Source organism: Mustela putorius, unplaced genomic scaffold (genome assembly GCF_011764305.1).
Source record: "Mustela putorius furo isolate JIRA1106 unplaced genomic scaffold, ASM1176430v1.1 tig00000095_pilon_pilon_pilon, whole genome shotgun sequence".
NCBI lineage: Eukaryota > Metazoa > Chordata > Mammalia > Carnivora > Mustelidae > Mustela > Mustela putorius.
This window is the reverse complement of record NW_025421280.1, coordinates 31,085,325-31,139,346: the sequence shown is the minus strand read 5'-3', so window position 1 is coordinate 31,139,346 and position 54,022 is coordinate 31,085,325. Positions and strand designations below refer to the sequence as shown.

Sequence of the window (54,022 nt, the reverse complement as noted above, 5' to 3'; positions counted from 1 at the left end):
TTTTCAGTGTTCCAAAATTCATTGTTTAGGCACCACATCCAGTGCTCCATGTGATACATGCAATACCCACCACCTGTCTCACCCAACCTCTCTCCCCTCCTACAGTGATATTTATTAACCAGGCCCTTTTATGTTACCTTACATATACTATCATAGTCTTTTTTAAAATTAGTTTCAGAAATACACTTTTATAGTCTTATTGCATTTGGGAATTCAGGCCCAAAGATACTTATTGAATTAATAAGCTAAATTTAGTAATAGGCACATGGAAATGGGGGTTAGGAACTTGGTCTTCACATTTATTCATCCATCCATCCATCCAACAAATATTTGAGATATACCTTCTCTGTGTTTGGTGATTTCATGTCAGATTGATTAATTTTACTCAATCTTAATTTTCTCACATTTAAAATCCTGCCAACCCATCTACTCTTCAGGGAAAAAAATACATCCATGGCATTAACAAAATGTGATTTTCTTCCCTTTATTTCTTAAGAAATACATTTTTATGGAAATAGTTCAAGGGAATATAATCAGAGAGTTGGTGCAAGACAAGTTTGTGAATAGATAAATGCCATGGGAGAAAATTAAGCATGTTGCTGCATTATTAATTCATAACACTGAGTAGCTGCTGTACAATATATAGTGAAATTATTTCTGCATTATTCAGTATTGTTTTACCACTTCAACTTTAATGACTTCACCAGTTACTTTTTTAGCCCTTACTGATGCACATGTAGACTGCTTCTATTTTTACTTTATAACAAAACATGTTGCCATGCACGGTCTTATGTTTATGTGTAAATATTTCTATGGACAACTCACTGGAACTGGGTCAAAGGGTAAGCGCATTTGAAATGCTAATTAGTCTGTCCCAATGGTGCTTTTTTTTTAAAAATATTTTTTAATTTTTTATTTTTTATAAACATATATTTTTATCCCCAGGGGTACAGGCCTGTGAATCACCAGGTTTACACACTTCACAGCACTCACCAAAGCACATACCCTCCCCAATGTCCATAATCCCACCCCCTTCTCCCAACCCCACTCCCCCCAGCAACCCTCAGTTTGTTTTGTGAGATTAAGAGTCACTTATGGTTTGTCTCCCTCCCAATCCAATGGTGCTTTAAGAAGATTTATGATTTATATTCTCCCCTGCTTTGATGGCCTCTTCTTCACCTCTCTGCTGAGGGAGGGATTCCTGCCCAACAGTTGTGGGAACAGTTGAACACATGACATCAGACACCAGACTGATGAGACTAGATGAGATCCACAGATATATTCACCACATATATTCATAGTTCAGGGGAGAAGGATGCCACATGCCACACGGGACCCCATAGGGTTGCCCTTGGGAACAGAGTGAATAGCCAGGAGCTGTGGAAGGCAGGCTTTGTAGTAACAAGAGAGAGCGATGCCTCCTGGTCCCCCACCCCCTCAACAGGAAGGTGTGGTTGGTTGGTTTGCACCATTCTGCAGGCTGGCAGAGCACCAAAGCCTGATACTCAGGAATGAACAGGGATTGCATCTGTTCCCCATGATAAGGAGGGTTGTTTGCATAGCAGATCTTTTCCAAGGGAGTAGAGTGGGGAGGCAAACCCATGGTTAAGTCATTCAAGGCCATCGCAGTTTCCCCCAGATATCAAGGCAGCACATAATACTGGACCTTAATTTTAGGTCTTATACCAAACCTCCCTAGTACAGTAGTCCACTCTTGTCTGTGGTTTCCCTTTCCATGGTTTCATTGCCCAAGGTCTGGACGAGATCAATAGCAGCCTCATGCTAAATCTCAGTGCCTACGTCATTTTGCCTCACTTCATCTCGCTGCATTGCATTTTGTCATCTCACTTCATCATCATCAGAAGAAGGGTGAGCACAGTACCACAAGATATTTTGAGAGCGAGACCACATTCACCCAACTTTCATTACGGTATACTGTTATAATTGTATTATTTTATTATTAGTTGTTGTTGTTCACCTCTTACTGTGCCTGATTTACAAACAAAACTTTATCACAGGTATGTATGTACAGGAAAAAACATAGTATATATAGGGTTCAGTACTGTCTGTGGGTTCAGACTTCCATTGGGGGTTTGGGATCTATCCTCTGCAGATGAGAGATGACCACTGTAATATAGTCAAGTCTAAATAAGACAAAAATAAATAAGAAAAGCTCACCTTCCAGAAACAACCAGGTTTAATACTGGTGGGAAGATTCCCATAATTTCTCCCTGTCTGCATATATGTAGAGAGAAGGATGGCAGACCAGATCAGCTGTAGAGAATATTTGTCTCTCTTTGAGTCCCTAGCTCCTCTTATCACTGTCTGCGCTTCTTACTCTAGAAGTCAGATCTTACCTTTCCTAATGCTCTTGTAGCAAAGGTCTAGGCTCCACCAAACAGATGCAACCCCACCTGGATCCCAATCCAGCAGTGCCTAGAGCAGGAATTCCAGCGAGGTAGCAGCAGCCACACAAGGATTTCCAGGGACACCATTGCCAGACAATCAAGAGTTAGCATCTGGCACCCAGGGTTGGCCACATCAGTTTACGGGCTGTGGTGTCTGTGTCTGTGGGAAATTGCCTTAATGCCATGACAGCCTCCAGCGGCATCAAGCTATACTGGAGGTCACAGACTACAAAGGCTCAAGGACCAAACTGAAATGCTTAAATTACATGGTTTACCAAATAATTTAAAATAAGGTGTGAGGTGGGCCTGGGTGGCTCATTTGGTTAGTGTCTGAATCTTGATTTCAGCTCAGGTCATGATCTCAGGATCGTGAGCCAGAGCCCTGAATCATGACCAGCATGGAGCCTGCTTAAGATTCTCTCTCCTTCTGCCCCCACCCTGCTTGCTCTTGTGCACACACACACACACACACACACACTCTCTCTCTCTAAAAACATAAACAAAAACACACAGTGAGAAACAAGAGGAGAGATGAAGTTAGCACATTTAGGGTGCCAGCAGAGAGATCATGCTGAATCTTATGGTACAGAATGTTCATAGGTCGTGTCTCTTTCTCTTCATGTCAGGTTTCCCTGCTGCCAGTGTGATTTTGAGGACAGAGCTGAGGTTTGAGCCAGCAGTCCCCACACAGAAGGACGGATGACATATACTTTATTGGAGAGATGCAGGGGACAGTACCCTTCCCCATAACCGTAGCTTGCCAAGTAGCCTGCTGAGTGGCCATGGTGTTTTTTGGGCACAAGACATGTGGGTCCAAATTGGTGTTCCTGATGGGTGGCTGAATGAAGACCGCATGGACAATGAAGGCTTTGTATGCTTTGTATATATGCAGTGAATCTGATTATCAGGTACCTCTCAACCTTTCCGTTCTATGTCGAACACACACACGATCTGCTTACTCACTTTAATTTAACATAGCTTATGAATTTTACCTGTGTCCTATAGGCTACTTGGTCGCTAGTAACCTATCTATGCTTAACACACCTGATGAGTTTCATGTGTCCCATCTGTATTCTTGATTTCTACAGCAGGTAGAGTCTCAAACAGTACAAATGGGTATCGCGGTGCCCAGGAGCGCTGACAGGGTTTTCTCTACATTATGTCTGAACTTTCATTTTGGGCTCTAATCCTGTTTACATGAACTCCTGGAGTCTCTGAGCTATTCATATCCATTAATAAATTCATGGTTAGCATGAAGGTATTTGGAGTGCATTTCTATTTTTTTCTTTTTTTGAAACTAAGAACCCTCACTGAAATAGAAAGTATTACCAGGAGTGGTTGCAGACCACAGATCTTCAATGAAATGGTAATTGGGGATTGGTCAGTGCGGTCTGCTGAAGGCTCTAAAGGCAGTGAAAATCCAAATAGTGTTAAGGGGTGGGGTGTTGGTCGCTGTGAAACAGTTAAATAATGATCTCTGGTCAGCTGGAAGGAGCGGCCACTGAAAGTGTGGGGAAGTGGCCACTGACATTGAAGAGCAAGAAGAATGTGATGAGTTTGAGGACTACCGGGTTAGTTTGCTCCTTCTGTATGTAACATGGACCTTAAAAACATGGCAAACTCAAAGTCCTAAAATATTTGCTCAAGTCACTGTCAAGGGTAGTCAGGGCCTTTGTATTACTTTACTAAAATATTCTCTTATTTCTTATAGCCTCAAGTTTGAAATAACTCTAAAATTAATCTCAAAATTTAATTTTGCAGACAGCAGAATTACGGCTGCAGATAAATTCACAACCTCAATGGATTCCCAATTTTGACAATGTGAGCATTATGGAGATTCCATAGTACCCAAACTAATTCTGGGAACAAAGAGAACTTAAAAAAAAATTAACATATAATGTATTATTTGTTTCAGGGGTGCAGGTCTGTGATTCACAATTGTGTCTTACACAATTCACAGCACTCACCATAGCACATACCCTCCCCAATGTCCATCACCCAGCCACCCCATCCCTCCCACCCCCCTCCCCTCCAGCAACCCTCAGTTTGTTCCTGAGATTAAAAGTCTCTTATGGTTTGTCTCTCTCTCTCTCTGGTTTCATCTTGTTTCATTTTTCCCTCTCTTCCCCTATGACACTGTCTTCTTGTTTCTCAAATTCCTCATATCAGTGAGATCATATGATAATTGTCTTTTTCTGATTGACTTATTTTACTTAGCATAATACCCTCCAGTTCCATCCACATCATTGCAAATGACAAGTTTGGTTTTTTTGATGGCTGCATAGTATTCCATTGTGTGTGTGTGTGTGTGTGTGTGTGTGTGTGTGTATCACATCTTCTTTATCCATTCATCTGTTCATTCTTTTTAAAAAATTTTTCAGTGTTCCAAGATTCATTGTTTATGGACCACACCCAGTACTCCATACAATACATGCCCTCCTTAATACGCACCACCAGGCTCATCCATCCTCCTACCGCTTCCCCTCCAAAACCCTCAGTTTGTTTCTCCGAGTCCACAGTCTCTCATGTTTCGTCTCCCCCTCTGGTTTCCCCCAATTCACTTTTCCTTTCCTTCTCCTAATGTATTCCATGTCATTCCTTATGCTCCACAATTAACTGAAGCCATATGATAATTGACTTTCTCTGCTTGACTTATTTCAGTCCCGTCCATGTTGACACAAAGGCTGGTATTCATCCTTTCTGATGGTTGAGTAATATTCCATTGTATATATGGACCATATCTTCTTTATCCATTCATCTGTTGCTGGGCATCTAGGCTCTTTCCATAGTTTGGCTATTGTGGACATTGCTGCTATAAACATTTGGGTGCACATGCCCCTTCTGATCACTACATTTGTATCTTTAGGGTAAATACCTAGTAATGCAATTGCTTGGTTGTAGGATAGCTCTATTTTCAACTTTCTGAGGAATCTCCATACTGGGAACAAAGGGAATTCTTAAACATACTTTTAATTTGTATTTTCAAAAAGATTAAACCAGAATAGTTGGGGAAAAAGGGAATCTTCAGAGAATAAAGAAGAACTTTAAGAGATTAAAATTATGGAGAGGATGTGGAGAAAAGGGAACCCTCTTACATTGTTGGTGGGAATGTAAGTTGGTGCAGCCACTTTGGAGAACAGTGTGGAGATTCCTCAAAAAATTAAAAATAAAGCTACCCTATGACCCTGCCATTGCACTACTGGGTATTTACCCCTAAGATACAGATGTAGTGAAAGGAAGGGCCATATGGACTCCAGTGTTTGTAGCAGCAATGGCCACAGTCATCAAATTGTGGAAAGAGCCAACATGCCCTTCAACAGATGAATGGATGAAGAAGATGTGGTCCATATATACAATGAAATATTATGCCTCCATCAGAAAGGATGAATACCCAACTTTTGTATCAATATGGATGGGACTGGAGGAGATTATGCTGAGTGAAATAAGTGAAACAGAGAAAGTCAATTATCATATGGTTTCAGTTACTTGTGGAGCACAAGGAATAACATGGAAGACATTAGGGAGAAAGAAAGGAAAAGTGAATTGGGGGAAACTGGAGGAGGAGATGAAACATGAGAGACTGTGGACTCAGAGAAACAAACTGAGGGTTTTGAAGGGGAGGCAGGTGGGGGGATGGATGAGCCTGCTGGTGGGTATTAAGGAGGGCATGTATTTCATGGAGCACTGGGTGTGGTGCATAAACCATGAATCTTGGAACACTGAAAAAAAATTAAATATAAAAAAAGAAATTAAAATTATGGCAGCCAACATAAAAACTCAATAGAAGGATAAGATATAAAGTGGTGATAATCTGCAAGAAAGGAGACCAAAAACATAGTTTAAGGAATTTGGGAAAGAAAGAAACAAACAACAAAAAAACCAAACAGAAAGCAGGCTATTATTCAAGGAAATAATATTAAACAATTACCTAGAGCTGAAAGACACGAGTTTCTATAGTAAGCCTACTGAGTAGATCATAGTGAAAACCTGGAAAATGTAGAATATAAAGAAATTATTTGTGAATGATGTGAAATAGTGATCTAATAACTTAATCCTGTAGCCAATTGTCTAAACAGATTCCTTTCCCCATTGACTTGAAATACTAACACATATGAATGTCCACATATGCTTGAGTCTGCTTCTGAGCTGTTTTGTCTCTTGGATCTATTTGTCTGTTTGTGACAATAACACACACATACCCTTAATTTCTAGGCGTAACTCATTCCTCAGTGTTCCCAGAATGTGTATTTCCCCTATGTTTCTGTGTTCTTCTTACACTATATCCGCACTTGCAACATTTCCTAGAACAATTCTCCATGGCTTGATATTCATCCTTCAAGACCTACTTTCTTTCTTTTCTTTTTTTAAAATAGGCTTTATTTTTAAGAACATTTTTGGATGTATTGAGAAATGCAGCCGATAGCATAGAGAGTTCCATATACCTCCTACACACACACGCAGAGTTTCCCTCATTCTCAATATCTTACATTAATATGGCACATTTGACAGTGAGCCAATATTCATACATTATTCTTTTTTAAAATTTTACATAAAAATTATATTTATTTATGTTAGTCACCATACAGTACATCATTATTATTATTTTTTTAAGATTTTAAAGTTTTTTTTGACAGAGATCACAAGTTGGCAGAGAGGCAGGCACAGAGAAGGGGAAGCAGGCTCCCTGCTGAGCAGAGAGCTGGATGTGGGGCTCGATCCCAGGATCCTGAGATCATGACCCGAGCCAAAGGAAGAGGCTTTAACCCACTGAGCCACCCAGGTGCCCCACATCATTAGTTTTTGATGTAGTGTTCCATGGTTCATTGTTTGTGTACAACACCCAGTGCTCCTTGCAAATACCTGCTCTCCTTAATACCCACCACCAGGCTCACCCATCCCCCACTTTCTTCCCCTCTAAAACCTTCAGTTTGTTTCTCAGAGTCCATAATCTCTCATAGTTGGGCTACCCCTTCCATTTCCCCCCTTCAGTTTCCCTTTCCTTCTCCTAATGTCTTCCATGCTATTCCTTATGTTCCACAAGTAAGTGAAACCATATAACTGACTTTCTCTGCTTGACTTACTTCACTCAGCATCATCTCCTCCAGTCCCCTCCACGTTGATGCAAAAATTGGGTATTCATCCTTTCTGATGGCTGAGTAATACTCCATTGAATCACAGCTTCTTTATCCATTTGCTTCAAGAACCACTTTCAACCACACCAAATTTCTTGATTTCTCCTCCATATCGCCTTAATAATTTTTTTAAAATTCTGGTAACAAAGCACATCCTACAATGTGTTGAATTAGTTTTCCTGGAATGGATCAACCTCAACTCTCTCTCTCCATAGCTCTCCTCCAATTCTCCACTTGGAACATACTGGCAGGAAGGCACTTTGTAATCCTAGCATTTAGCATGTAGCAATCAACCTATGCTGTAACTGTATTTATTGAAAGAAATAATACACACATGTGCTTGATATACAAAGAATATCGGGAAATGGTTACAGTGGCTATTTCTGCGAAGATATAGTGATGGGTTGAGTTTCCCTCCATTTGAACTCCTATGTGTATGTATTATCTATACTATATCCCAAACACACTAGGTTTTACTAAAAAAAAAAAAAAGAAAGATTTATTTATTTATTTATTTGCAAGAGAGCCCTCGAGGGCGAGTTGGGGGAGGAACAGAGGGCTAGAATCTTTCAAGAAGCCTCCAAGCTGATCGCAGAGCTCCGCCAGAGGAGGGCGCCGGAGGCTGGACCCATGACCCATGAGCTCGAGACCTGAGCCAAACCCAAGCGACAGCGCGTAGTTTGTAAAAAGAAGTCTGATTTTCTATTGTCTTGAACATTTTTTCACATCTTATTTTTGGTGAGAAAATAAGTTGTAGAAGATACAAAATATATAATTCTATTTTTAGAATAAACTAGAAAGATTGAAAAATAAATCTTACCCATGGGCATGTTTCAGTAGGGGTATGGATTGAACCAAAGGATAAAAGAGGGGGCGGGCGAGGGTAAGTTAAACACAGAGCATCCCAATTTGTCAGCAAAATCCCACCCCTGTCCCAGCCCACCAAACCCGGGAGCCGCCCAGTCCCCGCCCAGTCCCCGCCCAGTCCCCTGCCCATCAGGCTAAGCCGCGCCCCCAGCCTCCTCCGTCCGGCATAGGCCCCACCTCCACCCGTCCCTCTGCAGGTCCAGTCCGACCCTATCCCAGAGCCTAACTTCTCCCTGCGGGGAAGGAAACTAGGATTTACTCTCCGAGGCCGGATGAATTAGGGGATCAACATTTCTGTCACTCTCCCTGAAGCTCCTCTGGTCCCAAACCCGGTTACTTCCGCTCTCGGCGATCCCCACCCCCACCCCCATCCCAAGGCCGGAAGCGGAAGTGCGCTGTGGCAGCGGAAGCTGGCGGGTGTGCAGGCTCCGCGGCGGGCTGCGGTGGGAGTGTCTCCGGGCCATCTGCAGGTGCGGCCCGGCCCATCGGGAAGGCGGGGAGGGCCTTGCGGGTGCGGGGAGGGGCCGCAGGGCCCCGGAAAGCCGCTGTGCGGCGGCGCCTCGTCCCCGCGGTGGCATCCCAGGGCGGGATGGGGCCAACAATGCTCGGCTTCGCAGCCGTTACCCCTTTATCCCCCGGCCTGGCCCGCTGCCCTCCGGTCCCCCCTGTCCGGGCCGATAGGACGGTCGCTCATCCATCGGTAGGGAAATCGCGTAGTCGAGTCCAGGTCCCGCAGCTGGGGAATGTGGTACCACCAGCCGGCCCAGCTTTCACCCATCCTCCCGGATTTGTAGGACCCTACCATACCTCCCTTATGCATGGAGCTGTTTATTAGTAATTCACGTTGTATGTCATAGGACGTTTCGTGTTATCTAGCCCTGCAGCTGGAACGTTAGGTCCTGAGTCTGCATGGGCCTTTTGGTTTGAGTGACTGCTCAAGTGAATTTAAAAAATAGAATGTACCCTCTATCAAGGGATGAGTTAGATGAAAAGAGGTTTTTTTTAAAAATTTTTTTTTAATTTTTTTTTTTGGTGACTGACAATTTGTAGTTCCTTAGCTTAGGGCCTGTTAACTTAGATTTTGTTTGATTCTTACTTTCCTTTCTCTTTATTCCTTTCTTTCATTTAAAAGAGCTTTTAATTTGTGAGCGCCAGTGTTTTTCACTGCGAGATGAGGGTTTTTTTTTTTTTTTTTAAAGATTTTATTTATTTGACAGAGAGAGATCTATGTAGGCAGAGAGGCAGGCAGAGAGAAAGAGAGAGGAGGAAGCAGGCTCCCCGCCAAGCAGAGAGCCTGATGGGGACTCGACTCCAGGACCCTGAGATCATGACCCAAGCAGAAGGCAGAGGCTCAACTCACTGAGCCTCTGAGACGCCCGAGATGAGGGTATCTTAAGAAAAGCTATTTCCCAGTTACCTCACAAGTCTTACCATCAAGGAAGAGGAAGATTATTCAGTTCTTTTCAGGGCCATTTCCGCCCTGGTTACCCCAAGCCTGTGAGTGAATCACCACGAGGCTTAGAAAACATATGGGACTCCGGGAAAAAAGATGACATTGCTTTGTTAGTGCTGGGAATTGAAATGGAGTTGGCCATAAATGAAGTGTCTTTTTTTAAATAATAGGGTTAAAACTAACATTTGAGAAATGAGGAAAAAAATTAATTCTGGAAGAAAAGTAGACTTCAGATTTCAAGTAAGGTATTTACTGTTAAAAAGAGCACAAGTTCTGCCTTGCCTTTTTAGAAAGATTTAACATTGTTTTTTTTTTTTTTTAAAGATTTTATTTATTTATTTGACAGAGAGAAATCACAAGTAGATGGAGAGGCAGGCAGAGAGAGAGAGGGAGGGAAGCAGGCTCCCTGCCGAGCAGAGAGCCAGATGCGGGACTCGATCCCAGGACCCTGAGATCATGACCTGAGCCGAAGGCAGCGGCTTAACCCACTGAGCCACCCAGGTGCCCCAAGAAAGATTTAACATTGTTTCTTAAAGACATCTGAAAACTAGTGTTGATTTATGTTGCATAAAGAGGCATTTTAAATCATTTTTGTATTTGATTTTGTGGTGTTACATTAGTGTCTGTGTGTCTGTGCAGGTGCATGCCTCAGGCTGGTAATACTGAATTATTCTTGGGGAGTGTTGATTGTTTGACACATTTCCATTGGGGACGCCCTCTGTGAACTGGGCCTTGGACAGGGGGAAACAATGTGATTGAAACAGATACCATACTTGCCTCTGTGGAGGTTTTATTCTGCCTTAAATTAATCATGACCAGGGTGATATGGAAACGTGGAACAGGAGAACTTGGAGAGGAGGTCAGGAAAAACCTCTTACAAGGGACAAATGTTTGAATCTCCCAAATGAGCTGCATATAGCTAGACAAGGGGTTGGGCTGTAGACTAGGAGTAGGGTTGAACTCACAACCCTGAGATCAAGACCTGAGCTGAGATCCAGAGTTGGATGCTTAACCGACTGAGCACGTAGGCGCCCCGCCACTGAATTAGTTTTAAGTAGGAGAGTGACGGAGTGTTTGTGATTTAGACAAAACACTCCGCTGGGTTGAGTGTGGAGTTTAGGATGGACAAAAATTTGAGAGTTCATATATGTTTGTCCTGGGAATTGAAATTGAGTTGGCCATAAATGGGGTGTCTGGGGAGTCCATATATGAGCTAGAGTCAGTTCAGGTCTCATGCTGGTATTTGGGGTCCAATGATGATTGCAGAATTGGCAAAGTTGGCGTGTTTGAGAGGCCATGCAGGAGGCGCAGTTGAGAGAACTTGGTTGATGTATTCTCTGTTCTATGTTACAGAGCAGGGTTTGGCAAACTGTGCCAAATCTGACCCATTGCTGGTTTCCATAAGAACTGTTTGAGTGGGACACATTTGTTTACGTGTTGTCTGTGGCTGTTTTTGTGCTACAACCACAGTTGAATTGTTGGCTTAGAGGCCATTTGGCCCACAAATCTCAAGATATTAACTCTCTGGTCTTTTAAAGAAAAAGTTTGCCAGCCCCTGATATATAAGGTAGTTAGTACGCATCAAGCGCTGTGCTAGTGGCAGGATTAGGAGACCTGAAAAATGCGGACACAGGTCTACTTTGGGAAAGTACATTATAGTTGGAGAGGCAAAATCACCTCAACAAATAAATTAAAAATCACAACTTGATAAGAGGCAGTGGAGGAAAAGTAGAGGCTATTAGAGAGAGGTATTTTGAGAGAATATAAGAAGGGAAATAATCCTTTTATTAGATGAGAGGAACCACTAGATATGATCAGGGGGTGTGGTCTGGCAGGTGGCTCTGGGCCCAGTATGTTGCTTATTGGGAAGGATTCCGTGTTAGGGTTTTCACTGGGCTGCCTTGCTGGGGGCCCACAGAAGTAGAATTACCTGAGCCAAACCCCTGTGTGGGGATCTGCTTCCACCCTAACCTCCCCACCCCACACATTTTTTTTTTTTTTTTTTTTACCTTGGTCTCTTTTATTGCAGGGAGGATGCCTAATGAGACCTTAAATCCTGGCGCTGGTGTCATGGTGAGGGGACTGGAGGAGTTGGAATGGTTGGGGGAGGAGAGCATGATCTGATGGTCTCTTTCAGTGCCCAACCTCTGGATGGAACTGGCTTGGGAGGAGGGTCCCCACAGTGACCCTGGGGCTCTGTGCCTAATTTCGGAGTCTGACTGCAGAGGGGGGCTCATTTAGACTTGGCAGAAGCGGAGTTCCACACCCAGGCCATCCCTCGTGAGGCCTCCCAAAACACACGCATCTGTATAAATTTAAATTAATTAAAATTCAGTAAAATTAAAAACCCAATTTCTTAGTTGCCTGAGCCACATTTCTCAAGTGCTCAATAGCTACTCGTGCTGGTGGCTGCCTTTTTGGAAATCACAGACATAGAACATTCCCGTCATCACAGAGTGCTCTGTCAGACCATGCTGCACTATAGGATTCTGAAATTAAAAGCCCGTTAAGTCTCTAGGATGCAGTGGAAGCCCTATTTTCACAGACAGAAAAGATTACAAAACGCTTTAGTCTTGGGAGGGGGTCTTGGGGTTTCATGAAAATTAAGTGATCAATGGCAGACTTTTGATGCCTTAAATAGTGTAGGGAAAACTCTCTAGAGCCCAGAATTAGGCGCTGGCAGTCACTGGTGGTGTGAAGCGACAAAGAGAGCCAAAGCTTACACTCTCAGATTTGTCCAACTATTAAAAGAAAGGAAATGCTGTCTGCTCAGTTGGCCATCTGATCCCTGTTGCTGTCCCAGCTGTTGTTACAGCACACCACCAGCCCTAGAGATGGGCAAAGAAATGGGCATGACTGTGTGCCAATAAAACTTTATTTATAGAAACAGGAGGCAGGTCAGGTTTGCTGAGCTCTGCTGTGGCAGAACTGAATGTGCTCCCTTCCCCAGTGATAACCAGTTGTCCTTCAGGTGGTCCTTGCTCAGCCAGAATATATGTGTGTTGTTTTAGGAGTCAGTCACCTTCGAGGATGTGGCAGCGGGGCTCATCCAGGAGTGGGCGTTGCTGGACGGGGCACGGAGGAAGCTGTGCCGATACGTGATCCTGGACAAGTGTGGGACCCTGGCCCCCAGGGGTAAGGCTAGCATCAGGCTGGTCCTTCTCCCATGCAGGTGTCTAATGCCTTTTAAGGGCCAGCTGCGTGCCCTAGGAAGATGAGTGGGCTTTTGCAGGAAAACCGCTCCATCTGTATTCTTCCAAATGCATGGGTCTCACTGAACTTGGCCTTGGGCTTCAGGGCTTCATTCCTGAGGGGCACAGGGGAGGGTGTTTGTGGTGTGGTGTGGGCCCTTGTGGAAGAGCTTCACTGAGTTCATTGGAAATTGGGTGTGATCACTTTGCTACCCCTGGCACTGGCTCAGTGCCAGGAGCTGAAGCCCATGCGGAAGTGGCAAGCCCACTGTGAACTCTCCCTACTTCCCTCAGCGTGTGTATTTTTATCCAGCAGTGGGGATTCCACCATGCACATCCAGTCTGGGCTCCCGGGTGGGGCCAGAGGAAGAGCTGAGGGCCCCACGGGTGTGTGTGTGTGTGTGGGGGAGGGGTGCCCACCGGGTGGAGGGGGTGGTGTGATGGGAAGAGTTAGTCTGAGAGCATTTCAGAGGCCCTTTATCGCAAGGGGAAGTGAGACTTTGGGGTGACATTTCTCAAGTGATTTCCTGTGGTGGTTTTTCTCTTCTGCTAGCCTTTTGCTACTTCTCTTTGGTCTCAGAAATGATCTGTTCAAAAGTCTCTCTTATTTTAAACTGAGTTGTTCACATACCATAGAATCCACCCTTTCAGAATGTATAACTCACTGGTTTTCAGTATATTCACAGAGCTGTGCCGTCTTCACCAGTCTCTCCTCTCTTCCCATCTGCTGTGTGCACGGATTTGCCTTTTCTTGGCATTTTGTATGAAGACAATCGTAGAACACGTGGCCTTTGGTGTCTGTCTTTTTTCATTAGTGTGATGTTGTCAAGTTTCACCCACATTATAGCGTGTGTTGAAGCTTTGTTCCTTTTTTATTTTTTTACTTTTTTAAAAAGATTTTTTATTTATTTATTTGACAGACAGATCACAAGTAGGCAGAGAGGCAGGCAGAGAGAGAGAGAGAGAGAGGAGGAAGCAGGCTCCCCACCGAGCAGAGAGCCCGATGCTGGGCTCGATCCGAGGGCCCTGAGATCATGACCGCCCCCCCACCTCCGAGCCAAAGGCAGAGGCTTTAACCCACTGAGCCCCCCAGGCGCCCCGCTTTGTTCCTTTTTAGGGCTGAGTAGTGTTCCTTGTGTGGGTAGACCACGTTTTGTTTGCCCGTTTGCCTATGGATGGGTTTGTTTCTATTTTTTGGCTCTTGTGAATAGTGCTGTGAACATTCATGTACCAGATTTTATGTGGGTGTGTTTTCAGTTCTCTTGGGTTGATACTTAGGAGTGGAGTTGCTGGGTCATTTACTGAGCTTTTTGGGGAACCACCAAAGTGCTTTCTCAGGTGCACACACCATTTTATGTTCCCACCGCTGGTGGCCGAGGGTTCCGATGGCTCCACATCATACCCACACTTGCTGCCTAATTCCTCATGGAAGGGAACATTTCTGTGTATATTGTCTAATTGCCTCTTACTTGTTTCTCTGATAAGGCTGTCCTTCTGGCGACATCTGTCTCAGTCCCGGGAGGACAGAGTTTCTCATCCGCCCCGCCCCGCTCCTGTTACTGTCACATTTCACACAGCTGTACTCTTCAGTGTCTCCCTTTGCTCCCTGATGCCTTCTTTCCTTTTGGTACCGGGCCAAGTTTAGGGTCAATATTTAAGAAACAATATTTTAAAAACAATAAATAAATACTTAAATATTTATTTTGGTGAATTTTGTACCACTCTTTCTGAAAGACCTTAATTTTTTCTTTTTTTTTCCCAATTCATTTTAGACTGGGCGTCTCAACTTAAATCCAAAGCATTGACTCCTGTGCAGGATATTTTGGAGGAAAATTTGTCCCAGGATATGCAAATGGTAAGGTTCATGGGGGATTATCCTTGTTCCCTGTCTTGGGAGAGACTGAGGAATTTGTGAGTTGGAAATGCACACCAGAGCCAGGAAGACATTTGGGGGCATTTCCAAGGACATGCCCACATGGTCTGAAGGGAGTGGCCACAACTCATGAATTTGGGCAAACCCTGTTGTCACTCAAGACCCTTTTTCTTCGAATCCCGAGTAAATATTGCCATCAGTGTGAGTCAGACATCGATTGTGTGTGGTATGGTTTACTTCTCAACAGTCATGGGAAACTCCTGCCTTTTGGAGAAGCCCCATGGAAATCATGAATGGGAGAAAGCCCGCAATGTCCTTGAGCCCTCAACCCAGCTAAGCAAGGTGTACTTCTGAAAGTGCTAGAAACCTGCCTCGACGGGGCGGAGAGCAGCCCAGGGTGCCCTGCGGGTGTTGGTGGGGTTTTTGTCATCACTTACCCTTGGCCAGGAGCATACTCGGCCTGGAGAGATGATTCAGCCACATCCAGAATGGCTTCAGGAGGAACTCTAACCTAGACCTGATGAGAGAACCGTGGGAGAGAGGGTCGCCCTGACTATAAGGGACGTGGGAGAGCTGTTGCAGACCCCTGCCCACTGAGGAGAGAAGTCGAGATCCTGCACCTGAAAGGATCCCTTGTCACAGCGTGGCAGAGCCTTCAGAGCCAGGTGGCGTGGCGTGTTCCAGCGCACGAGGGAACAGACTGAGCCCTGCTACCCCCACCTTGGCACTGAGTTCCTGCTCCCCCTACTGTAAGGAATTTCCAAGGTTTGGGTTCCAATTCTTGGGGATTTCCAAGATGAGGGTTAGGGTTTGGATAGAGGGACATACAGAGCCCAGTTTCACTGCCAGGCTGGTCCTGTTTGTCTCAGAGCCAGTGAGATCTCTGGGCTCCCTCAGTGTGTCCCCCTCCACCCCTGTCATGGATGGTGTCCGTCTCAGGGTGTCAGAGATGCCAGCCCTGTGGATGGGGTGGCAGGGCCTGGACAGTAGAGACCTGCTTCATTACTTTGCTCCGAGTGTGCAGAACCTTAGCCCTGCACGGCCTGGTGTGGGTTGCAGGGAAGCTGAAGCCCTCACCCCTGCGTGGCTCTCGTCAGACGCCAGGGTAGCTGAGACACTCCTCACTGTCCATGTCCTCCTCACCGTTGGTTCACATTTTTGTTTAGGTGGGGATTGTCCTCCAGTAGCTGCTTGGGAAAGGGCTTTTTGCTTTGGAGGCCCTGAGGTCTGAAAATACCCCACTGGAGCTGCTGGATTACAGGGGCCTCATCTGACAGGCTCGTTGCTGTAACTCCACGCAGAGCATTCTGTGTGTCGTTACAGAGCCCTCAATTAATGCTTGTTCCGTGAAGGTGCGAACCCAGGCACTCCAGGCCCTCACCGCCCCCGTGTCTTGATAAGCAGATGGACCCTGTGAGGGAGGAGAACTCACAAGGCACAGCTGTCCTCTCCAGTTTCTGTGGGCTCTTTCCCCTCAGTTTGGGATTCCAGCACCTTCCACAGAGTTCCACTCCCAGCTCAGCTGTGAGCGCTGAGTGTGGGAGAGGAGGGGGTTCTGCTGCATCTGAGCCTCAGGAAACAAGCGGTCACAGAATGTTTTGAATGGGCAGAGGAGGTCCACCCGGACACACATGTGGAGAAACGGAGTGGTTCATCTATGAAGACACACAGCCTATAAGTGGTACAGCCACATTTGGAGCTGGGGGTCAAATCCAGGCATAATTGCAGAGATTGCCATCCTAGCGGCCAGGGTCTGCTGGCTGGGAATCCTACAACCTGGCAGGTGGTTGAAGGTGCTGGTGGTTCAGCTGGCCCTTCCTGGCATCATCGGGCCTCATCGCAATGACTGAGACCCCCATGGCAGCTCTGAGGCCTCCCTGTCACGTGAGAATAAGGCCTTGTGGCCTCCTCCTCAAGGCCAGCTAGGCCAGGGGAGGGCAGGCACATAGAGGGCTGGAGACTGCTCCCAGAAGAACCCTGAAACAGGCTGAGGACGCGGTCTCCAGGCTCAGCCCTTCTCCCCCAGCCGCCCCCCCACCCTCCACCCCCATGCCGTGTCCCCTCCACGCTGCTTCAGGGCAGGGGGCGGATATTGGCTTGCGTGAGCGTTGGATAAGGACAGGGTTCAGAGGATGGGCTGTGGATGGCTGGGCAGATGGCTGGGCAGATGGCTCTGGGAGAGGTTGGTCCTGCAATGGATGCCTGCCAAATAGACAAACACAGACTCTAAGAAAACACAGAACAACATTCAGAACCTAGGGCTCTTAGCCTTTCTTCAGCGAAGCACTTTGCACTTTGCAGTGCCTCTGGGGGCCTGTGGCCTCACCCCCTAGCTGAACCCCCAGAACCAGAAAGGGCCAGGTTCACCTCTGCGCCTGTGGTGTGTTTAGTCCTTGAGACCCTCGGTGGCTGGTGCCCGCAGTGCAGTAGGGGAGTCACCAGGCCTGAAAGTGCCAGACCTGCATGTCTGCCTTCTGATGGCACTGCCCCAAAACTGAGGGTCCCTCAGGCCCAGAGCAGCTTCATTGCCGCCTCTGTCCCGCTCAGTCCCCTCTGTGCCTTCTCCTGGGGGCCGGGCTGGACCTGAGGATGCAGATCAGGCCCACAATTGGAGACAGGGGGACACCTTTGATTCCAGAGGACTGTCGGCCTCTCTGGGTGTCACCTTGGTCTTCTGGATGTACAGTAAACCTGGGAGGATGTTTGCTGTGAGGGCCCAGCCCCAGCCAGGAAGGCCCACGCACGGTTCAGCATTTCTGCCTATCACCCATACTGAGGGACCTGCCCCCACCACCAAGGCCTTTGAGCTTTCCCCCCAAGATATAACTTATCTCTGACTGTTCTTGCTGTCCCCAGTGCCACCACCCTCACCAGAGCCACTGAGAGTTCTCCAGGACCCCTAGAACTGCTCCCCATAGGCTCTCATTTCTGCTGGGCCCCACCCTGGATACAGAGGCTAGGGACATCCCTTAGAAATGCAGTTCCAGTCAGACACCTTCCCTGAGGGAGCAGCCACCAGTGGAGGGGAGTTCAGACCCTTTCTCCCACCACAGGGCTTCCTTCTGGGAATAACTTACTGACCGTGTATCGTGTGGGGGTCCACCTCCCCCCACTACCCCTCAGCCTGCTGGCCATCTGCACCCCTCTTTGCTCCAGTGTTTCCCCTGCTTCTGGAGGCTTCTCAGAGGTTGCCTCCCCAGCCCGGGTCCCCTCTCCCATCTCATTTTGAGGTTGAAATTCTATCAGTGATTAGTTTTGTACCCAGATTAATCTGGACAAACTACATTGGGTGTGTCTCAGTTTTATCCGTGTGTTGTCCGGAGCAGGGTCTTGCAAATTCAGTCAGGGTGAAGAGCTGCGAGCGGACTCCATTGACTGTGTGACTCTGATCTGTCCCTGTCACTGTCTAGGGGCTGAAGGCGGCCGTGCAGATTCAGAGGGTGGCCATGCCGGTGCCTGCACTGGGTGTCCCTGAGCTGGGGATGGCCGGGGATTCTGGTGAGTGAGCGCCAGGTGGAATTGGTGGCCTGGGGGTCTGGGAACTTGAATCCTCCCCCTTCCTTTCCTCCGGACGCAGGCATTTCCCTGCACCAGAAGGAGAGAATACATAGTAAAGTCACGTCACCATTCTTTATGCATTCAAGGGGAAACATGCTTTCTTAGGATTGTGGGCTGGGAATCTTTTTGGATTTTTTTGTTTTGGCCTTTGGTCTTTCTATTAAGAAGGAGCAGACCCCCTTCACCTGTGGCCAAGCCCATGCCTCCTTTTGGGTAAGGTTAAAGTCCCCACAGTTATGTTGATGCTGAAAATGACAGTTGAATTTACTGCAAGTGGCATGTTTTAACTGCGCTTATAAAGAATTTAAATGGGTATGTTTTAACTGAGTTTATAAAGAATGAGGTTAAAACAAACCACATGTCCTGAGAAGTGGGGGAAAAAATTAATTCCGGAGGACAAATAACCCCTTTTAGCTATAATTGCAGGGCATTTGTTTCCTGCATCTTGCCTTCTAGTGAGAATAATGAACTTTGTTTCTGAACAGTATCATCCAGTCTTGCATTTGGAATCTCTTACATCATCAACAGGAAGTAATTCTTAGATTATATAATGTATTACTCTTCTGTGTATTTTTGGTAAGCTTTCTGGGCAAGGCTTTGCCTTGAAGTACTCTTGAAGTACTTAGGGTACTGCGCTCTCGAAGTACTCTTCATAGTTGGCTCACCTGTGGTGAGGTGGGCACTGGGAGACAGTCTCAAAACATTGGCCCCTTCCTGGGCAGTCAGATTTTTCAACGAAGACCAGAATACAATAGAAGCGTGCCTCATCTTGCGGGCAGAGGGGAGTTTTTGGAAATTGGAAGTGAGACCATGGGTTCTCACTGCAGCACTGCTGAACCTTGGCACCCTGTGGAGGGGCAGGTCTGTGCTGGGTAGGGTGTTTAGCAGTGTCCCAGACCTCCACCCACCAGACGCCTGGAGCGTCTCTTGTCTTGTTCCGCCAGGGAGCGCTGTCCTAACAAAGTCCCACAGACTGCAGTGGCTCAACCACAAAACTGGTTTTCTCATAGTTCTGGAGGCCAGAAGTCTAAGATCAAGGGATTGGCAGGGTTGGTTTTTCTCAGGGCTGTGACCTGTTCAGGCATCTCATGAGATCTCATGTCCAAAGATGCTCATATTCTGAGGTACTGGGTATTAATTAGGACTTCATCCTATGAGGTTTTTTTGTTTTTTTTTTGTTTTTTTTTTTTTAGATATTTTAAAGATTTTATTTATTTATTTGACAGACAGAGATCACAGGTTTGCAGAGAGGCAGGCAGAGAGAGAGGGGGAAGCAGGGTCCCTGCAGAGCAGAAAGCCCGATGTGGGGCTCGATCCCAGGACTCTAGGATCATGGCCCGAGCCGAAGGCAGAGGCTTTAACCCACTGAGCCACCTAGGTGCCCCCATCCTATGAGTGTTTAAAGGGACACAATTAAGCTCATAAGAGCCCCTAGTCATGACAGCTGAAAATGTCTCCAGAAGCTGTGGCTGGTCCCTACCTCCCTGTACCCCAAGATCATGTGCTGAAGTCCTAACCTCCCATGTGACCATACTGGATGGAAGCTGAGCCTTTAAGAAAGTGGTTAAGGTTGCATGAGGTCATAAGGATGGAGTCCCAATACCATAGAACGGGTGTCCTTATAAGAAGGAGGGACACCAGAGCTCTCTCTGGGAAGACTGCTCTCACTAGCCCAACCACGTTGGCTTCCCACTTTCAGACTTCCAGCCTCCAGAACTGTGAGGAAGTAAATTCCTACTGTTCAAGCTGCCCCGTCTCTGGGATTTTGTTATACAGCAGAGCTGACCGAGATCCTTGTGAAGGGAGCAGAGGGAAGGGGAGAGTGGTGTGAGCTGACTGGAGAAGGCTGGGCTCCGGATCGTTCAGGGCCTGGAAGCATGGGAGGAGATCCCGGCCGTGGGCTCAGGCTGCCAGGAGCCAGGGATGTGTTTGGGTGAGAGGTGCCACGCATCTGCGGTTTTAGCCGAACTCTCCAGCACCTGGGAGGTGGCAGGGCCTCCGGGAGGATCCAGGCGTGGGGTGGAGGCCGTGAGGAATGGGATGGTAGTGGCCTAGACCAGTGGTGAGTGCGGAGTGGGTGTGGCGGGGTCCCTGAGACCACTCCTGGTTGTGGCCATTCGCTAGGACTCCCCCCTTGGCCCACAGTCGTACTCATGGTGGTGGTTTATCACGGTGAAGGGGCACAGAACTGGAGCCTTAGCTGAAGTTTGGGGGAGTCCAGAAACGACTTCTGGAAGCCTCTGCCAGTGGAGTCACACGGGACATGCTTAATACCCCCAGCAACAAGCTGTGACAACACATGTGAGGTGATGTCTATCAGGGAAGCTCATTAGAGACTCGGTGCCCAGGTTTTTCACTCGGGGCTGGTTGTGTCGGTACCCCCTGCCCAGCATGAACCTGACTCCTGTCGGCAGGTGCCGGACTCCTGGAAGGGAAGCAGGCGTTCAACACAAACCAGTGTTTGTAGAAACAGTTTAAGCAGAGTGAGCCCCTCTTACCAGTTAGGGCGGGGGAACCCTCTGGAGATCCATGTTCCCAAGGGCCAGCAGTCAGGCCTGTTGTGTTAATTCTTGTCTACACTGTGGGGAATTGGGGAATGATTTAAGACACACGCAGGAGGTTGAGTTGAGATCATTTGCTGAGTCCTGTATGCTTTCATTTGCCAGACATTCCAGAGCATTCACGTGCCAAGCACAGTGTCGGGAAGGGGTGTAAAAGGAAAGGGAACCCAGGCTTGTTCTTCCAAAGCTTCCATCCCATGAGGGTGGCAGAAAATACGTACCTAAGGAAGCCAAAAACAATGTATTACAGATAGATAGAGGCTGTGAGGAAAGGGGGAGGGTCCTTCTAGAGGAAAGAAGGTCACCAGGGTGGGGAGGCACTTTGAGGGAGTGACCTTTCAGTGGATTCAAAAAAGAGAGGCCTGATGTGGCATCAGCCGTGGTGGGGATAGGGGCAGGAGGAAAGGGAGTGGGGTGGGTGGGGGTGGGGGGAGATGAGTGCTCCCTGTCCAGATACCATCACTGAGGTGTTTTTGTTTTGTTTTGTTTTTTTTTTTTTTTTTTTTTTTCGTTTTTTTTTTTTTTAAGATTATTTATTTATTTGACAGAGAGAGAGAGATCACAAGTAAGTAGAGAGGCAGGCAGAGAGAGAGAGAGAGAGAGGGAAGCAGGCTCCCCACTGAGCAGAGAGCCCGATATGGGACTCGATCCCAGGACCCTGAGATCATGACCTGAGCCGAAGGCAGCGGCGTAACCCACTGAGCCACCCAGGCGCCCTGTTTTGTTTTTGTTTTTGATTAGTTGTTGGGGTCTTTGGAGTGTCAGGGATGAGATTTCCCATCTGAGGCAGGGATGTTCTTCCTAAGATCAGGGATGCTGGAAGGAGAACAGTCTTTGAGAATAAGGTGTTGAGCACATTTTTGGTGGTGGGGGGCATGAGACAACAGAAATTCATATCTCACATTTCTGGAGGCCACAAGTTTCCAGTCAGGGTGTTGGCAGGGCTGTGCTTCCTTTGAAGCTTGTGGGGAGGCTCCTTCCTGGCAATTCCTGGTGTTCTCGGCTTGTAGCTACATCACTGTGGTCTTTGCCTGTGTCATCACATCACATCAAGTGTCCCTGCTTCTTTCTTTTGTCCTCTTCTTACGACACCAGTCATATTGGGTTTGGGGCCCACTCCTCTCCACTGTGACTTCCTCTTAGCCAATCACATCTGCAAAGACCCTGTTTCCAAATAAGTTCACATTTTGAGGTAGTGGGGGGTTACAACTTTATAATTTTGGAGGGACACAATTCAGCCAATAATGGTCTGCCCCCTGGTCCCTCTCCCCTCAAATTCACGTCCTCCCCATATACAAAATACAGTCAGACAATCTTGACAACCCCAGAGTTATTACCCATTCCAGCATCAACTCTAAGTCCCAAATCTCATGAACTCAAGAAGTCCCCAAGTCCATATGAGTGATCTAAATCAGGCGTGAGAAAACTTGGGGTGTGGGCTCTACCATGTGCAAAATTCCTCTTTACCTGTGAACCTGTGAAATGAGAAAAAAAGTCCTCTGTTTCCAAAAGACATAGGTAGGACACACACAAGGTACATGCTTCCTCTCCCAAAGGGAGAGAAAAAAGGGGTTATGGGTCCCAAGCAATCTCGAAACCCAGCAGGGCAGGTTCAAGGCCTGGTAGCAGTCCTCTGTGATGGCAGCAGCCCTTCCCCCCCATCTCACTGTGGGTGTAAGGGGAATTCCTCAGCCAGATGAGTGGGGACATGGGCTGATGGTGTGTAGGTGTGTCTGGAGTTCAGGGGAGAGAGTCAGCCAGGGGTTTGGGCCCGGTCAGGCTGGGTGGGAACTGATGCCCAGAGTGGGTGAGCCTGCCCAGGCAGAGGCTGAGGGATGGAGGAGTCTGAGGAAGCTCGAGGGGTAGTCACTTCAGGGTGGAGGGACTAGATCACCACACACATTGACTGAATACCCACCAGGGATGGGGTGGGGTCACTGGTGGTCTTAGTGAGGTGCCTGTCGTTGGAGTGGTGGTGATTGTGAGTGAGTGCGAGGTGAGGAAATGGATGGTGACTTGGTTGCCCACAGTGGGGAACAAAAACAGTAAGTACGTAGAGGGAAAAGCAGAGTTTTTTGGCTTAAATTGTGGCCTCCCAGAAGGGTATATTGAAGCCCTAATTAGCCACTGGTGCCTGTACCCTCTGACTGGGACCGCACTTGGAAATGTGTCTGCAGCTGCTATTGAGTTACGGTGAGGTTGGGCTGGGGGCCTCTCAGCCAATGTGACTGGTGGCCTTTTTTTTTTTTTTTTTTTTTTAAAGATTTTTATTTATTTACTTGACAGACAGAGATCACAAGTAGGCAGAGAGGCAGGCAGAGAGAGAGAGGAGGAAGCAGGCTCCTCATTAAGCAGAGATCCTGATGCGGGGCTCGATCCCAGGACCCTGGGATCATGACCTGAGCCGAAGGCAGAGGCTTTAACCCACTGAGCCACCCAGGCACCCCAACTGGTGTCCTTTTAAGAAGAGAAACATGCACCTGCCTTCGGCTTAGGTTGTGATCCGAGGGTCCTGGGATCAAGTACAGTCTCAGGCTTCCTGGTCAGCGGGGAGCCTGCTTCTCCCTCTCCCTCTGCCCCTCCTCCCTGCGCTCTCTCTTTCAAATAAATAAATAAATAAATAAATAAATAAATAAAATCTTAAAAAAGAAAAAAAAAGATAGAGGGAGAAACATGCCAGGGGGAGACAGGGACACACGGGAGAGGACAGCCATGTGACGACAGATGCAGAGGTTGGAGGGATACGGCTGCAGGCCAGGGAGCCCCCAGGATTCTGGACAGCCACCGCCAGAAGCCAGGAAGAGGCAAGGAGGGATTCTACGCAGAGCCTCTGAGTGGCGCTTGGCTGACACCTTGGTCTTGGACTTCTGGCCTCCAGAACCAAGAGAGAATATGTATCTGTGGCTTTAAGCCTCTCAGTGTGCCTACTTTGTTATAGCAGCCCCAGGAGGGGAATACCTGGGTCAGAGATTGGACATGGTTCAGGTTTTCTTTTTTTAATCCTCTGTAATTTATTGCATTTATTTGTACTATATACATTATTTTTTAAGTCAGGATTGATTTCTAAGGGGGAGTGTCCCGTCACAGGGTGAGGTGAGGGTGCAGGGAGACAACGGATGGCGTGGGGGGTCACTTGCTTGTCTGTAATAGGCCGAGCCAGGAGGCCCTGTGGGGATGGAGGGGTGAGGTTGGTTTGAAGGCAGGAAGGGGAGATGCTGCCTTCCCACAGGCAAACTTGGGGTGCTGGTGGCTTCTCTGTCCCCTACTTATGGTTAAGTCCTGGGGCTCTACTGGCCCCGCATAGTGGTGCAGAGGAAGGCGCCAAGCAGCTAGGGAAGAATGCTGACCCAGGGCTGAATCAAAGGGCGTTGGGGGGTGCCCGAATCAAGGGGCATTGAGGGGTGCCCCAGAAACTCCAGAGTCTGTTGGTAAATTGAGACTGTGACTCCAGAAATTTGGAATGGAAAAACTGTGTGTGTGTGTGTGTGTGTGTGTGCCTGTTCTTCTCTGTAAGTGTATGTGCATGTGTATGTATGTTTTGTGTGTACATGTGTCTGCATGTTTATATGATGGCATGCATGTGTATGCATAAACATGAGTGCATGTAAGTGCACGTGTGCGTCTCTTATATGTGAGTATGTGCATATGTGTGTGCACATGTGGTCACTCACAGCCGGGGTAGGTAGCCTTCGGACCTGTGGTTGTGCTCACGGGGCCTCCTGGCTTCCCTCCTCTCCGAGATGTAGCTCTGCTTGCCCAGGACCCTGCCTGGCTCCAAAAGGAGAGCACAGAGGAGGAAGCCGGGGCGCCAGCGGTACTGATCACCTGTCTGCAGGTAAGTAAGAAATCCCTGTTGCTCTTCTTTCTTGCTTGGGCCTTTATCCTCTTCCCTTGGCCTGGAACTTCTTCACTCCACAGGTCTGGTCTCCAGGCCTCTAGGCACTGGACCTCCTATAACGGGTGTGTGTGTGGGGGTGTGTGTGGGACAACCCAGGCAGTGGTCTCACAGCTTCATTCAGACCTTCCCTAGCTGTGGATACCTCATTCTGCTGAGCATCAGGAGGGAAAACAGCAAGGATGTCTGCTGTCCTTGCCTCTTAGTTTTCACGGTCTCTCGGGGCAAACAGTTGTCATTTACCAAATACTTCTCTCTTGCCTGCAACATGCTCAGGTCTGCTGGACACTGGAGCTGGAAGGGAATAAAATTGCCATGGTTTCCTGGCTAGTTGCCAGTGGCTCAGTCCTTTGATGCCACATGTCTGGCCGCTGTCCCTCAGGGAGGAGCAAGTAGAAGAAGGAGAGTTCTGGTTCTGGGGTCTGAGCCAAAGAGCAGATTCTGAGACCTCAGAACTCCTGGTTCTGGTGAGGTGGCCCGTGGCTGAGCTGGGATGGGTGTGTGTTTCAGGAACCCGTCACCTTTGCTGATGTGGCTGTGTTGTTCACCCCAGAGGAGTGGATGTTTCTAGACTCTGCCCAGAGAAGCCTGTACAGAGATGTGATGCTGGAGAACTACAGGAACTTGGCCTCCGTGGGTAAGGGCCGGCTCGTTGCTTCATCTACACACTCCTGCGACACCTATGCATCCCCAGAGATGTGCTGGTTTGGGAAATCAAGAGGTGAAAAAACAGACAAATCCTGCTGTCATGGTGCTTACTGTTCAGGGGTTTCCTGTGGGAGTGAAGGTCTCTCTGCTGCTATCTGTTTCTCCATGGTTAAAAGTTTCTAGGCTTTTCAAGTTGCTCTCTTGAGTGAGGCCCTGGGTTTTGGGGACTAGAGAATCCCATTGTTCTTTGGGACCCAGTGAGGGGGCTTGTACTTTGTTTGGTTCCTTAGTGGAAGAGCTCTGCCATGCCCGTGAGAATGTAGGCGGGCTCATTTTGCTCTTCACGTCTCCAGTGCCCCTAGAGACTTCAGAATATCAACGCCGGTTAACGGCAGGCCTGGTCTGCATCTTTTCACAGGAGCAGGAGATCAGCTAGGCAAACCCAGTACGCTTTCCCTTTCGGAGCCAGGAGAAGACCTGTGGGCCCCTGAGAGAAGAACCTTCCCAGGAACCCATCCAGGTGAGCAGCGGGCAGATCAGGGAGCATCAGCTCTGATCATGAGATGATCAGAGTTTGGAAATGGTCAGTAAGGGAAATACTTCCATGGCCCTTGACAGAGCCGCTTTACTAGATTCTGCCTCCTTCCTTTTTATCCATAATGCTCTACTCTGGTTTTGTAGAACGATCTGTCCTGCCTGCTCTTCATATTTATCATGTCCATGTGTATAGTTTATCATGTGTGTGTTTTATATGTATATAGCATGTGTATGCTTTATCCAGTGCCTCTCCACCTGTGTGTTCTTGCTAATACTTTCTCTCCATTTCAGTCTCAATCTTCCTAGAACTCTTTCTTAGTAACTTATCTACCATCTCCATTCCTTGTTTCTATGGTTATGTGACTCCTTACATAGTCAAATACCTTAAAATTTCCTTTACTCTTTGATACATTACTCCTCTTCACAATTTTCTCCCATACTTAGAATCAGTATTTATTTTTTTGAAAAAGAGATGATTTATTTGTGAGAGAGGGAGTGTGCACATGAGTGGAAGGAGGCGCAGAGGGAGAGGAAGAGAGAGAAGCTCAAGCAGACTCCCCACTGAGCGAGGAGCCTGATGTGAGTCTTGATCTCACGACCCTGAGATCATGACCTGAGCCAAAATCAACAGTCAGACACTTAACTGACTGAGCTACCCAGGCGCCTCTAGAATCAGTATTTAAAAAAGAAAATCCACATGTTCTCTGCTTTCTCTTTTGGTTGCCTTGGTCCCACAGTTTCCTTCCCTGTGTACTTAATTTTTCTATCCTTATTCATTCCAGAGCCTCAGCATCAACCCCAAGATTCAGTTTCTCACCCAGATAATTTTGCAGAGATTCCATCCACTCGCATGAAAAGGGTAAGGTACCCAAGGGTTTTTCTTAGTCCTCTGTCGTAGGACAAGTTTGGGGTTGCTGTCAGTTAGAAAAGCAGCACAAGAGGCCAGAGAGGGAGACTGAGAGAGAGGAGAGAGAGAGAGATTCAAGGCAAGTGGTGTTCAAGCAGGGGAAAGCAGGTTCTTGGGAGAGAGTCTATAAATGTTATGAGTTGGGGAAAACCCTCCATGTTGAACAAGGCATGTGTTTCCCAGAGTTTCCATAGCAGCCATGTTTATAAATGTGAATAGACATCAAGTGTTTAAAACTTAATTTGCCTCTGACTTGGCCAAACTGCATCTAAGAGGCCTCCTGAATATAATGAAAACGATAGCTCTTTGTGGCAGAGCATCCACTTGAAGGGGCTCGGGAGAAATGGTGCAGACACACTAAAGTGGTAGAAGCTTCAGCACCAGAAATGCCTTTTTCCTATGAAAGTAATAGAGCCTTTGGTCTTCCTATTTTCCTCAATTGACAGGAGCAACCTCAGACTGGAGACAAACTCTATAATTACAGTGAACTTGGGGAACCCTTTCACGGCATCAGACCGCTTTTTCAGTACCAGAGAATTCACACTGGAGGTGACCCCTGTGAATGCCACGAGGGTGGAAAATCCTTCTTCCAGCCCGCTCACCTGATCGTGCCAGACAAAATCCGTCGTGGGGACAAAACCTACGTGTGTAGCAAATGTGAGAAATCCTTCAGATACAGCTCCGACCTGATCAGGCATGAGAAGACTCATACCGCGGAGAAGTGCTTTGAATGTCAGGAGTGTCGGCAAGCCTTCAAGTACTCCTCAAATCTGCGGCGCCACCTGAGGACTCACACTGGAGAGAAGCCTTTCGAATGTGCTCAGTGTGGGAAAACCTTCACTAGGAACTTTAACCTGATCCTGCACCAGCGAAACCACACGGGCGAGAAGCCCTACGAATGTAAGGACTGTGGGAAAGCGTTTAATCAGCCATCCTCCCTGAGGAGCCACGTGAGGACTCACACAGGAGAGAAGCCCTTTGGGTGCAGTCAGTGCGGGAAAGCCTTCAGGGAGCACTCGTCGCTGAAGACACACCTGCGCACTCACACCAGGGAGAAGCCGTATGCGTGTAACCAGTGTGGGAAGCCCTTCCGGACGAGCACTCATCTGAACGTCCACAAAAGGATACACACTGGGGAGAAACTGTACGAGTGCGCTACTTGTGGGCAGGTCTTGAGTCGCCTCTCAACGCTCAAGAGTCATATGCGAACTCACACGGGAGAGAAGCCCTATGTGTGTCAGGAATGTGGGCGAGCCTTCAGTGAACCTTCATCCCTCAGGAAGCATGCAAGGACACACACTGGCAAGAAGCCCTATGCCTGTCAGGAATGTGGGCGAGCCTTTGGTCAGTCTTCACACCTTATTGTGCATGTGAGAACTCATACTGCGGGGAAACCCTATGAATGCAATCAGTGTGAGAAAGCCTTCAGGCACAGCTCTTCACTTACTGTGCATAAAAGAGTTCATGCCGGGAGAGAGAACATTAGGAATGGCGGCCTGCCTTTATCAGTGTCCTAGCCGTAGAGGGGGCTACTTGCTGAGTGACTTCCAGGTTTGAAAAATATACGTGTTCCAGGCTATAATCATCTCTTGTAGTACTTGTTTTAGCTGCATCACATGTTTTGATACATATTTTCATTTTGGTTGAAATACGAATATTGTCTTGGTTTCTATTATCACTTATTCTTTGGCCTGTGAATTATTTATAATTAGATTTTAAAACAGCAGGACATGAGTATATTTTTATAGAGTTATAATTACTTATAGTGAAATTCATAGATCTTAAGTGTATAGTTGGAGGACTCTGACAAGTGCATACATATGTATATGTAACCAATATGCCATTTAAGATACAGAACATTTCTATCCTTCTGGAAAGTTCCTGCATGTATATGGGTGGGTTTTTTTTTTTTTATTTTACAAATTTTTGTTGGTTTCTAATTTAATTTCATTGTGAGCGGAGAATGTGGTGTTTATGTTATTGAATGTTAGGTATCTGTTTAGTTGCCTGTCAGAATTGCCCCTTCCTCCTTACAAAAGGACTTACATTTTTTTGTTTAGATTGGTAATGTGCACTGTTAAAAAACCTCTATCTCTTGGTCCTTGCAGCTAGAGGAGGCCCCCCCTTACCCGCCCTCCCCCACCCAACCGCCACCTGCCCTGCAGTCCTGGCCTTTCTAAGTATGGGAAATTATTGCGTGTGATACCTGGGAAGGATGTTGTAAAGGAATATTTATCTAGATCCTTCCATGTCTTGCCCTTTGTACAAACAGACATGATGTCTGGCACTAGAGGAGCCATCCCATGACCATGAGGGTAAAAGCTGCAGGCTAAAGAGAAGTCATACCAACCTGTTTCCCTAGTTGGTGTCTTTGTGTGACTGTCCTGGCCCATTTTTCTGGACATCTTGTGATGTGAAAAAAAATGTACTTCTTACTGGCACATGACATTGCTATTTTGGGGATGGGTTGGGGAGGGTAGGGATGGGTTTATTATGGCCTAATGAAGTATCTCATTGATGCACTTAGTATAGGGTTAGTTTCGTATATGCTTCATGGGTGATGGAAATCAATGTATTGTATTCTACATACATCCACTAGCCTGAGCACACTATTTGTGTTTCAAAATCTTCTACACATTTATACATATTGGTGAATATCTTAGTCTGTGTGGGCTGCATAACAAAAATACCATTGATGGGGTGACTTATAAATAGCAGAGCTTTTTTCTCATAGTTCCGGAGGCTGGAATCCAAGATCAAGATGCGGACAGATTTGCTTTCTTGTGAGGCCTGCTTCATGGTTCATAGACTGCCATGTTCTTGCCCGGTCTTCACATGGCAGAGAGAGCAGAGGAGCTCTGTGGGGTGTCTTGCAGACGGGTGCTAATCCCATTCACGAGGGTTCCACCCTTATAACCTAATCACCTCCTGAAATGCCACCTCCTAATACCATCACAGAGTGGGAATTAAGCTTCAGAATATGAATGGGGGGACACAACATTCAGTCCAGATCCGTCTTTGATCTGTGAACTGAGACAGCTATGTTAAGCTCTCCCACCATGATTAGTGAATCTTGTAATTCTGTCAGTTTTTAAATTTATATATTTTGAAGCAAATTAAATGAGATTTTTGATATTTAATGTTTCCAGCAAATTGTTCCTTTTATTCTTCTACTGACCATCTTTCTCCTAGTGATGAATATTCAATCATTCATTTTCATAACAGCAAGTCATTGTTTGGAGCTTATTGTTAACAGATAGTAGATATTAACAATGATACTTTGAGGTAGATACTATTATTATCCCCAGTTTATAGATGGGGAAACTGAGGACAAGCTCAAGGTGAATTAACTAACGTCATACAGGTGGTAAGTGATGGAGTATGGCTCCAAAATCCAGAGGCTGTGCACAGTGCCTTACCCTAGAGGACTTTTCTTCCTTTATACCTGTTCTTACAGTCTGTTTATTTGTGTTGCTGGTTTTTCTTTTTTTTTTTTTTCTTTCTTTTTTTCTTTTAGAGAGAGGGAGAGAGGAAGAGGGAGGGACAAAAGGAGAAAGAGAGAGAGAGTCTTAAGCACACTTCTTACCCAGTGTGGAGCCTGATGCTGGGCTTGCTCTCAAAACCCTGAGATCATGCCCTGAGCTGAAGTCAGGAGTCAGATATTTAACTAACAGCCACCCAGAAGCCCCTGTTTTTGTGTTTTAAAATTCTAGGGGTGCTGGGGTGGCTCAGTTGGTCAAGCATCTGCCTCTGGCTCAGGTGATATCTTTGGGTCCTGGAATCATGCCCATGTCAGGCTCCCTGCTCAGTGGGGAGTCTGCTGCTCCTTCTTTCTCTGCCCCTCCCTCCCCCTGCTTGTGCTTTCTCTCTCAAAATCAAGTGCCCTCCGTAATGCCCATCACCCAGTTACCCCACCCCCCACCTTTCCTCTCCCCTCCAGCAATCCCCAGTTTGTTTCCTATAGATACAAATCTCTTATGGTTTGTCTCCCTCTCTGATTTTGTCTTGTTTTATTTTTGTCTCCCTTCCCTTATGATCCTGTTTTGTTTCTAAATTCCACATATGAGTGAAATTATATAATTATCTTTCTCTGATTGACTTATTTCCCTTAGCATAATACCCTCTATCTACCTCATTGCAAATGGCAAGATTTCATTTTTGATGGCTGGGTAATATTCTGTTACACACACACCCACCCATCCACACCCGCCCACACACACCATCTTCTTTATCCATTCTTCTGTGAATATAAGGGCCCTTTCCATTTTTTGGCTTTTGTGGACATTGGTGCTTTAAACATTCGGGTGCAGGTGCCCCTTTGGGTCTCTGTATCCTTAGGGTAAATACCTAGTAGTGCAATTTCTGGGTCATAGGGTAGCTCTATTTTTAATTTTGGGGGAACCTCCATACTGTTTTCCAGAGTGGCTATACTAGCTTGCATTCCCACCAGCAGTCTACACTTGCATTCCCACCTTTGTCTTCAACCTTGTCAACATCTGTTCCCTGACTTCTTAATTTTTGCCATTCTGACTGGTGGGAGGTGGTATCTCATTGTGGTTTTGATTTGTATCTCCCTAATGCCAAGTGATGTGGAGCATTTTTTCATGTGTCTGTTGGCCATTTGATGTCTTCTTTAGAGAAACGTCTGTCCATGTCTTCTGTCCATTTCTTGACTCGATTGTTTGTTCTTTGGTGCTTTGGTTCTTTGGGTGTTAAGTTTGGTAATTCTTTATGGATTTTGGGTACTAGCCCTTTATCTGATAAGATGTTTGCAAATATCTTCTCCCATTCTGTCAGTTGTCTTTTGGTTTTGTTGACTGTTTCTTTCGGGCAAAAGCCTTTTATTTTGATGAAGTCCCAATAGTTCATTTTTATTTTTGTTTCCCTTGCCTTTGAAGATGTGTCTAGCAAGATGTTGCTGGGGCTGATGTCGAAGAGGTTATTACCTGTGTTCTCTAGAATTTTGATGGGTTCCTGTCTCATATTTATATCTTTCATCCACTTTGAGTTTATTTTTGTGCATGGTGTAAGAAAATGATAGTTTCATTCTTCTGCATATGGCTGTCCAATTTTCCCAACATCATTTGTTGAGGAGACTGTCTTTTTTTCCTGTTGGATATTCTTTCCTGCTTTGTCAAAGATTAGTTGACCATAGAGTTTAGGGTCCATCTGTGGGTTCTCTATTCTGTTCGATGGATCTATGTGTCTATTTTCTTGACAGTACCATGCTGTCTTGATGACCACAGCTTTGTGATACAGCTTGACTTCCAAAATTGTGATGCCTCCAGCTTTGGTTTTCTTTTCTTTTCTTTCTTTTTTTTTTTTTAATTAATTTATTTTCAGCATAACAGTATTCATTATTTTTTTGGTTTTCTTTTTCAAAATTTCTTTGGCTATTTGGAGTCTTTTCTGATCCCATACAAATTTTAGGATTGTTTGTCCCAGCTCTGTGAAAAATGTTGATAGTATTTTGATAGGGGTTACATTGAATGTGTAGATTTCTTTGGGTAGTGTGGACATTTTAACATTTTCTTCCAATCCGTGAGCATGGAATTTTTTCCCTTTCTTTGTGTCTTCCTCAGTTTCTTTCATAAGTGTTCTGTGTTTTCAGAGTACAGACCCTTTGCATCTTTGGTTACGTTTATTCCTGGGTATCTTATGGTTTTTGGTGCAATTGTAAATGGGATTGATTCCTTAATTTCTTTTTCTTCTGTCTCATTGTTAGTCTAATGAAGTGTGACAGACTTCTGTGCTTTAATTTTATATCCTGCCACTTTGCTGAATGCCTTTATAGTAATTTTGGTGTGGAGTCTTTGGGTTTTCCACATAGAGTATCTTGTCGTATGTGGAGTGAGAATTTGATTTTTTCTTTTCTGATTTGGATGCCTTTTAATTCTTTTTGTTGTTGGATTGCTGAGGCTAGGACTTCCAGTACTATATTGAACAACAGTGGTGAGAGTGGATATCCCTGTCATGTTTCTGACCTTAGGGGAAAAATCTCTCAGTTTTTCTTCATTGAGGATATTCACTGTGCATTTTTTTGTATTGGGTTTTATGATATTGAGGTATGTTCCCTCTATTTCTACACTGTAGAGAGTTTTAATCAAGAAAGGATACGTATCGGGTGCCTGGGTGGCTCAGTGGGTTAAGCCGCTGCCTTCGGCTCAGGTCATGATCTCAGGGTCCTGGGATCGAGTCCCACATTGGGCTCTCTGCTCAGCAGGGAGCCTGCTTCCCTCTCTCCTTCTCTCTGCCAGCCTCTCTACCTACCTGTGATCTCTCTCTGTCAAATAAGTAAATAAATTCTTAAAAAAAAAAAAAAAAGAAAGGATACGTATTTTTCAAATGCCTTTCCTGTATATATTGAGAGTATCATATGGTTCTTGTCCTTTCTTTTATTTGTGTGGTATATCACATTGATTGATATGGGAATGGAGAACCACCCTCGCAGTGCAAGGTGGTCCACTTGGTCATGGTAAATAATCCTTTTAATGTATTGTTAGATCCTATTGGCTAGGATCTTCGTGAATATTTTGGTATCCATGTTCATCAGGGGTATTGGTCTATAATTCTCCTCTTTGGTGGATTCTTTGCTCAGGTTTGGGGGTCAAGGTAATGCTGGTCTCATAGAAAGAGTTTGGAAGTTTTCCTTCCATTTCTGTTTTTTGAAACAGCTTCAGAAGAATAGGTATTGAAGGGCATCTTGGTTCTTTCCATAGTTTGGCGACCATGGCCATTGCTGCTATAAACATTGGGGTACAGATGGCCCTTCTTTTCACTCCATCTGTATCTTTGGGGTAAATACACAGGAGTGCAATTGCAGGGTCATAGGGAAGTTCTATTTTTAATTTCTTGAGGAATCTCCACACTGTTCTCCAAAGAGGCTGCACCAACTTGCATTCCCAACAACAGTGTAAGAGGGTTCCCCTTTCTCCACATCCTCTCCAACACATGTTGTTTCCTGTTTTGTTAATTTTGGCCATTCTAACTGGTGTAAGGTGATATCTCAATGTGGTTTTAATTTGAATCTCCCTGAGGGCTAGTGAAGATGAACATTTTTTCATGTGTCTGCTAGCCATTTGCATGTCTTGATTGGAGAAGTGTCTGTTCATATCTTCTGCCCATTGTTTGATATGTTTGCCTGTTTCATGTGTGTTGAGTTTGAGGAGTTCATTATAGATCCTGGATATCAACCTTTTGTCTGTACTGTCATTTGCAAATATCTTCTCCCATTCCGTGGGTTGCCTCTTTGTTTTCTTGACTGTTTCCTTTGCTGTGTAGAAGCTTTTGATTTTGATGAATGGATAAGGAAGATGTGGTCCATATACACTATGGAGTATTATGCCTCCATCAGAAAGCATGAATACCCAACTTTTGTAGCAACATGGATGGACTGGAAGAGATTATGCTGAGTGAAATAAGTCAAGCAGAGAGAGTCAATTATCATATGGTTTCACTTATTTTTGGAGCATAACAAATATCATGGAGAACAAGGGGTGTTAGGAGAAGGGAGTTGGAGTAAATTGGAAGGGGAGGTGAATCATGAGAGACTATGGACTCTGAAAAACAATCTGAGGGGTTTGAAGTGGCGGGGGTGTGGGAGGGTGGGGTACCAGGTGGTGGGTATTATAGAGGGCACAGATTGCATGGAGCACTGGGTGTGGTGAAAAAATAATGAATACTGTTTTTCTGAAAATAAATTAATAAAAAAATTAAAAAAAGAAGAATAGGTATTCTTTAATGTGTAATAACATTAAATAATGTTAATAAGTATTCATGTTTGGCAGAAGGAAGCCATCTGATCCTGGACTCTAGTTTTGGGGGAGTATTTTGATTACTACGTCAATTTCTTGGCTGGGTATGGCTCTGTTTGGGTTTTCTATTTCTTCCTGTTTCAGTTTTAGTAGTTTTTATGTTCCTAGGAATGTATCCATTTTTTTCCAGATTGCCTTATTTGTTGGCAAATAGTTGCTCATAATATGTTCTCCCTCGTTCCTCCCTTTCTTCCTTCCTTCCTTCCTTTACTGTGTTATGTTAGTCACCATACATCATTAGTTTTTGATATAGTGTTCTGAGATTCATTGTTTACATATAATACCCATTGCTCCATGAAATATGTACTCTCCTTAATACCTACCACCAGGCTCATCCGTCCCCCCGCCCCCATCCCCTCTAAAATCCTCAGTTTGTTTCTTGGAGTCCACAGTCTCTCATGGTTCATTATAATTGTTTATATTTCTTTGGTGTTGGTTGTGATCTCAACTCTTTCATTCATGATTTTATTTATTTGAGTCCTCTCTCTTCTTTTTGATAAGTCTGGCCAGGGGTATATCAATCTTACTAAATCTTTAAAGAACCAGCTCCTAGTTCTGTTATTCTGTTCATCTGTTCTACTGTTCTTTTGATTTCTATTTCATTGATTTCTGCTCTAATCTTTATTATTCCTCTTCTCATGCTGTATTTATGTTTTTTATTGTATTTGTTTTTTTGCTGTTCTTTCTCCAGCTCCTTTAGGTGAAAGTTTAGTGTATTTGAGACTTTTCTTGTTTGTTGAGAAAGGTCTGGATTACTATATATTTCCCTTTTAGAATCACCTTTGCTGCATCCTAAAGGTTCTGAACAGTTGTGTTTTCATTTTCATAAATTTTAAAAGTTCTTCTTTAATTTCCTGGTTGACCCATTCATTCTTTAGTAAGAGGCTCTTTAACCTCCATGTATTTGTGTTCCTACCAAATTTCCTCTTGTGATTGAGTTCAACTTTTAAAGCACTGCTGTCTGAGAATATATAAGGAGTAATCCCAGTCCTTTGGTGCTGGTTGAGAGGTGATTTGTGACCCGGTACATGATCTACTCCAGAGAATATACCATGTGCACTCAAGAAGAATGTGTATTCTGCTTTAGGATGAAGCCTTCTGAATATATCTGTGAAGTCCATTTGGTACAGTACATTGTTCAAAGCCCTTTTTGGTATTTTGTTTAGCAGATCTGTCCACTGCTGTGAGTGGGGTGTTAATATCCCTGATTATTCTTGTATTGTTACCAATGTATTTATTTAATTTTCTTATTAATTGGTTTATATAATTGGCTGCACCCAAGTTAGGGGTATAAATATTTACAATTGTTAGCTCTTCTTGTTGAATAGACCCTTTAATTATGATATAGTATCCTTGTTCATCTCTTATTATAGTCTTTAGTTTAAAATCTAGTTTTCTGATATAAGGATTGCTATCTCAGCTTTCATTTGATGTCCATTAGCATGATTAATGGTTCTCCACCCCCTCATTTTCAATCAGGAGGTGTTTTGAGTCTAAAGTGAGTATCTTGCAGATGGCATTTTTAAAAACATCCAATCTGATAGCCTGTGTCTTTTGATTGGGGCTTTTAGCTCATTTACATTCAGAGTAACTATTGAAAGATATGAATTTAATGCCATTGTAAAGTCCCTGTTTCTGTATATTGTATATTCTGTATATTGTCTTTGTTACTTTCTGGTCTTTGTTATTTTTGGGCTATCTATTCACTCAAAGTATCCTTTGGGCTGGTTTAGTTATCAAAAATTCTTTTGGTTTATGTTTGTCCTGGAAGCTTTTTATCTCTCCTATTTTGAATGACATCCTAGCTGGATAAGGCATTCTTGGCTGCATATTTTTTCTCATTTAGCACCCTGAATATATCATGCCAGTCTCTTCTGGCCTGCTAAATCTCTGTGGACATATCTGTTTCAGCCTTAGGTTTCTACCCTTGTAGGTCAAATGCCTCTTGTCTGAGCTCCTTTCAGGATTTTCTCTTTATCTCTGAAATTTTCAGCTTCACTATTTTGTGTGAACAGATCATCCCCATGTCATATAATAGTACAACTTGCAAATCTGAGATCCAAAAGAAAAAACATAAAAGAAAACCAAAACCGACAAAAAACAAAACAAAAAAATTTACCAATCCTGAAAGCAACTAGGGGAAAGCGATTTCTTACATACAGAGGGAGGAACATCACAATAACATCAGATCTGTCCACAGAGACCTGGAAAGCCAGAAAGGGATGGCAAAACATATTCAGGGTACTAAATGAGAAGAACATGCAGCCAAGGATACTTAATTAAGTAAGGCTGTCATTCAGAATGGATGGAGAGACAAGGAACTTCCAAGACTGGCAGAGCCTGAAAGAATATGTGACCACCAAGCTGGCTTTCCAAGAAATATTAAGAGGGGGGTCTATGAAAGAGGGAAGACCCCAAGAATAATACAGACCAGAAATTTATGAGACAGTCTATAGAAACAGGGACTTCACAGACAACAAGATGGCACTAAATCATATCTTTCAATAGTCACTCTCAATGTGAATGGCCTAAATGCTCCCATGAATGGCACAGGGTTGCATATCAGATACATATGATCAGATCCATATGCTGTCTCTAAGAGACTAATTTTGAACCTAAAGATACATCCAAACTGAAAGTGATGGGATGGAGAGCCATATTTCATGCTAACAGTCCTCAAAAGAAAGCTGAGGTAGCAATTATCATAAAGACAAATTAGATTTTAAGCTAAAGACTGTAGCAAGAGATACAGAGGAACACTTAAAGGGTCTATCCAACAAGAAAAGCTAAAGATTTTAAATATCCATGCCCCCAACATGGAAGCAGCCAACTACATAAGCTAACTATTAACCAAAGTAGAGACATATTGATAATAATACATTAATAGTAGAAGACCTCAACACTCTACTCTCAGCAATAGACAGATCATCCAAGCAGAAAATCAACAAAGAAACAAGACCTTTGAATGACACACTGGACCAGAAGGACTTTGTAGATATATACAGAACATTCCACAGAATACTCATTCTATGAGTGTACATGGAAATTTCTCCAGAATAGACCACATACTGGATCACACATCAGGTCTCAACCAATACCAAAAGACCGAGATTATTTCCTGCTTATTTTCAGACCATCGTGCTTTAAAAGTGGAACTCAATCACAAGAAAAAAATACGGAAAGAATTCAAACACTTGGAAGCTAAAGACCATCCTACTAAAGAACGTTTGGGTCAACCAGGAAATTAGAGAACTTAAAAAATTCATCAAAACCAATGAGAATGAAAACACTTTGGTCCAAACCCTATAGGATATGGCAAAGGTGATCCTAAGGGGGAAATAAATAGCCATCCAAGCCTCACTCAAAAAAAGTTAGAATGGCCAAAATTAGCAAGACCGGAAACAACATGTGTTGGAGGGGATGTGGAGACAGGGGAACCCACTTACACTGTTGGTGGGAATGCAAGTTGGTGCAGCCTCTTTGGAGAACAGTGTGGAGATTCCTCAAGAAATTAAAAATAGAACTTCCCTATGACCCTGCCATTGCACTCCTGGGTATTTACCCCAAAGATACAGGTGGAGTGAAAAGAAGGGCCATCTGTACCCCAATGTTTATAGCAGCAATGGCCACGGTCGCCAAACTGTGGAAAGAACCAAGATGCCCTTCAACAGATGAATGGATAAGGAAGATGTGGTCCATATACACTATGGAGTATTATGTCTCCATCAGAAAGGATGAATACCCAACTTTTGTAGCAACATGGACGGGACTGGAAGAGATTATGCTGAGTGAAATAAGTCAAGCAGAGAGAGTCAATTATCATATGGTTTCACTTATTTGTGGAGCATAACAAATAGCATGGAGGACATGGGGAGTTAGAGAGGAGAAGGGAGTTGGGGGAAATTGGAAGGGGAGGTGAACCATGAGAGACTATGGACTCTGAAAAACAATATGGGTGTTTTGAAGGAGCAGGAGGTGGGAGGTCGGGGAACCAGGTGGTGGGTATTATAGAGGGCACGGATTGCATGGAGCACTGGGTGTGGTGCAAAAATAATGATACTGTTATGCTGAAAATAAAAAAAAAGTAATGTGTAAGAAGAAATAAATGCAACTGACTACTATTATACTAAAAAAAAAAAAAAAAGGTAGAAAAATACTGAATGCACAAGCTAACCCTACACCTAAAGGCACAGGAGAAAGAACAGAAAATAAAATCTAAACCAAGCAGGAGAAGAGAAATAATAAAGATTAGAGCAGAGATCAATGAATCAGAAACCAGAGAAAGAGTAGAGCAGATGAATGAATCTAGAAGCTGGTTCTTTGAAAGAATTAAAAAAAAATTAAAAAATCAATAAACCTCTGGCCAGATTTATCCAAAAGAAAAGACAAAGGACCTAAATTAATAAAATTAAGAATGAAAGGGGAGAGATCATGACTAACACCAAGGAAATAGAAACAGTTATTAGAAATTATTACCAGCAACTATATGTGAGTAAATTAAGCAACCTGGAAGAAATGGATGTCTTCCTGGAAACTTATAAATTAACAAGACTGAAACAGGAAGAAATTTACAACCTGAATATAACCAGTAACAAAATTGAAGTGGTGATCAAAAACTTCCCCAAAAGCAAGAGTCTGGGGGCTGGGCAGATGGATTCCCAGGGGAATTCTGCCAAACCTTTTTTTTTAAATTTTTTAAATTTTTTAAAATTTACTTTCAGCATAACAGCATTCATTGTTTTTGTACCACACCCAGTGCTCCATGCAATCCGTGCCCTCTGTAATACCCACCACCTGGTTCCCCCAACCTCCCACACCCCCCACCACTTAAAACCCCTCAGATTGTTTTTCAGAGTCCATAGTTTCTCATGGTTCACCTCTGCCAAACATTTAAAGAATAAATAATTCCTATTCTCCTAAAGCTGTTTCAAAAAATAGAAACAGAAAGAAAACTTCCAATCTCATTCTATGAGGCCAGCATTACCTTGATCCCCAAAACCAGGCAAAGACACCATCAAAAAGGAGGATTACAGATTTACAGAATTGCATTACATTATATTAATTACAGAATTACAGAGAATTATAGTCCTGATGAATATGTATGCCAAAATTTTCAGGAAGATCTTAGCCAATAGGATCCAACAGTACATTAAAAGGATTATTCATCACTACCAGGCAGGATTTATTCCAGGGATGCAGGTGTGGTTCAACATTCACAAATAAATCAATATGATAGAACGCATTAATTAAAGAAAGACAAGAACCATATGATTCTTTCAATTGATGCAGAAAAAGCATTTGACAAATTACATCATTGTTTCCTGATTAAAACTAAATTAGTCAAGCAGAGAGAGTCAATTATCATATGGTTTCACTTATTTGTGGAGCACAACAAATTGCATGGAGGACATGGGGAGATAGAGAGGAGAAGGGAGTTTGGGGAAATTGGAAGGGAGGTGAACCATGAGAGACAATGGACTCTGAAAAACAATCTGAGCGTTTTGAAGGGGTGGGGGGTGGGAGGTCGGGGTACCAGGTGGTGGGTATTATAGAGGGCACGGATTGCATAGAGCACTGGGTGTGGTGAAAAAATAATGAATACTGTTATGTTGAAAATAGATAAAAAACTCTTCAGAGTATAGGGATAGTGGGAACATTCCCCAATTTTTTAAAAACCACCTATGAAAAGCCCACAGTGAGTAACATTCTCAATGGGGAAAGCTGAAAATTTTCCTTAAGATCAGGGACAAGGCAAGGATGCCCACTCTCGCCATTATTATTCAACATAGTACTAAATATCTTAGCATCAGCAGTCAGACAGCAAAAAGAAATAAAAGATATTCAAATTGACAAGAAGTCAAACTCTTTTTCTTCACAGATGACATGATACTTTATGTGTAAGACCCAAAAGACTCCACCCAAATTACTAGAACTCATACAACAATTCAGTAATGTGTCAGAATATAAAATCAATGCACAGAAATCAGTTGCTTTTCTATACACTAACAATGTAACTGTAGAATGAGAAATTAGGGAATCAATGCTATTTATAATAGCACCCAAACCATAAGTTACCTAGGAATAAACCTAACCAAAGAGGTTAAGGATCTCTACTCTAGAAACTACAGAACATTTCTGAAAGAAATTGAAGAAGACACAAAAAGATGAAAAAACATTCCATACTCTTGGATTGGAAAAATAAACATTGTTAAAATGTTTATGCTGGCCAGAGCAATCTATAATTTTAATGCCATCCCAGTCAAAATACCAATGGCATTTTTCAAAGTGCTGGAACAAACAATCCTAAAATTTGTATGGGAACAGAAAAGACCCTGAGTCACCAAGGAAATGAAAAAGAAAAAAAAAAAAAACAGGGGGCATCATGTTGCCTGATTTCATGGCATATTTCAAAGCTGTGATCACCAAGACAGAATGGTATTGGCACAAAAACTGACACATAGATCAATGGAACAGGATAGAGGGCCCATATATGCACCCTTAACTCTATGGTCAATTAATCTTTGACACAGCAGGAAAAAATATCTGGTGGGAAAAAGTCCCTCAATAAATGGTGCTGGGAAAATTGGACAGCTATATACAGAAGAATGAAGTTGGACCATTCTCTTACATCATACACAAAAATAAACTCTAACTGGATGAAAGATAAGAATCCATCAAAATCATAGAAGATTTTAATCAGTAACGTCTTTGACATCAGCCACAGCAACTTCTTTTGAGACATGTCTCCAAAGGCAAGGCAAAAAAGGGAAAATGAACTTTTGGCACTTCTTCAAGATAAAAAGCTTCTGCACAGCAAAGGAAACAGTCAACAAAAGTAGAGGCAACACACAGAATGGGAGAAGATATTTGCAAATGACACTATAGACAAAGGGCTGATATCCAATATGTATAAAGAACTTCTTAAAGTCAACATGCAAAAACCAAATAATCAAGCCAAAAAATGGGCAGAAGACATGAAAAGACACTTCTCCAAAGAAGACATATGAATGGCTAACAGACACATGAAAAAATGTTCAACATCATTAGCCATCAGGGAAATTCAATGCAAAACCACATGAGATAACACCTTACATCAGTTAGAATGGCAAAAATTAACAAGGCAGGAAATAATGAGTGTTGGAGAGGATATGGAGATAGGGGAACCCTCTTACATTGTTGGTGGGAATGCAAGTTCATACAGCCACTTTGGAGAACAGTGTGGAGGTTCCTCAAAAAATTAAAAATAGAGCTACCCTATATCCCAGCAATTGCATTACTGGGTATTTGCCCCAAAGATACAGATGTAGTGAAAAGAAGTGTATTGAGGGGCTGCATGCACCCAAATGTTCATAGCAGCAATGTCCACAATAACCAATCTGTGGAAGGAGCTGTGATGCCCCTGAGCAGATGAATGGATAAAAAAGATATGGTTCATATATACAATAGTATCTTACTCAGCTATCAGAAAGGATGAATACCCACCATTTGCATTGACATGAATGGAGCTGGAGGGGATATTCTAAGTGAAATAAGTCAAATAGAGAAAGACAATTATCATATGGCTTCACAAATATGTGGAACATAAGCAATAATGGAGGACATTTGAAGAAGGAAGGGAAAACTGAAGGGGGGGAATCAGAGGGGGAGATGAACTATGAGAGACTATAGATTCTGGGCAAAAATCTGAGGATTTCAGGAGGGTGGTTGGGGGATAGGTTAGCCTGGTGATGGGTATTAAGGAGGACAGGTGTTGTAATGGACATTGGTGTTATAGGCAAATAATGAATAATGGAGCACTACATTAAAAACTAAAGATATACGGTATGGTGACTAACAACATAAAAAAAAAAAGAAGTTGAACAGAACACAAGAATAAAATAGATCCTGGGAATATTTTGGTTTGTTTGTTAGAGGAAACCAGATACCAAAATTGGAAAGAAAGAAATATATTGAATACAATGAAAAGAAAAAAATGCAAAAATATATATAACATAAACGTAAAAAAATAAAAATTGAAAAAGTCTTAAGAATTGATAAAATATAAGAAATTAGCTGAAAAGGGAAAAAAAGTGAAACTGAAAGAATAAAGAATAAGAAGAAAAAACTATAAATGTTATATACTGCTTTCCCTGAGAGCTGCAGTTTTGTATCTATGATCAGTAAATTTGGTTCTAGCTGGTTGTTCCTGCGTGTTTTCTGGGGGAGGGGCCTGTTGGGGTGACTCAGGGATCTTTGCCTATGCGGAATTGCACCCACCTTGCCAGGGGCTGGCTCAGTGTAAGTGGCTCTGGATTAGAGTATGTTGTGCTGTTTTGTTCCCTGAAGGCTTTTGCACTGATTGGGGGGATGAAAATGGCAGCGCCCATCTCCATCATGGTAAACGAAAGGTCGCAGCCCCACCCTTCAGTGCATCCTCACAGAAAAGTAGTCAGTCACTCTCTCTTGTTTCCCTGGTTTCCATCCCAACTATGTGTTCACCCAGTCTGTGACTGAGCATTTCTATCTCAGGCAGGAGACCCTGTTGTGGACTTTATGGACTCCTGTGGCTCACACCCATGTAGCCTGGGGGAATGGGGAGTTCTCGCTGTGGTTCTGCTCTTGCTGGGCTGGAGAATGGTCACCTAACTGAGCTGGGGTTTCCGGTTTATGGCAACACCACTGTTTGCAGCCAACTTTCCTGCTCTAGTGCCTGGGAACTCTGCTGCTCTAGAGTACCCCCATTCTTTCTGTGACCCTGGGGATCCTGAAACCATGCTGTCACACTTGGGACCACTGCTTTGCCACCTGAGCACCTTTCAGACAGGGACATCCCCCACCAGAGAAGACACTCAAAATAAATAAATAAAATAATAAATTCTGGTTTTGTGCTTTGCCACTTTTAATACTTTGCAGTATCCTCCTTAAGCATGCTCTCCCTCCACATGGTATCCTCTGGTATACTGCCTCAGATTCATGTTTCTGCACCTCCTACCTTACAAACAGTGACCACTTTTGTATTTGTAGAATTGCAGCAATTCTCATCTCAGCTCTCTGGTTGATTGCACAGGTATTCAGAATGATTTGATAATTCTCTAGCTGAATTCCAGGGATGAGACAAAATTAGGATTCCCTACTCTTCCACCATCTTAACTCCTCCTGTTTAATTTTAGCTGTTAGTGGATGTGTAAGTGGTTTCTTGTGTTTTAATTTGCATTTGTATGTGTGTGTGTTTCTGTGTGTATATGTGAATAATGATGTATTAGATGGTTGTCACAATAATTCCTCCTATCCCTCAATGTACATCTCTTTTCAATGTGACTTTGCTGATCCTCCTACCAAAAGGTAGAATTTATTTCTATACATATTGAAGATGATCTTGATTGTGTGACTTTCTTTGGCTAATGGAACATTATCAAACATGGTGGCTTGAAAAACACACACTGGGGTTTGCCTTATTTTAGTTATGGCTAGAGTTTTTTTTTTTTTTTTAAAGATTTTATTTATTTTGAGAAAGAGAGTGAGCAAGTGAGAGAGGGAGCATACTCAAGTGGCGGGAGGGGAAGAAAGAGATCACTTTATGCAGTCTCTTTACTGAGTGTACATCCTACCCCAGGGCTCGATCTCACAGCTCTGAGGTCATGATCTGAGCCAAAATCAGGAGCTAGACACTTAACTGAATGAGCCACCCAGGCACCCCAAGTTATCGTTAGAGTCAAGAGCAAAGTGTGAAGAAGCCTATGCCAACCTCTCCTCTAGGATGAGAGACCACACGAAGAGGGTCTTGTTGATGGTGGGCACCAACCACCAGGCATGCACTTGAGGCCATCTTGGACCATCTGGCCACAGGCAAGGCTCTAGATGACTGCAGTTGTGTGAGTAGCCCTAGGTAAGACCATTAGCAGAACTGCTCAGCTGAGTTCAGCTCGGATTGCCGACTTACAGAAGTATGAACACATAATGTAATGGACACAGAAGTTGGTATCAGAAATAGGCTGCTGCTGTAACAAAAACTTAAAATTTGTCATTGGATTTGGAATTTTACTGCATGAAAGCAGCTCTAGAGGGATAAAGAAACATGGTGGGGGAGGGACCTCCTGCCAGGGATTGGAAGAAGCCTATGTGGTTATGTGGTATGAGAACCATGTAACTTGGAAGACAGACCATGAACTTGTGGATCTGGTTGAGGAGGGAGGCTTCCCTGATCTCTGATCCTACCCCCAACCTTCTTCATGACTGCCCTGTGGTGGTACCAGAAGAGCCTGGTGATTGGTGAGAAGCCCCTTTGTGTCTGATGCTTCCAGATTCTCCTCCCTCACACCAACCCATACCTGGTCTTTAGCAATTAGCTAAAACTTCTAGCAGAAATCTCCACCTCTTGTCTGGTGGCACTGTCTTCATCCTGTGCTACAGGTGAGTCAGTGTGCCGATCCATCTCTCTTCTAGATTTCTGGATAGTGGTTTGTCTGTGACCTCAGGTCTCTGATGGGTCCAAGAAGTTATGTTTTTGTTGATTTATTCAGCCTTTTCCTATGCTGTGGTGGTAGCATTTCCTGGCAGATTTCTACATCTAGGGCAGAAGCCAGAAACCAAGTTCTTTCCTAAATCATATGTCTTTTGGAACTTATTATTTATGACATCACCTTCCTCTTTTCTGTAAATTCCCTTAAAGCAGTGGTCACATAGAACTTGTTCAGTGCAACTTCCTTTAATAAAATAACATAGGCCTTCAGCATGCTTGCTGAGCCTATGTGAGTTTATAATCGAACAGTTGTTCCCAGGTAACCCATCAGGCTGCAGGAGCCCATGGGCTGCTTCCTCTCACCAACACTGAGTCAAAGCCATGGCCTCTGAAAGTGGCTACCACCTAGCAGTCTCCATGCTGAGTGCAGACAGCACAGTGCCTGGCATTTGTGGGGGAATTAACTACCAGGCACGTAGGTACTTTTTAGGCACCTGGGTCAGTTTGAGGCTGTACTTGCAGACTTAGATGATTTCTCCTCAAATTCCTTTCCTATATGTTGCCAGGCACCTAGTGAGTCTCTCTATCCCAGTTGTTTTCTCTGCACCCTCTCTAGTTATACAAGAGAGCAATATAACCACATGATTTCACTCATATGAGGAGTTTAAGAAACAAAACAGATGAACATAGGGGAAGGGAAGGAAAAATAAAATAAGATGAAAACAGAGAGGAAGGCAAACCATAAGAGACACTGAACTCTAGGGAACAAACAGGGTTGCTGGAGGGGAGAGGGGTGTTGGGGGGAAGGGGTAACCGGGTGATGGGCATTAAGGAAGGGACTTGAAGTAATGAGCCCTTGGTGTTTCACACATATAAAAATTCATTGAGAGGGGGACTACCGATCTATGTCCTTCAAACATTTCACTGAATGTGTCTTGTTACCCCCACTGCCCAAATGATGTGAGAACTATTTACCCAGCTGGAGAATCTTTTCTGTTATTTTTGCTTTTCCCCCAGCTTGCTTTTGTGCTATCCTGATAAATGAAAGAAAAAAAAAAGGAAATAAGAACTAAAACTTTATTTTTATTCATTTCTTTGGGAAAAGAGGTCAACACTTGGGTAAAAGGAAGGAGTACTTATGTGGGGATTTTTCATTTTTCTCCCCATGTGATTGCAACTGTCCCTCAGAACAATGTATTACTTAAAATATAATCCATGGGAAATTTTACTAGTTACCAAGCACGTTTAGATATAGCCTTAAGAAAAACACATACTGGCAACAGGCCACTGGGGGAGAGGACAATATATGGCCTTGAAGCAGAGCAGTTGGGAATGCCTGGCCTGCTCAGGGAGGAACGCCGCTGGCTTTATTTTTCCGTTATCTCCCCCCTCTCCCTCACTGAGAGCACCTGTGGCTAGTTAGGTAAGTCCTTTGAATGTGCTTGCTCAACTATCAACTTTATGCTGCTTGTCCAGACATATTTTGCCTTCCTTCTTGTTTATCTACAAGGCATATGACTAATGTTCGGCCTTCTTCAGCTCTTCTGTTGATTGCTGTTTTTAATCTAATAAAAGCGGGACTGAGGAGTTGTTCGGGCCAACAGTCTTTTCTACTGTTGTCCCCTGCTCCCTTTGTCTTGCAGCTGACCTATTTGCGCCCCACCCATTCTTCTCCAGTTTGCTGACAGGAAGTGGCAAGTGGCACCCGAACAAGGACCGGAAACAAAACAGGAGAAGCCGCCCCAACGTGAGTTTTTGCACGGCTGTGCCTTTTTCTTGCTGGCTGAGTTGTGGGTACTTATCGCAGGGTATGGGTAATCTACAGAGCACAAATGATTATCGCCCTTACGTTTACTTACTGAGATGGCTCCTAAAGGCGGGAAGAGCAAAAGTCAGCGAGGGTCAACTTATGGAGCTTTTAAAAGTGATTAAAGAACCTTGCTCCTGGTTTGCTATATTAGGGACTTTAGATTTATAAACATGGGAAAAAGTAGGTCACGAGTTAAAACTTTTGCATGCCCAAGGAAAACCAATTCCAGTTACTATAGGGTCTACTTGGACCCTCATTTGCTCCATTTTGGAGCCTTTACAAACCCCTGATTCGGACAACGAAGATGAATGTTCAGGAGAAACTAAAAAAGAGGAACCTGAACATGCCAGCCAGGAGGAGAAAGAAATTATTAAGGCCACCGTAAAGGAATATATAATGGAGGAATCTCCTCCTCCTCCTCCAATAACAGAACAAAAGGTGCAAATGGCACTGCCGCCATCGGCTCCGCCATTCTATAAGAAGGCACATTTAGTGAAAACCATGAAAAATACACGCTATCAGCCATTCGAAAAGGCCTCCTTGAAGCACAGCAAGCAGGAGACCTAGATGCCTTACATTTTAATTTCTTGGTCATTATTAGAGAACATGTCACTCCAGGACATGATCCTAACAACCCTAATGGTATCTATGAGGCCAAGCATGAGCCATTTCCTTTCAAATTACTGAAGGAACTAAAACAAGCAATACAAAACTATGGAGTTAATTCTCCATTTACAATGGGAATCACTCAAAGCATCACAGAAGGCAATCAACTTATTCCGATTGATTGGTCCCTGTTAGCCAAAACAGTTCTATCTTCAAGTGAATTCTTGTAATTTAAAACATGGTGGCAAGATCATGCAGAAGCAGCAGCTGCCCACAACAGAGCTAGTAATGTCCCTATTTCCATGGAGCAGCTCATGGGTGTTGGGCCGTGGGCCCAGGTACAAGATCAGGTACAAATGAATGATCAAGCTGTTGAGCAGCTCCAGTGTCATTGTTTGAGAGCCTGATAGTGCTGGATTAGATATTTCCATTCCCAACGATGATCTCTTAATGCCTGCCAAGCTTCCTGCTAAAATTCCAACTAGTATTTATGGCCCTTTACCAAAGGGAACCACCAGGTTACTTTTGGGGAGATCTGGCCTTACTTCAAAGGGAGTACTAGTTCACACTCTAGTTATTGATTCAGATTACACTGGTGAAATTTCAGTGATGTTAACTACTGCGGCTCCATACCATTTTCAAAAAGGAGACTGCATTACCCAGTTGCTACTTTTACCCTATCTCTAGGGTCACTCTAAAAACAAACCAAGAGGACACCTGGGTGGCTCAGTGGGTTAAGCCTTTGCCTTTGGCCCAGGTCATGATCTCAGGGTCTTGGGATTGAGTCCCCCATTGCATTGGGTTCTCTGCTCAGCTGGGAGCCTGCTTCCCCCTCTCTCTCTGCCTGCCTCTCTGCCTGCTTGTGATCTCTCTCTCTGTCAAATAAATAAAATCTTTCAAAAAAATAAAAACAAACAAACTCCAATGGGTTTGGAAGGACTGGAAAAACTGGAGCATATTTGACTGAGAAAATTTATCAAGATAGACCAATTTGTCATCTTAAAATAGAAGGAAAGGAATTTTCAGGTCTAATTGATACTGGAGCTGATGTCTCAATCATAAGCTCATTACATTGGCCTAAAAAATGGCCATATAATTCCTTTTCTGATACTATTATGGGATTAGGACTGGCTGGCAATGTGTGTCAGAGCTCCAGTATTCTTTTCTGTGAAGGACTTGAAGGTCAAAAGGGTTATCTGCAGCCATATATAGTAGACTTAGCCATTAACCTTTAGGGACGAGATTTACTAAGTCAGTGGGAAGCCTCTCTGGTTATAGCTTCCCCTAAGGGGGATTCCCAGATTTTTTCACTGAGGGCCACTGTTCCTGAACCCATTAATTTAAATTGAAAGAATGACAAACTTATTTGGGTGGAGCAGTGGCCCATAACACAAGAGAAATTACTTACTTTGCAAGCCCTAGTAGAGTAACAGATAAGAAAAGGGCATTTTGAAGAATCTCACAGTCCTTAGAATTCACCGGTCTTCGTTATTAAGAAAAAATCAGGAACATGGAGACTTAAAAAAAAATTTATTTCTTTTCAGTGTAACAGAATTCATTGTTTATGCACCACACCCAGTGCTTCATGCAATACGTGCACTCCGTAATACCCACCACCTGGCTCCCCCAACCTCCTACCCCCCACCCCTTCAAAACCCTCAGATTTTTTTTTTGTGTGTGTGTATCTCTAAGATTTTATTTATTTATTTATTTTTATTTCTTTTCAGCGTAACAGTATTCATTGTTTTTTCACCTCATCCAGTGCTCCATGCAATCCATGTCCTCTCCAATACCCACCACCTGGCTCCCCCAACCTCCCACCCCCCGCCCCTTCAAAACCCTCAGATTGTTTTTCAGAGTCCATAGTCTCTCATGGTTCATCTTCCCTTCCAATTTCTCTCAGCTCCCTTCTCCTCTCCATCTCCCCATGTAGGAACATGGAGACTTTTAACAGACCTGCATATGGTTAATTCTGTTATCCAACCCATGGGGTCTCTCCAACCTGGATTGCCTTTGCCTAATCTAGTCCCACGCGAATGGCCAATAATTATCATAGATTTACAGGACTGCTTTTATAATATACCACTTGCTAAGGAAGATTGTCCCCGTTTTGCTTTCACTATTCCCAGTGTAAATTTAAAAAAACCAGCCAAGGGATGCCTGAGTGGCTCAGTCAGTTAAGTGGTTGCCTTCAGCTCAGGTCATGATCCTAGTGTCCTGGGATCGAGTCCTACATAGAGCTCCTTTCTCGACAGGGAGCCTGCTTCTGTCTCTGCCTGCCTGTGCTCTCTCTCTGACAAATAAATAAAATATTAAAAAAAAAAAACCAGCCAAATGATATCAATGGAAAGTTTTACCACAAGGAATGTTAAATAGCCCCACTATCTGTCAGGAATATGTGGCAATTCAATCAATACAAACGGACAGAGTTCAACCTAAGATACACATTAGATCTTCTTATTTTTCATACCCTCATACACCCACTGGATTAATTATTCAGAAAAAACTAATCATAGAATGGATTTTTCTTCCAAATAGTACTGTTAAAACACTCACTACATATATAGACCATATCGGCAGTATTATTCAATTCGGAAGAGAAAGAACTCACCAAATACAGGATTATAATCCACAGATTATTGTTCTGCCTATAAATAAGACACAAATTAAAACAGCATTCCAAAATAATTTAAATTGGCAAATTGCCCTTAGTGGTTTACTGGAAACACTTCTCATTATCCCTCTTTATCTGTTATTTCCTTTTTAAAACATACTACGTTTGTCCTTCCTAAAAATTACTTCTAAAAATCCAATAGCAGATGCCCTACTTAACTTTTCCTATGGCTCTGTCAAAGGTAAAGCCTGTTATTATGGTCCTACTTTGAAGGTCATATCTACTACCAGTCTCTCAGCACAGAAATCAGAATTAATGGCGGTTATTACATTGTTTCAAGATGTTTCTTCTGCATTTAATCTGTTATCTGATTCTTTATATACAGTATATGTTTTATAGCATATCAAAACTACTACCATTTCTACATCTGATGTAATATGATGACCCTCATCACGGTAACCGTAAGTCTTCCTGGATGTTATGCACAAATAAATAACTTTACTTACTGAGCTTATATACCCAATCCTCCCCTACTCCGTCCAGTAGAGTGGAGAAAAGATATAATACCAATTTATTTAAATGCCTCAAAATGGGTACCTGGATTTTTGGATCCTAGATTGCCTCTAGAAGAGGGCACAAATATTAATCTTACCTTAGGATATCAAAATAGACCAATATATATTGGCAATCATTCCAGTTGTCTTATCCCTGATGATCAAAGATGGTTGGTGGACTTTCCCACTGATAATTATCTGACTAAAGTTCAGCTACATTTACTCTCCAATAAGGGATTCCTAGCCAATGAATATCAGGGTCCTAGCTATACTACAGCAGCACCCCCTATTCCTGAATGCAAACAAATGCAAATGTGGTCTGATGAGGGAATTAGCCCTTTATGGGAGGATTTTTGAGCTTCTCACCCCAGTATTGTTATTAATGATTCCTATGGAATTGCATGGGACTGATCCCCTAAGGGGACAGCAGTCATCAGTTGCACTGGGGGACCCTGCTCCTCTCATTGAAATTTAAAATGGTGGGGCACCTGGGTGGCTCAGTGGGTTAAGCCACTGCCTTCGGCTCAGGTCATGATCTCAGGGTTCTGGGATGGAGTCCCGCATATGGCTCTCTGCTCAGCAGGGAGCCTGCTCCACCCCCTCCCCCCTTTCTCTGCCTGGTTTCCATCTACTTGTGATCTCTGTCAAATAAATAAAATAAAATAAAATAAAATAAAAGGTTTAAGAAGCTTTTAAAAAAAAGAAACAAAATGGCAAGTTTTGGATGATCTCATTTTACCACAAACCTTAAAATCAGGAGATGCACTTCTATCCTGGCTTGGGTAAGGACTTTCGGTGCCATCCCCTTTTGTTAATTATCATAAAAGACAAAAGAATTTATGGAATGTCACCACCACTTGAAATCACATAAGAGTTTGGAACGGCTCTTACATTTATCAGTCTAATAACTATGCATTCTCCTTTTTCCTCATGAAAGAAGAATGGGTAAAAGCTTGTGTTAGAGATCGCTATGTTTTTGTTATTGGAAAAATGACTTTTGATCATAACAATAGAGAAATAAACTGTCTCAGATGTAAAATGTTCACCTGTGTGGATGAGAATGTTTATACAGATAATTCTATCATTCTCATAGCTAGAAGAAGAATAGGCATCTGGTTACTGATGAAACACCACCATGTTTGGGAAAGCTCTCCAGATATGCATGTACTAGTAACAGTTTTGAAGGACTGGGTCCATAGAACAAAAAGATTTCTTGGGTTGCTTATAACAACTATTTTAGGAATTATAGCCATTACTGCTACCACTGCAGGAATGGCCTTGCATCAAACTGTACAAACCACACAATTTGTACAAAAGTGGCACGAGAATGCTAGAAAAGCTTGGCATCAACAAATGATCATAGATCAAAAATTAGATGAAAGTATCTCTGATTTAGAAGCAGCCATGATATATAGAGGAGATGGTCTTCAAAATATAAAGTTTAGGCTTCACATTTTATGTGACTGGAATGTTTCTTCCTTCTGCATTACTCCCCATGCTTATAATGAATCAGAAATATCATTGAGCAAAATTCGCCATCATATTACTAATCATTATGGTGATAATCTAACTTCAGATATTAAACAACTTCAAGATACTATTCAAGGCATTACTCAATCATCAGTACAATCAATTCCAGGAGTGAGTTTTGCACAAAGGATTAACAATATTCTGTCTAATTTAAACCCTTTTACTTGGATCAAACAAACTGGTCTTGGCATTATAAGTGGAATGATTATTCTTTTTATTGCTATAATCTTTTTATGCTTAGTCCTCAGATGCACAGGAAAATCCCTCCAACAACTGATGGATCAAGAAGTTGCAAAATCGGGTACCTGGGTGGCTCAGTGGGTTAAGCCGCTGCCTTCAGCTCAGGTCATGATCTCAGGGTCCTGGGATCGAGTCCCCCATCAGGCACTCTGCTCAGCAGAGAGCCTGCTTCCTCCTCTCTCTCTCTCTGACTGCCTCTATGCCTACTTGTGATATTTCTGTCAAATAAATAAATTAAAAATCTTAAAAAAAAAAAGAAGTTGCAAAATCGACTTTTCTGGGGCACCTGTGTGGCTCAGTTGGTTGAGCAACTGCCTTCGGCCCAGGTCATGATCCTGGACTTCCAGGATCGAGTCCCACATCAGGCTCCCAGCTCCTTGGGGAGTCTGCTTCTCCCTCTGACCTCCTCCTTTCTCATGCTCTCTCTCACTCATTCTCCCTCAAATAAATAAATAAAATCTCTAAAAAAAATCGACTTTTCTACTTCTGCACAAACAAAAAGGGGGAAATGCAACTGTCCCTCAGAACAATGTATTACTTAAAATATAGCCCATGGGAAATTCTACTAGTTACCAACCACGTTTAGATATAGCTGCCGCTTCCAGTCAACGGGAGAAGAATTAGGCACAAACAAGTCAGCTGCAAGAGATTGGGAGTGAAAGACCCCTCCCCTAGAAGATAGATAAGATAACTAACCGCTTGTTTCCTTTTCTGTGAACCGCTGGCTTTTAGGCGTAAATTAGGTTATTAATTGCTCTTTTGCCCTTCTGTAACTGCTTGGCTTATAGAAATAATAGAAGACGCCATGATGGCATTCCTACCTTCCCCCTTCTTGTTCCCCCTCCCTGCCTCTCTCCTCCCGCGCGCGGGCCCTCAGAACCAATCAGCTTGTTCCCCCTTCCCGCCTCTCTCTTCGCGCGCGCGCGGGGGTCCCCAAAGCCAATCAGCAAACTCCACGTATGCCTTTTTCAAAAGTTCTAACTGTCAACCAATCAGTTGCGCCCCACCCAAAACTTGTTTGTACCTTCCTATAAAAGACCCCGCTTCACTCCGGTCGGTGTGCTCGGTTAGCTGGAGCTGCTGAACACCCGCCGGTACCTGCGCAACAATAAACCTCTTGCTGATTGCATCCAGTGGCAGTGTTGGATTCTTGGGTAAGGGGATCCGCGGGTCTTTCATTTGGAGGTCCCACCGAGATCATCGGACTCCTGCCCATGGATCCAACTGACTCCCACCGGGAGGTAAGCTGGCCAGCATTCTTGTCTCCTGTCTCATGTTCTCGTTTGTATCCAGTCTCGTGTTCTTGTTTGTCTCTAGTCTTGTGAGGCCTCTGTTTGACCTATACTGCGGGTAGCGGTATAGTGTTTGTACAACAGCGTGCGTTGT

The 54,022-nt window shown here is 44.0% G+C and overlaps 1 protein-coding gene and 1 long non-coding RNA gene across 5 annotated transcripts; one reads left to right on the top strand and one right to left on the bottom strand.

Annotated features, from left to right (window-relative positions):
• The first annotated feature begins 8,560 nt into the window (after positions 1 to 8,560).
• Positions 8,561 to 30,183, top strand: ZNF333 (zinc finger protein 333). Of its 4 annotated transcripts, none has more exons than XM_004748208.3 (10): positions 8,561 to 8,877; positions 11,890 to 11,933; positions 12,872 to 12,995; positions 14,824 to 14,906; positions 18,335 to 18,422; positions 24,790 to 24,878; positions 25,449 to 25,575; positions 26,005 to 26,106; positions 26,906 to 26,982; positions 27,477 to 30,183. In XM_004748208.3, exons 2-10 carry the CDS (start codon positions 11,895 to 11,897, stop codon positions 28,545 to 28,547), a joined length of 1,800 nt encoding a protein of 599 aa, XP_004748265.1. In that variant the 5' UTR covers positions 8,561 to 8,877; positions 11,890 to 11,894; the 3' UTR covers positions 28,548 to 30,183. The 4 variants fall into 4 exon arrangements, with proteins under 4 accessions (XP_004748265.1, XP_004748267.1, XP_012909528.1 ...); XM_004748210.3 differs by having other exon boundaries at positions 24,784 to 24,878; XM_013054074.2 differs by lacking the exon at positions 8,561 to 8,877 and adding an exon at positions 8,887 to 9,107 and having other exon boundaries at positions 24,784 to 24,878.
• Positions 15,362 to 23,297, bottom strand: LOC123392807. The gene is made up of 3 exons (XR_006607508.1): positions 21,946 to 23,297; positions 20,981 to 21,264; positions 15,362 to 17,126 (listed from the first exon to the last, which is right to left on the bottom strand). It is a non-coding gene; the product is annotated as an uncharacterized LOC123392807 (long non-coding RNA).
• Positions 30,184 to 54,022: the final 23,839 nt, after the last annotated feature.

Excerpts from the sequence above, each read along its gene's own strand:
- ZNF333 (XM_004748210.3), top strand. The coding sequence starts at position 11,895 with ATGCCTAATGAGACCTTAAATCCTGGCGCTGGTGTCATG. Across the intron at positions 11,934-12,871 it reads ATCCTGGCGCTGGTGTCATG|GAGTCAGTCACCTTCGAGGA; the intron begins GTGAGGGGACTG and ends GTGTTGTTTTAG. Across the intron at positions 18,423-24,783 it reads GGGGATGGCCGGGGATTCTG|ATGTAGCTCTGCTTGCCCAG; the intron begins GTGAGTGAGCGC and ends CTCCTCTCCGAG.